Source organism: Oncorhynchus gorbuscha, linkage group LG18 (genome assembly GCF_021184085.1).
Source record: "Oncorhynchus gorbuscha isolate QuinsamMale2020 ecotype Even-year linkage group LG18, OgorEven_v1.0, whole genome shotgun sequence".
NCBI classification, from domain to species: Eukaryota; Metazoa; Chordata; class Actinopteri; order Salmoniformes; family Salmonidae; genus Oncorhynchus; species Oncorhynchus gorbuscha.
The window spans coordinates 39,122,540-39,185,765 of record NC_060190.1 but is presented as its reverse complement, the minus strand read 5'-3'; the positions used below and the strand labels follow the sequence as shown (position 1 = coordinate 39,185,765).

Sequence of the window (63,226 nt, the reverse complement as noted above, 5' to 3'; positions counted from 1 at the left end):
GGCTGTTGGTTGGCTGTTCTTGAAATTTTCCCAGTCCTGACCCTGATCCTGCCCGCCGTCCTGTACCTGCCTGACTCTGATTTGGATTAGGACCATTTCCTGTCTTGACTTACCTTTTGCCTGCCCATTGTACTATAATAAACTCTGAGGCTCGTACTATCCGCATCTGGGTCTTAGCCTGAGTCCTGATAGACGTTGTTTTCAAGGTACAAATTCAACATAATTGTCACGTTCTGACCATCGTTCGTGTGTGTTTTCCTTGTTTTAGTGTTGGTCAGGACGTGAGCTGGGTGGGCATTCTATGTTGTGTGTCTGGTTTGTCTATTTCTATGTTTGGCCTGATATGGTTCTCAATCAGAGGCAGGTGTTAGTCATTGTCTCTGATTGGGAACCATATTTAGGTAGCCTGTTTTGTGTTGGGTTTTGTGGGTGATTTTTCCTGTCTTTGTTTTTGTGGCACCAGATAGGACTGTTTTGGTTTTTTCACGTTTCTTGTTTTGTAGATTGTTGTACTTTCAGCTCTATTAAAGATGTACAAAACTAACCACGCTGCATTTTGGTCCGCCTCTCTTTCCCCAGAAGAAAACCATTACAATAATACTAGAAATACGTTTGATTGATTGCTAGAAATGTCATCCTCAAAACAGTTTGACAATTATTTTTCAAATCAAAGTATTTTCCATGTAGACAAAGTTGATTCAACCAATTTGTGCCCAGTGTGTAGTTTACTGTAAATAAATACAAATAATTTTTTTATTGCGGTCTCCCCTTGTCCATGCTTTCAAAGTAAGGATTCTGTATTTATTAAAATTTTGTTAAGTTAATTGGATGATCTATCCCTTTAATGTTGTGTTTAAAGTACATCAGCAAGCATTCTAGCTCATTGCAGCCAGGGCACGAAGACTCCCAACAACACAAAAACATAGATTTTTTTTTCAGGGAGGGTTGGGGGCCCCCTGGAGTTCGGCAGTAGTCCGGCCCTGATTGTAGTTTAAGGAATAGTTATGTCCTGTTTTTCTTACCCTGTAAACAGTCTATTGACAAGATATAACAGCAATCCATGCTTTGGATTTGTTTACCTGGCAACTGTAATTGAAAGTTCCTGGGGCAGATCTGTTCTAGGGGAGAATTCATTTGATTTGCTTTTGAAAGGTGTGGCATAACAAACTTTTCAACGGAAGTCCTGGGATCTCATTTATAACTTTTGTATACATTTCACATACAGATATGTGCACTGTGTGCACTATTTCTAAGAAGACTGTTGGTTAAGGACTTCTAAGTATGCATTTCACTGTAAGGCCTACTACACCTGTTGTATTCGGTGCATGTGACAAATACAATTTGATTCGATTTGACACAAATATTTAGATTTATAAACTTGGCACATGCAATACAGTGCATTCGGAAAGTATTCAGACCCCTTAACATTTCTACATTTTGATACATTACAGCCTTATTCTAAAATGGATTAAAAATACAAAAATTCTCATCAATCTACACACAATACCCCATATTGACATAGCAAACAGTTTTTTATACATTTTTGCAAATTTCTTAAAAATACCAAACTGAAAAATCACATTTACATAAGTATTCAGACCCTTTACTCAGTATTTTGCTGAAGCACCTTTGGCAGCGATTGCAGCCTCGAGTTTTCTTGAGTATGACGACACAAGCTTGGCACACCTGTATTTGGGAGTTTCTCCCATTCTTCTCTGCAGATCTGTCAAGCTCTGTCAGGTTGGATGGGGAGCGGCCCGCTCAAGGACATTCAAAGACTTGCCCCGAAGCCGCTTCTGTGTTGACTTAGCTGTGTGCTTAGGGTCGTTTTTGAGTCTCATAGCAAAGGGTCTGAATACTTATGTAAATGAGGTATTTCTGTTTTTAATGTTTAATACATTTGCAAAGATTTCTAAATACCTGTTTTTGCTTTGTCATTATGTGGTATTGTGTGTAGATTGATCAGAACTGTTTAAACATTTAATCCATTTTAGAATAAAGCTGTAAAGTAACAAAATGTGGAACATGGGAAAGGATCTGAATACTTTCCTAATGCAGTGTACACACGCATGCTTTGCGTTATAAATCAGACCCCTCCTGAACTATGGGTGCGTGAGCGCGTATTAAAACTCAGCCAGAAAATAAAAACATCATTCACCGCTTATTTTCATCATAACGCCCTCATTTGCTGTACACTTTGGAAGTATTGGAAGTATCCCAAGGCACCCACCGGGCGCAAACTGGTTAAATCAACATTGTTTCAACATAATTTGTCAACGTATTGTGACGTGGAATCTATGTGGAAAACAAATTGGATTTGAGAAAAGTGATCAATTGTAAGGACTGGGGAGGTTTTCATTGACTCTAACATGGGTGCGAATACTCATATAAATTAGATATTTGTGTATTTAATTTTCAATATATTTTCAAACATTTCCCCCAAAAAATGTTTATCACTTTCTCAATATGTGGTATTGTGTGTAGATGGGTGAACTTATTATTGTGTTTTACTCCATCTTGAATTCAACAACAAAATGTGTAATAAGTCAAGGGGTATGAATACTTTCCGAAGGCACTGTATTTGGTTTGTGTTTTAGGTTATTGACCTGCTGAAAGGTGGATTAGTCTCCCAGTGTCTGATGGAAAGCAGACTGAACCAGGTTTTCCTCTAGGACTTTGCCTGTGCTTAGCTCTATTCCATTTATTTTCATCCTAAAAAACTCCTGAATCTTTGTTAATGACAAGCATTCCCATAACATGATGAGGCCACCACCAAGCTTGAAAATATGAAGATTGGTACTCAGTGATGTGTTGCGTTGAATTTGCCCCAAACATAATGCCTTGTATTCAGGCATATAGTTGATTTATTTGCCATTTTTTTTGCAGTTTTACTTTAGTGCCTTATTGCAAAGAGGATGCATGTGTTTGAAATTCACTGCTCAACTGAGGGACCTTCCAGATATTTATATGTGTGAGGTACAAAGATGGGGTAGTCATTCAAAAATCATGTTTAACACTATTATTGCACATGCAACTTATTATTTGACTTGTTACACACATTTTTACTCCTGAACGTATTTAGGATTGCCGTAACAAGGGTTTGAATACTTATTGTCTCATGATATTTCAGCTTTTCATTTGTAACTAATTTGTAAACATTTCTAAAAACACAATTACACTTGGATATTATGGGGTATTGTGTGGAGGCCAGTAACACAAAATCTAAATGTAATTCTCTATTAATTATATTTCTATCTTCAATATGCAGTTCCAGATCCAGCCCTGCCATTAGTTGAAGGCAGCCAACCCAATAGTGTCTGAAATGTAGTCACTTTTCTAGATCTTTATTGAAATATATTTTTCTCAGATCTGAATTTTAGAAAAAGTAGCCACTTCTGAGATCTGTATGCAAATAGCTTAAAAAAGTAGTCTTTTGGAAGTGATCTGTATTCAAATATTTGTATTTTTTGAAAACTTTCCATAAACTACATTTATCACAGGCCTGATCTGGTGGCCGGGGAGCCAGCCAACTTCTTCAGAGGGGGAGATGAACAACTTGTATAAGTCTATGAGAGGTGGCTAACACCCCTACAGGTGGCTACAGCTGAGCCCAGCCTAAATACTGTTGTGTTGGGAAGGTGTTAGGAATGAGGGATCTTGAAAGCAGCAACGTTTTTGTAAGTTGGCTTCCACCCACTACTGGCAAAAGATAGGAACCATCTATGTAGGTTGTGGGAATGATGTCAGGGTTGGGGGATCTTAAAAGCCACTGAAGAGGTTCAGTCTCTGAAAGTCTTCTAAAGGTGTTTGGCTCCTCCTGCAGGTTCCAGAGTAACACTGTGGATTTGAAATAAGGCCTTTGGGGCTGTCTCACCCTACATGTAAAAAAAAGAATAATGTAAACAAGATCTAAGCTTTTATAATGGTGTTTGGCGGTGTTTTGTATATATATGCTGTGCTGAGAGCTGTATGATGCATTGTGATGAGTATATTAGTAAATTGCCGTAAAAACATAGCTTTCCAAGCATGTCCATACTGAAATACACTGTAGCGATAGAAATCCTGGGTGCATCCTAATAATATGTCCTTGCTCCTGAAGTGTACACTCATTCACTACTTCCCATCAATCTAAAAGCATAGGATTGGTGGAGGCATGGGCTAGTTGATTCCCACCATATTTATTATACCAATCATTGTCTTTCAAATCAGTGAAGGGAAGTGAACAAGTGCACACTTTTGGAGGAGGAGAGATTGAAGCGGCATGAGTACCAAGGGATTATCGTGAGTTCCTGAGTTGTTTTATGAAATGGTTGCCAGATCCCGTATGGGCTCGCGAAAGACAGTGCGTCCTACAAAACACAACCCAATCCAACAACCCAACAACCCAACCAAGCACGCCTCCAACCCGGAAGCCAGCCGCACCAATGTGTCGGAGGAAACACCATGCACCTGGCTACCTTGGGTAGCGCGCACTGTGCCCACCACAGGAGTCGCTGGTGCGCGATGAGACAAGGATATCCCTACCGTCCAAGTCCTCCCTAACCTGGACGAAGCTAGGCCAATTGTGCGTAGCCCCACGGACCTCCCGGTCACGACAGAGCCTGGGCGCAAACCCAGGGTCTCTGATGGTATAGCTAGCGCTGTGATGCAGTGCCGTAGACCACTGCGCTACCTGGGAGGCCCCGCACTGTGGAGATAAACAGAAAAACACATTGTTGCTCAGGTTCGAGGGGCAGGCAGCAAGATTCAGACAAAACCCCACAGTTGCAGACTAAAGGCTAGAATCATGGGGAAATAATGCTCCAGAGGAGATGATGTTTATGAATTGCCTGGCTGGGCTGTGGGGCAGTTAATCCCCGGGTTGTGGTCAATTCCACAAATTGCATTTTAAATTCCATTTAATACAGTTCAAATTCCAGGTCAGTCTTTCAATTTAGAGAATTAAATTCCTCTGAATTCCAATTTTAGTTAAATTCCAAGAATTCAAACCTCAATTCAATATTTTCCCCAACAATTGCACAAATTCATATTCAATTCTCTCAGGCTTTCAGGCTCATCACTGTTCAGACAGCTGAGCTATACAGGAAATATAGGAATACAGGTTGGAATGATTAAAAACAAATCTTACATTAAATGTTTGATCATATGTGCATCAATTCCATTAACTGGGAAATGTACAAATATTGAATTTCAATTAAATTCCGAAAATGAAATGTTTTTACAATTCAAATTAAATTCAAATTTAAAAGTCTAATTCCAATTCAATTCCAATTCCATAACTTGTTTTTTTACAAATCTAATTTAATTCAAACATACATTTTCCACTCCATTAGGTAATTAAAGAAATGAATTGGAATTTAAAATCATTTGGAATGTATTGATCACAACCCTAGTGGATGTACAATGATAATTAAAAATGGAACTCTTAATAGGTATTACACTGGGATTGTCATGAACAACACCCTGCTATCAACCAATCAGCATCCTGTATTCAAACGATCCATATTTTTTGTTGTTGAAAATAGCGCTGGCCGTGTCCGAATACCCATACTAGCATAATACATACTTAAACTGCATACTATGTAATCATCGTTGCATACTATTTAGCATGTACTTTTAGTAGAAAGTATGCAATATTCCACGGCTTCAATGCAGTAGTGGCTCCTGGCTGGCTGAGTAGGTGGGGCGGTGCTGAGTGCAGGTGGATTTGTCAAAATTCAACAGACATGCATCGCATTAACCAGCCTGATAATAGCTCATTTCCAATTTGATTAATTTCTTTAGACTCTGAATCAAATAGGAATGGACTTATAGGCTTACTCAGGCTGGTTATGGCAAACTATAACATTCAACCTATACCGTAGCCCATATGGTCCATCTATCCTATTTAAAAAGGTCCGTAGACAGAAACATATTGCCTAATTTGGTTCCATTTCAACATATTTATTAGTAAAACCCAAGTGATGTAGCATATATAACAGCCTAGTACACACACCAAATATTTTCTAATGTTCAAATCGAAATGCTATTGCACAGAGAAACGTATACAGTCGTGTACATCGCAAATTCAGAACCGCTGGACAGTATCATAATAAACTAAAGTACTGATCATTGGGAACGAGGCTTGATCCATAAATAAATATAAATGACAGAAAGCCTAGCCTACAAAACAAACAATCCATATGTTCAAATCAAAAGACCTGATTAACATGACATCAACTTAATTTTTTCACAAAACGGCCTACTATTTAGGGCACAAGTATGGGTATTCGGACACGACCAGTGTTTGAACCCATCAACCCTCGAACCCTTCCATCTCTCCAAACCCCTTCCATATCTCCCGCCCTACACACAGCCGTGGCATGTGCATTCTAACCCTTAATTTCCTGGTGATCTTAATTGTTATACTGTGGGACACCTACACTGCAATTTCCATCCTTGTCTTTCTGTGGCCTGGACACCTGCTGTTGCCGTTTAGCGAACATCTCTGTGGAGGGTCGGCCTAACACACAAAGTATGCATCTCAAATGGCACACTATTTCATATACAATAGTGTACTACTTTGGACCGGAGTCCTATGGGCCCTGGTCAAAAGAAGGGCACTACACAGGGAATATGGTTCCAGTTGGCATGTGACCAGAGAAACACTGCCTCGCTCTCTCCACACTGTATTTAATGGCTGTGTTCACACACAGAAGAGTCCATGCAGCCCACAGAAACTTAATTACAACCCTCGTGCCACGTTATTAAACAGGCTTACCATTGGGTAATGTCTGTCCATCCGCTCTCTCCTGCTCTGTTCTCTTCTGTTCTGTTCGGGCTCTTTTCTTATCTCATCTCTTCTCATGTATTTTACATCCCAGCTGTCATACTGGGATGTTAGGCCCATTTCAGTGTTTGGCATTTCGTCATGGTATTTGTCTTAATTGGATTTCTCATTCCATTAGCCTGCTCATTGGGAGCCTGTAAATTCAATTATGCAGAGATAAAAAATGTATATAAAAGCTTGTTTCCCACTTGGTCTCAATTACAGGGACTGAAATGATAGAAAGCTGTTGCATAAGGTGTTAGATTTCAACATTAGGACTTTATCTGGATTAAAACATGTGTTTTTATTATGTCAACATCTTTAGGGCTCTTCGAAGAACATTTGATTGCTGATATTGCAGAGATCTAATTATGCAGCACTGAATGCAATGCATTAGTTGCTGTATATGAAAGGCATGCATTTAGAATACTCATCCAAGATACAGTACTATACTTTCTTGGCATGATGCTCAGTAAGAGACAGAATTGAAGAAAGAGAAAGAGAATCCATGTTTTGTGATGTGAGCAGGCTTGGATCTCATTAAAATACCTGCGTTCAAAGGAATAGAATAGAGTCCCTGAGCCAGAGAGAGGGGCCCCATGGGCCCTTGTGTCTGTGCCTGTATGAGCCTTTAATCTGACAGCCTTTCTACACACTTGTCTAGTCTAGCCACAGAGCTAAACAAGGTACTGTGAGCATGACAATATCTAGGGGACCGGGCAGGTACAGTTAGCACTCCCCTCAACACAAACTAGACATTCACACCTACTCACACACTTTATTTTTCTCTCTTATCAATGTGCTTTCTGATCTTTTCTCCTTCTCCTTCTTCTGTTACTTCTGTATTTAATATCCTCCTTTTCTCTTTCCTTTCCCTGTTCTGTATCAAATAGCCCACATTGCCATGGAAACGAGGCAGTGCTGAATCTTATTTGTCTTGTTACAGGCTCCCATTAAAGCAGAAAAGGATGACAGCTCTCACCTATTGTACCATACCTGCATTGCCATGGTAACAGCTCTCAGGTAGATCTGATCTGATCACTGTGATAGGACAGCAGAATATCAGAGCACCTTTCACCTGTGTGATAGACCGTGTATTCAGAGCACAGAGTAACAGTGTTCATATATTTGGAAAGTCAGGGCTCAGAGCAGTGAAGGCTGGTCGGAGGAGCTATAGGAGGACAGGATCATTGTAATGGCTGGAATGGAATAAATGGAATGGTATCAAACATATGGAAACCACATGTTTGTCAGGGCTCAGAGTTAGAGTTCAGCAGTAAGTGTCCATATCATTAGAATGTCAGATCTAAGTTTCCACCTAAAATAGGACATTCTGCATAGGTGTATTCATAAACTGCCCGTGTATAGTTGGTTGTTGTATAGAGACAGACAGACTGGTTTGACTTTAGTCTCATAATGTTTTGTACAGTATTCACACAGAAACAAACCATTTGGATAATGCCAATGTAATGTTTTATTTGTGAATCTTCAATGTCAGTATTATTAAGATCCCTGTGAAATATCAACATCACTTTAAAACCATTGAGAAATGACAACAAGTATACAAAATGTGTGGAACGACTGTGGAGCATCACCGCATAACACTATCAACACAGCACAGTCACCCACCACCAATCAAGCACACTGCATCAATTGTATAATTAGAGTATATATAATATACAGTTCACAAACAAATGTACCCACCGCAATTTTAAATTCAATAGCACAAACCTACTGAAGCATAAAACAATTTGTAAGTAAAAACATGAATCATTGAACCTCAAGTGAAACACAGGTAACACCTGTGCACCGTGCACCAAGTTCTAAACAAAACACACCAAGTTCTAGACTAAACACACCAAGAAAACCACTTCCATAAGACAGCCACCACATATAATGCAAAGTCACTACTCACACAGACAATCTTCTCTCACTCCATTTCGATGTCTGATATATTCCCCAATTCACTCCGATCTCCTCTTAATAACTCACTTGCTAAATATCCCTTACCTCCCTTTTACTATACCATCTTATTCCCTCTTATATTCCACCCCCTTAGACAATTACAACCTCCTGGCCCTCGCAAACTTCACATCGGAAAATCTACATGACTTATACCTACCAATACCTTATGGTCAGGTATCAAAATACAATAGTATTTTCAGATCTAGTCAAGTTTGTGAGGGTAAGTAGATGAGGGCAAAATGTATACGAAATGTGATCTAAATATCATTGACAAATATGATAGGATTAGGCCCTTTAGGGGTGACATCCCCCTGACTGATGATGATTGGCTGTCCTAGACTAGTCTGCGGCAAGCGTAAGCTGCCCATTGATTGGTTGAAGCTGCCTTGGCTGTAGTGCTGTTGGCCAAAGCTCTCCTGTGATAGGTCAAAACTAGCCTGCCTGTATGGATGTTGATAGAAGCTGTCCCCTGATTGGTCGAAACTGTTCTGGCTGCAGAGTCGTTGGCTCATCCCATTGGCCCGTCTTTCAGAGGCGCTTCTCATCGGGTACCGCTGGCCAGTCTTGTACCAGCCAGTCTCTTTGAATACAAACCAGATGTTGCCGGCCCAGAGGACAAAGTTTACAAAACCAAAGGCCTGCATAGAGGTATAGATAGAGGGTGTTTAGTTTGGGTCTAAACATAAAAATGACAGATTTAGAATCAGAAAAGGTAACAAATGGTTGCTAAGAATTTTGGTTGGTGTGCACACATGATGTTAAACGTAATCAACAACCGTCAAACACCACCTGTCGGAACTGAAGACCTGAATTCCTGAAAGAGCTGCAGAACTGGATCCCTACAAATCAGCTGGGATAGACAATCTGGACCATCTCTTCCTAAAATGATCCACCTCTTTCTGAGATTCGTAAAGATTGGAAAGCAGCTGCGGTATCCCCCTCTTCAAAGGGGGGAGACACTCTAGACCCAAACTGTTACAGACCTATATCCTGTCCTGCCTTTCTAAAGTCTTTGAAAGCCAAGTGAACACACAGATCATCGACCATCTTGAATCCCGCCGTACCTTCTCTGCTATGCAATTCGGTTTCCGGGCTGGTCACGGGTGCACCTCAGCCACGCTCAAGGTCCTTAACGATATCATAACTACTTTCGATAAAAAACAGTACTGTGCAGCCGTCTTCATCGACCTGGCCAAGGCTTTCGACTCTGTCAATCACCAGATTCTTATCGGCAGACTCAACAGCCTTCTCTAATGACTGCCTCACCTTGTTCACTAACTACTTCTCAGATAGCGTTCAGTGTGTCAAATCGAAGGACCTGTTGTCCGGACCTCTTGTAGTCCATATGGGGTGCCACAGGTTTCAATTATCAGGCCGACTCTTTTCTCTGTACATACTGGCCCTTCTTTGGAGACTGTGTTAAAAAACCTCCAAACGAGCTTCAATGCCATACAACACTCCTTCCGTGGCCTCCAGCTGCTCTTAAACGCTAGTCAAACTAAATGCATGCTCTTCAACTGTTCGCATCCCGCAACTGCCTGCCCGCCTAGCATCACTACTCTGGACGGTTCTGACTTAGAATATGTGTTCAACTATAAATACCTAGGTGTCTGACTAGACTGTAAACTCTCCTTCCAGACTGTCTGGAAGTCCTTCCAGACTTCCAGACATTAAGCATCTCCAATCCAAAGTTAAATCTAGAGTCGGCTTCCTATATCGCAAGGCCTCCGTCACTCATGCTGTCAAACATACCCTTGCAAAACTGACTATCCTGCCAATCTTTGACTTCGGCGATGGCATTTACAAAATAGCCTCCGACACTCTACTCAGCAAATTGGATGCAGTCTATCATTGTTCCATCCATTTTGTCACCAAAGCCCCATATACTACCCACCATTGTGACCTGTATGCTCTCGTTGACTGGTACTCGCTACGTATTTGTTGCCAAACCCACTGGCTCCAGGTCATCTATAAGTCTTTGCTAGGTAAAGCTCCACCTTATCTCAGCTCACTGGTCACCATAGCAACACCCACCCGTAGCATGCGCTGCAGCAAGTATATTTCACTGCTCATCCCCAAAGCCAATACCTACTTCGGCCGCCTTTCCTTCCAGTTCTCTGCTGCAAATGAGTGGACGAATTGAAAAAAATCGCTGAAGTTGGAGACTTATATCTCCCTAACTAACTACAAGCATCGGCTTACCGATCGCTGCAGCTGTACACAGCCCATCTGTAAATAGCCCATCCAACCAACTACCTACCTCATCCCCATATATATATATTTTTTTTCTGCTCTTTTGCACACAAGTATTTATATCAGTATTTATAAATGCACATGCTCATCTGCACATCTATCACTACAGTGTTAATTGCTAAATTGTAATTGCTTCGCCACTATGGCCTATTTATTGCCTTACCTCCTTACTTAATTTGCACACACTGTATACAGATTTTCTATTGTGTTATTGGCTGTGCGTTTGTTAATCCAATGTGTAACCCTATGTTGTTGTTTTTGTCGCACTGCTTTGCTTTATCTTGGCCAGGTTGCAGTTGTAAATGAGAACTTGATCTCAACTGGCCAACCTAGTTTTAAAAAAGGCAATGGAGCTAACGTTGATCAGCATTCATGTTTCACATAGAGTATAAGGGCTTTGTCCCAAATGGACCCTACTACATATATCCCTCAAACTCAACTCTAGACCTCGAAGCCAGTTCCAGTGCATTGTATGATAGTTCCCTTAAAATCAGGGACTGATTTAGACCTGGGACACCAGGTGAGTGCAATTAATTAACAGGTAGAACAGTTAAACCAGGAGGCTCTGGACCTCATAGGGTAAGAGTTGAATACCCCTACCACATAAGGTGCACTACTTATGACTAGGGCCCATAAAGCTCTGGTCTAAAGTAGGGCACTACATAGAGAATAGGTTGCCATTAGGGATGCATCCAATGACTCACCACAGATGTGTTGAGCTCAGACCAGACTGGGTGGTGGGAAGCTGAACACCGGTTGGCTGGGCGTCTGCAGGCGGAGATGAGCAGGAGAACCTGGGTGGGATCTGTGGCTGACTTCACATCAGACAGAGCTTTGGCCCAGGCACAGGAGCTCACCAACCACATGAAGGCGAAGAGCACAGTCACTACAAAGTCCTGTTTAGGAGGGAGACATAGAGGAGGTTATTATCAGATGTAATGAGATTGTGAGAGTTGAGGAAGAGGATAGGGTGAAGTTATAAATTAGATTTAAGGGGACATTGGAAGAAACGAGGGGTTACTGCAATGTCGTATGGAGGGACGCCATACCCTGGCGTTCAATACATTGCTGGAGCAATTCCGTGGATTCCCTACTGGGCATTGGGTCACACCAGTAATCTCCCAGCCTACACTAGTGTCCCGAGAACCCTGCATACCTCCTTTGGAGCGCTATGCAGGAGATTCTGGAAACTGCCAGACTTTTCTCTCCCAGTGCTCCCTCATTTTCGACCTGCAGCCTTCTTCATTCCCCTCGGACCGCTCGAGGATAGTGTACCTCATAACGCTGATGTCCGGGAAGGCACTTGCTTGGGCTATGGCGGTGTGGTAGCAACAGTCCGCCATCTGCCTCAGTCTGGAGGAGTTTGTGGCAGAAGTTTGGAAGGTGTTTGATTCTCCATTGTCCGGGAGAGAGGCTGCTCATACACTGCTCCAGCTAGGTCAAGATTCCCACAGTGCGGCAGACTACGCAATGGATTTTTGCACGTTGGCGTCTGAGAGTGCCTGGAACCCGGAAACATTCGGAGGTGATGAAAGATGTGCTCACAGACCTGGAGCTGCCCATGTTCCTTGATTCCCTCATAGCATTGACCATCCGGATTGATGGGCGGCTTTGAGAATGTGGGAGGGAGAGGGAGTCTGCCCTGTCACGCTCGTTCACCCTCGATTCCCACCTCGCCTCTGAGGAATCCCGGAGACCCCCGAAGTCTACGTGTCTGAGTGAACCCGACGTCATCTGAGTTCTCTTGGGAATCACCAAGGGCTGCCGACTCGTCTACTTCAGAGTCCATGTACCTGGGCAGGAATATCTTGACTCCGGCTGAGTGCTTACTCTGACTCCACACTAAGAGCTGTCTAAATTGCGGAGCTACGGGACATTACGTAGCTACCTGCCCATTAAAAACCCAGGCTCATCAAGAAGGGACGAGTACCCTGGTGGGCCATAAGGAGAACTTTTCCTCTCCCCTTACTCGCAACCCTTTACATGCCATCCTGCTGTTGGGGAACCAGTCCAAATCTCTCTACTCATCGACTCTGGGGCAGATGAGAGTTTTTTGGATGCTACCCTGGCATCCGAGCTGGGCATCCCCACTCAGCCCTTCTCCATTCCTGTTGACGTTAGAGTGCTGGACGGGCACTCTATATGCCGGGTCACTCATAATACCACTCCCATCAATCTACCATTGTCAGGAAAACACAGTGAGGCAATTCACTTTATGCTGATTAAGTCTCCTCAGGTTCCCATGGTATTGGGACTAACTTGGCTCCAGCGACACAATCCCCTCATAGACTGGACTGCTGGAGCCATTATGGACTGGAGCCATGGCCATTGTCTGAAGTCAGCACAGCCTGCTTCTGACCGGGTGTTCCGGGACCTCAAGCACCACTTCAACACTGCTCCCATATTGTTTCATCCTGACCCGTCCCATCAGTTCATGGTGTAATCTCATGCTTTGGATGTCGGAGTTTGAGCTGTCTTGTCCCAGCGTTCTGCCCTGGACCTCAAGTTTCATCCCTGCGCCTTCTTCTCCCATTCACCTCCACGGAGAGGAACACAATATGTGGAATCATGAGCTTCTCGCGGTGAAGATGGCATTGGAGAAGTGGAGATGCTGGTTGGATGGGGTGGAACATCCATTCATTGTGTGGACGGACCACAAAAACCTGGAATATCTCCGCACTGCCAAGCGTCTCAATTCCAGGCAAGCTAGGTGGGCCCTGCTTTTCACCCGGTTTAACACTGACCAGGATCCAAGAATATCAAGCCGGATGTGCTGTCACACCGCTATAGCCCTGTGGCTACACTCTCGGATCCCAAGACCATCCTTCCTACCTCCTGTCTGACTTAGCTGGGAAATAATAGGGAAGCAGATCCGTGAGGCACAGCGTTCCGAATCCTGGGGGAGGCACAGATAACTGGATGTTTGTACCTGACGCTGTCTGCTCCCGTCGAACCCTGGCATTTGTGCGACAACACTTTGGTGGCCTACCATAGTTCTGGATATCTCCGCGTTCGTCGCTGCCTGCACTCCTCTGCAAGCTCTGGCTGGTCTCCTTCAACCACTGCATGTCCCTCACAGTCCCTGGTCTCACATAACACTGGACTTCGTCACTGGTATTCCCCCGTTTGATGGCAACACCGCCATCCTGACAGTAGTGGGTCGGTTGTCCAAAGCCACCCACTTTATTCCTCTCCCAAGCTACCCTCTGCCAAAGAGATGGCCCAGCTCATGGTGCAGCATGTCTTCCAGATCCATGGACTCCCAGTGCACATGGTGTCCGACCGGGATCCTCAGTTCTCGTCCCGGTTCAGGTCATTAGCCAGTCTATCCTTCGGGCTCAGTCGAAGCGAACCAATCAAGACCTGGAGGTGACTCTTCGCTGCCTTGTCTCCGCCAACCCTACCACCTGGAGCCAGCACCTCGTGTGGGTTGAATACGCCCGCAGCATCCTCCCCTGCTCTGCCACTGGACTCTCGCCTATCGAGTGTTCCCTGGGGTATTAGCCCCTGCTCTTCCCGGAACAAGAGGAAGAGGTCGGCATACCCTCGGTCCAGATGTTTGTCCTCCACTGTTGTTGTATCTGGAAGAGAGCCCGGTCGACTCTTCTCAAGACCATGTCCAGGTATTGACGACGGGCTATACTGGACCCCGGCTCCCCGGTATAGTCTCGGACAGAGGTTATGGCTGTCCACTCATGGAGTCCCTCAAACTTTCCCCCCACTTTATCGGCCCTTTCCCCCATCTCCAAGATCATTAGCCCCTCTGCTGTTCGTCTTCTGTTGCCCCATACCCTCCGTATACATTCCACTTTTTATGTGTCTGGGGTTAAACCTATGTCTCACAGCCCTTTTTGTCCTGTCCTGTAACTGCTATTTAAAGAATGCAATAATATACCACGCCTTTTATAGGTAATAATCACATTTCTTTATATGCTAAGCTACAGTCCTGTAAATTATTCAATTTATTGTATCTCAATTAATACACATGCAAATTATACAAATCCCATGGCATGAATGAATCAAAGGCTGCTCTTGGTAAGTAAATCAACTCACCACCAGTGGTCCTCTGTTACCCTCGCGGTACTTGTTCTGGTAGTAGATGTACACCACGGTGGCCAGCAGGGAGTAGAGGAAGGCAATAACTGCCACAGTCACGAAGAACTGAGCTGAGGAGGAGTAGTCGCCTACCATGAAGATGGTCTCCTGTCTGTTCCCCTCACACAACGTGGGCTTGAAATGGACCTGCTGTAACCTATCAGATGACAGGAACAAGGACATGGTCACAGATAATTTTATTGAGTAACGCAAGGCTCTGATCACAGTGTAGGCAATTTAAACCTTTCAAGCATGAATCCATAGCAGTGAAACTGCCACATCCGTTTGTGATATTACAACAACAAAGATGTTACTACATTGATTTTATTACATTGGGGGGGAAATCCTTCCATTAGCAATGGCATCTGACCTGATCTGACAGGCTTTGGGAGGGGGGAGGGAGGGAGAAGAGAAAGGGGAAGAGGGGGAGAAAGAATACTTGGGTTATACAGTTGAAGTCTGAAGGTTACATACACTTAGGTTGGAGTCATTAAAACTCATTTTTCAACCACCCCACACATTTCTTGTTAACAAAGTCGGTTGGGACAAGTTGGTTAGGACAAGTTGGTTAGGACATCTACTTTGTGCATGACACAAGTACTTTTTCCAACAATTGTTTACAGACAGATTATTTCACTTAGAATTCACTGTATCCCAATTCCAGTTGGTCAGAAGTTTACATAAACTAAGTTGATTGTGCGTTTAAACAGCTTGGAAAATTCCAGAAAATGATGTCATGGCTTTAGAAGCTTCTGATAGGCTAATTGACATCATTTGAGTCAATTGGAGGTGTATCTGTGGATGTATTTCAAGGCCTACCTTCAAACTCAGTGCCTCTTTCCTTGACATCATGGGAAAATCAAAAGAAATCAGCCAAGGCCTCAGAATTTAAATTGAAAGGCCGCTCAGCAAGGAAGAAGCCACTGCTCCAAAACCGCCATAAAAAAGCCAGACTACGGTTTGCAACTGCACATGGGGACAAAGATCATACTTTTTGGAGAAATGTCCTCTGGTCTGATTAAACAAAAACAGAACTGTTTGGCCACAGTGACCATCATTATGTTTTTTAGGAAAAAGTGGGAGGCTTGCAAGCTGAAGAACACCATCTCAAATGAAAAGCACAGGGGTTGCAGCATCATGTTGTGGGGGTTCTTTGCTGCACGAGGGACTGGTGCACTTCACAAAACAGATGGCATCTATCTATTATGTGGATATATTGAAGCGACATCTCTAGACATCAGTCAGGAAGTTAAAGCTTGGTCACAAATGGGTCTTTCAAATGGACAATGACCCCAAGCATACTTCCAAAGTTGTGGCAAAATGGCTTAAGGACAACAAAGTAAAGGTATTGGAGTGGCCTTCACAAAGCCCTGACCTCAATCCTATAGAAAATATGTGGGAAGAACTGAAAAAGTGTGTGCGGGCAAGGAGGACTACAAACATGACTCAGATACACCAGCTCTGTCAGAAGGAATGGGCCAAAATTCACCCAACTTATTTTGGGAAGCTTGTGGAAGGGTACCTGAAACATTTGACCCAAGTTAAACAATTTAAAGGCAATGCTACCAGATACTAATTGAGTGTATGTAAACTTCTGACCCACTGGGAATGTGATGAAAGAAATAAAAGCTGAAAGAAATAATTCTCTCTACTATTATTCTGACATTTCACATTATTCAAATTAAGTGGTTGTCCTAACTGACCTAAGACAGGGAATACCTGTCAGGAATTGTAAAAAAACAAAAAAGAGTTTAAATGTATTTGGCTAAGGTGTATGTAAACTTCCGACTTCAGCTGTATGTACTCTTCAGAAACACAGCATGATGCTCAGGAGTCTCAATTACAAATCTCTCCACCGATCTCTAAGGGACTAATTTATCAAAGGTGCTTGCACACACAAAAAAGACTAAATCTTGCATGTGCCAGTTTTTACGGGGAAGTGTGCGTATCTCCATGTACTGTACCATGCGTACGCACAACTTCAAGTGGTTGAAGAATTGTATTACATGCTTATATTGCTATTTTGGGTAAAATGGAGGTGTTTGACACACGGGAATTATGATAATAGTTGGATAATATGAACATTAAAGAGTATGCCTAATGATAAAATCGATGCATTTGCCATGGGTAAGGAGGTCGCATAACAGCATGTATAGCCTATGTACACTTTTATTATATAGACCTAAATCTGACATGGCCCAATTCTAACATTTCCCACATCATACAGCAAATGATGAAGTTTTGTTACCATAAAAGGTGGGGTTTTAGCGCTTGTTCATGAGCACACAAATATACCATGGCTCTGATTTATCAATGAAAACATGCATATAATGTTACAGAAATCCTAGAATCTCCACATACGCCATCATTTATTAAGAAATGTGTGCACGGCCCCAGGAGTTGAAAAGGTTAAGGGTTTTCAAGGGAGCAGGTACTGTAGATAGATACACATGAGATACTGAATGTGTAAACATGAATCATTTCTGGGGATCAGACAAAGACTCTGACACCACAGTCTGTCTGACAGCTCCATATTTCATCAACTCAATGCTGTTCTCTTTCTTCCATCTTTTAAAGATGGAAAATAAAACTCAGCCACCACACTATTTTTCAAAACACATTCACAGGCAGACAACACTGTCATTGTCTCATCAAAGCACCGTAGATTCAATGATACCTAGACCGGAAGCGCCCTTGCTTTGAAATATCAAAGCAAACTCTGAACCAACTATATTCATTTGGGGACACATCAAAACACATTAAACATTAATGGCAATTTAGCTAGATAGCTTGCTGTTGCACGCTAATTTGCTTTGGGATATAAACATTGGGTCGTTATTTTTCCTGGAATGCACAGTATGGGTAGGCTACAGTACGCCTACAGTATATCCTGGAACAATTAATCCACACATAAAAGGGTAAAAGTTTGCATCTAGTAATCTCTCCTCCTTCAGGCGTCTTCTTCTTCTTGGGACTTGACATGGTGGTTGGCAACCAATTTTAAGGTGGATTACCACTACCAACTGGACTGGTGTGTTGACCTCAGTTCATCTTTCAAACACCCACGTAGGTATATGCTCCTAAAAACCAATGAGGAGATGGGAGAGGAGGGACTTGCAGCATGTCAAGCTGTCACGGATCCCCGGTTATGATACTCATTCTGTTCACCGGTTTCGGAGGTCTACGTCACCTGCTTTCTAGGCTTCACTGAACGGGATTCATTATCATCAACCCTGGACAGTTTTGTCCGATTACACACACCTGGTTCCCATTTCCCCTGATTAGTATATTATATATGTGTCCTTTGTTCCCTCTGTCTTTGTAGGTTATTGTTCCCATGTCCGTTGGTGATGTGAGTACCTATGCGTTGGTGTGAGTACCTATGCGTTGGTGCGAGTACCTATGCGTGGGTGCAGCTGTTATGCTGAGTGCTACAGTGCCTTGCGAAAGTATTCGGCCCCCTTGAACTCTGCGACCTTTTGCCACATTTCAGGCTTCAAACATAAAGATATAAAACTGTATTTTTTTGTGAAGAATCAACAACAAGTGGGACACAATCATGAAGTGGAATGACATTTATTGGATATTTCAAACTTTTTTAACAAATCAAAAACTGAAAAATTGAGCGTGCAAAATTATTGAGCCCCCTTAAGTTAATACTTTGTAGCGCCACCTTTTGCTGCGATTACAGCTGTAAGTCGCTTGGGGTATGTCTCTATCAGTTTTGCACATCGAGAGACTGAATTTTTTTCCTATTCCTCCTTGCAAAACAGCTCGAGCTCAGTGAGGTTGGATGGAGAGCATTTGTGAACAGCAGTTTTCAGTTCTTTCCACAGATTCTCGATTGGATTCAGGTCTGGACTTTGACTTGGCCATTCTAACACCTGGATATGTTTATTTTTGAACCATTCCATTGTAGATTTTACTTTATGTTTTGGATCATTGTCTTGTTGGAAGACAAATCTCTGTCCCAGTCTCAGGTCTTTTGCAGACTCCATCAGGTTTTCTTCCAGAATGGTCCTGTATTTGGCTCCATCCATCTTCCCATCAATTTTAACCATCTTCCCTGTCCCTGCTGAAGAAAAGCAGGCCCAAACCATGATGCTGCCACCACCATGTTTGACAGTGGGGATGGTGTGTTCAGGGTGATGAGCTGTATAAAGGGAACACTAAAATAACACATTCTAGATCTGAATGAATTAAATATTCTTATTAAATACTTTTTTCTTTACATAGTTGAATGTGCTGACAACAAAATCACACAAAAACTATCAATGGAAATCAAATTTATCAACCCATGGAGGTCTGGATTTGGAGTCACACTCAAAATTAAAGTGGAAAACCACACTACAGGCTGATCCAACTTTGATGTAAACTTTGGCGGATGGTCTCCTGAGGGATCTCCTCCCAGACCTGGACTAAAGCATCCGTCAACTCCTGGACAGTCTGTGGTGCAACGTGGCGTTGGTGGATGGAGTGAGACATGATGTCCCAGATGTGCTCAATTGGATTCAGGTCTGGGGAATAGGCGGGCCAAATCAAATCAAATCAAATTATATTTGTCACATACACATGGTTAGCAGATGTTAATGCGAGTGTAGCGAAATGCTTGTGCTTCTAGTTCCGACAATGCAGTGATAACCAACAAGTAATCTAACTAACAATTCCAAAACTACTGTCTTATACACAGTGTAAGGGGATAAGGAACATGTACATAAGGATATATGAATGAGTGATGGTACAGAGCAGCATACAGTAGATGGTATCGAGTACAGTATATACATATGAGATGAGTGTGTAGACAAAGTAAACAAAGTGGCATAGTTAAAGTGGCCAGTCCATAGCATCAATGCCTTCCTCTTGCAGGAACTGCTGACACACTCCAGCCACATGAGGTCTAGCATGGTCTTGCATTAGGAGGAACCCAGGGCCAACAGCACCAGCATATGGTCTCACAAGGGGTCTGAGGATCTCATCTTGGTACCTAATGGCAGTCAGGCTACCTCTGGCGAGCACATGGAGGGCTGTGCGGCCCCCCAGAGAAATGCCACCCCACACCATGACTGACCCACCGCCAAACTGGTCATGCTGGAGGATGTTGCAGGCAGCAGAACGTTCTCCACGCCGTCTCCAGACTGTCACGTCTGTCACATGTGCTCAGTGTGAACCTGCTTTCATCCGTGAAGAACACAGGGCTCCAGTGGCGAATTTGCCAATCTTGGTGTTCTCTGGCAAATGAAAAACGTCCTGCACGGTGTTGGGCTGTAAGCACAACCCCCACCTGTGGACGTCGGGCCCTCATACCACCCTCATGGAGTCTGTTTCTGACCATTTGAGCAGACACATGCACATTTGTGGCCCGCTGGAGGTCATTTTGCAGAGCTCTGGCAGTGCTCCTCCTGCTCCTCCTTGCACAAAGGCAGAGGTAGCGGTCCTGCTGCTGGGTTGTTGCCCTCCTACGGCCTCCTCCACGTCTCCTGATGTACTGGCCTGTCTCCTGGTAGCGCCTCCAAGCTCTGGACACTACGCTGACGGACACAGCAAACCTTCTCGCCACAGCTCACATTGATGTGCCATCCTGGATGAGCTACCACTACCTGAGCCACTTGTGTGGGTTGTAGACTCCGTCTCATGCTACCACTAGAGTGAAAGCACCGCCAGCATTTAAAAGTGACCAAAACATCAGCCAGGAAGCATAGGAACTGAGAAGTGGTCTGTGGTCCCCACCTGCAGAACCACTCCTTCATTGGGGGTGTCTTGCTAATTGCCTATAATTTCCACCTGTTGTAAATTCCATTTGCACAACAGCATGTGAAATGTATTGTCAATCAGTGTTGCTTCCTAAGTGGACAGTTTGATTTCACAGAAGTGTGATTGACTTGGAGTTACATTGTGTTGTTTAAGTGTTCCCTTTATTTTTTTAGCAGTGTATATAGTGTATTACGGGTATCATCCCGTGTCATTCCATGAGGTTTACCCTCTCGCTTTTGTTTGGGTACAGCCCAGTGTTTTTGTATACGTGTTTGTTTTGGGTGTATTAAAAACCCCTATCGTCTATTCCTGCGCCTGTCTCCAAAATCCTTTATACCAGCATGACACAAGCGTCGCAAATAGAACCAAGTTCTGGGTACGCAGATGCTCGTTGACGAGCTTGGGCAGTGTGGGTGCCCTGATTGAATAACGTATCTTATTTTGCTATGCTCACGCACGTGACACGAGCAGTGTGGTCACCGTGTTAATCTAGGTAAATGTGACTTGCCTCTCAATGTGACATACCCATGAGTCTGAAAGTACATGTGATAATGGCATGAGCCTTCTGCTCCAGGTTGCACATGACTGTAGTGTACTTCAATGTCAATTCTGCTGAATTCCTGTTTTGGAGAAAGTTGACCATGAACCACAATAAAATGGGTAAATGTATAGTAGTCAGACTATGGAAAAATGTCAGCATATGTTACCTGAAGGGATAGGCAAAGTTTACGGTGATGCTGAGGTTGCTCTGGCTCTTGTCTAGACATTCCACTCTAACCCGCAGGTGACCAGAGTACCCTCCACATGTTGCAAATGCACAGACGGCAAAAATCTGGGAAAACAAAAATGAAATACTTCATTAGACTCCTACCCATTGAGCATTCTAGACATAGGCTGTGTCCCAAAATGGCACCCTATTCCCTACATAGTAAACAGCTTTTGACCAGAGCCCTGGGCCTGGTAAAAGAAAAAAAGTAGTGCACTACATAGGGAATAGGGTACCATTTGGAATGCACACCATAGTTGCTCCTAGTCACACCTCTCCTGTCTGGCCCTCTACAGAGCTGCTAGACTAGCAGCTGGAATTAATGGGCCACAGAGGACCATCAACATCCTGACAAAGGCTGACTCTGTGAAAGTAATTAGGGAATTTTTCATGTGTAACATGGTATATGGTATGGATACAGAATATGGTGGATGGACTTATACAGTTGGTTGTCTTTAGCTTTTGCCAACTTGGAGCTGTTGATCGATCCTTAAAGAAAAGAAAACCTGCTCTTTCCAGTATCACTTAGGTTTATTAATTAAGCAACAGTCACTCTGCGCTTGTCAGAGCTTCAACTGCTGTTGATGAATGCAGACAGGTGAATGCATGTTGTATCTCCGCATACATATATTGGGAGTCTATGAGGCATGCACATCTTTCAAAGGGATCATGTGTCTATAATTTCTGTCAGTGGCCGGGAGACTGATGTCAGCATGTTATACATATTTCATCAGGAACCGTCTGAAGGCATGGCAGGCAGTCAGATACTTTAGGCTACTGGCACTAATCTCTTTCAGTTATCTACCTTTGATTCCTGTGAAAGGACTGAAGCATTGGTCAATTCTAATCAAGACCTAGCACTCCCACGCCCGTGCATGGACACACACAACAAGTAATTATCCATAATCTTTAGCCTTTACCATAATTTAGAAAGACGACACACTCGTGTTTCTTTGTGTGGGTTTGTTAATCTTTTAGAAATAGAGAGATTGACGGTGACAGGGATAGAGACAGAGACAGAGAGAGAGAGAGAGCAAGACAGAAACAGAGACAGAGAGAGAGAGAGAGCGAGCGGGACAGAGACAGAGACATAGACATAGACAGAGAGAGTTCCTTAAAGGGATAACATACAACCAGGAGACCCCATCTAATTAAGTATGTGTGGCTATAATTCAGTGTTTGGATGGATCTATGGATCTATGGAAGGATTGATCTGTCTGTTGTCTGCAAACCCCTTGGTCATTCACTCATTAATATTCAAATGGATAAGGATGCTTTCTAAATGATTCTGATCATTAATGACATTAGAGAGAGAGGTGATAGATGAAAGCTAGAGTCAATTTAATCCGTAGCCATGAAGATATGCATTGTAGAGTGATAGACATTTAAAGGCAATGTTAGCAGAAACTGCATTTACGGAAAACACTGGATATGTTGGCTTAATCGAAAATTACCTTTCAATTTTAATTGTGCTATAACACTGAACTTCAGCACTGCGTATTTAATCGAGCCCCTAATCTTGGCACCATATCTATGAAGCAGACTGATGATCAAGGTTTGGGATTGATTTCCTTGAAAACAGCATTATGAAAACAACTGAATAATTTAGAAATGGGCTGACTGCAAACAGAGGATCGCCTACTGTGGGTTAGAGGGTGGGCAGAGTGACTCAACCTGTTGGAATACTGTACATGCCACACACACACACACACACACACACACACACACACACACACACACACACACACACACACACACACACACACACACACACACACACACACACACACACACACACACACACACACACACACACACACACACACACCAAAAGACTCCACTGGAAACAACATTTGATAACATTCCCACTAAACATAAATATTATTCCTTACAAACTAAATAGGATATGAAAAAAACGATTTAAAAAACAGATTTATCACTAGCCTACCATAGAGCACATCCATACTTCATAACTGGATAATTGTAATGCTCTGTTATATTGTTTAACAGGAATGTACTTACTAATGAAAATCATTTAGCCACAGTCCAAATATGAAAGAAACAACAACTTACCGGAGCAAATATGACCATACACATTTAAAAAGCAAGGTGAACAAGTTCTACTCCACAAGATGGTGTTAGCAGCTTTCTCCTCATACTGTTGTACAGTCACTGATGTAGATGGCACAAAGACAGAAAGCAGAGAAAGAGAGAGAGAGATAGCAGAGAGAGATAGCAGAGTGCAGAGGTTGCCCGGAGGGTGGGGAGAGCAGAGACCAGATATCTGAAGTGAGGAGAAGAGAGAGCAAAGCGAGCTATCTGGGGTTGGGGTAGGTGTTGTGGGGGGGGGGGTCTGTAGTGTAACTTGGTGTTTCTGCTCCTCTCTTCGAGGACAGACCTACCTACCAGACACTGGTAGATAACAGATAGACAGATCTGTAAAAGTATGAGGATTCACCTAGGAGATTTCCACCCATAGATTCAGAAGAGACAGGGACAGAGTGCCTTCAGAAAGTATTCACACCCCTTTACTTTTTCCAAATTTTGTTGTGTTACAGCCTGGATTTAAAATGGATTAGATTGAGATTTTCTGTCACTGATCTACACACAATACCCCATAATGTCAAAGTGGAATTATCTTTAAAAAATAAATATACATTAATTTAAAATGAAAAACGGAAATATCTTGAGTCAATAAGTATTCAACCCATTTGTTATGGCAAGCCTAAATAAGTTCAGGAGTAGAAATATGCTTATTAACAAAGCACATAAGTTGCATGGACTCACTCTGCGTGCAATAATAGTGATTAACATGTTTCCTCTGCTTGGAGCAACAGCGAAGTGGGCAGGGCAGTACGAATTTCTTATCTTACATCTGCAAGCAGAGTCTGAACATCAGACAGGATGGCATTGTACCCCTCGATCTGTGCAATGGCTACTGCTATAGGTTTCAGGAGTTTCCGGCTGCTTACCACTGTCTCCAAAAATACATCATCCAGGAGGATCCTCTTGATGGGGCTGTCCGTATTGGCAGACTGTGATATGGCCATTTCTTGGAGAGACTCCTTCCCCTCCAGGAGACTGTCAAACATGAAGACCACCCCAATGGCTGTTGCTGGGCAGCTTCAGTGGTGCTCCTATTCTTCTCACTTTGCTTGGTGAGGTAGATTGCTGCTATAACGTGATGACCCTTCACATACCTAACCATTTCCTTGGCTCTCTTGTAGAGTGTATCTATTGTTTTCAGTGGCATGATGTCCTTGAGGAGCAGATTCAATGCATGAGCAGCACAGCCAATGGGTGTGATGCGAGGGTAGGACTCCTCCACTTTAGACCAAGCAGGCTTCATGTTCACAGCATTGTCTGCCACCAGTGCAAATACCTTCTGTGGTCCAAGGTCATTGATGGCTGCCTTCAGCTCATCTGCAATGTAGAGACTGGTGTGTCTGTTGTCGTTTGTGTCTGTGCTCTGGAATATTGGTTGAGGGGTTGAAATTATGTAGTTAATTATTCCTTGCCCATGAACATTTGACCACCCAATTCCATTGAATTGGGGATAGTTTAACCTAAATACCTAGAATTGCCTTATGTGTATCCCACACAAAAAGGTTCACTGCTATAAGCTAACTCCTTTAATGAATTTAGGCAAAATTCCCAGGCTTAACTTAAATTTCTGGAAAAATTCTGGAAATTAACAGGAAAGTTTCCGACCCTTTGCAACCCTAGCCTCAACACACATCCAGAGTGCAGCTGCAACGTTAACTTGTATTTGCTAACTTCTACCACCGCTTCATTCAGGGTTACAGCACCCTGACGCACACTCACGTTTGTGTAGCCCTGCTGCTACTCTGGCTGACCCCGCGACCATCCTCCCTACCTCCTGTCTAGCAGCTGCACTCGTCTAGAGTATAGAGAACCTGGTTCAAAAGGCACAGCGTTCCCAGGGGTGAGGGGGTCCACCTCACCGAATGTTTGTTCTGGACTCTGCCCATTCCCCGGTCCCGTCGGATCCTGACTTTCATCCGACAATGCTTTTGGTGGCTTTCCATGGTTCCTGATGTCTGCACTGTGTGTGCACTAAATTAGACTCTGCAGCAAGCTCTGGCTGGCCTTCTTCAACCACTCCCTGTTCCTCACCGCCTCTGGTCCCATTCTCTGGACTTTGTTACTGGTCTTCCTCTGTCAGATGGCAACACCACGATCCTGATGGTCACCCTGATTCCCAAGATACCTTCAGTCAAGGAGATGGCTCAGCTCAGGGTGCAGCACGTCTTCTGGAACCATGGGCTTCCGGTCGACATGGTCCCCAATCTGAAGGCCAGTCGGAGCGGGCCAATCAGGACCTGGAGATGGCTCTTCGTGACCTCGTCTCCGCCAACCCCACCACCTGGAGCTAAGTTGTGTGGGTGGAATAAACCCATTGCACCCTTCCCTGCTCGGCCACTGCACTATTGGTTAGAGTCTGTAAGTAAGCATTTCACTGTAAGGTCTACCTACACCTGTTGTATTCGGCGCACGTGACAAATACACTTTTATTTGATTTGATTTACCATCTAGCCAAAATCAAATTTTCTCTTGCATTTCTCTTGCATTTCCAAGATGATGGAACATAAAAAATACCAAAAAAGTGTTTGTTTTTTCTTTGTATATTCTTTTACCATATCTAATGTGTTATATTATCCTACATTCATTTCACATTTCCACAAACTTCAAAGTGTTTTCTTTCAAATGGTATCACAAATATGCAATTCCTTGCTTCAATAGCTGCGCTACAGGCAGTTAGATGTCATTTTAGGCGGGAAAAAAAAATAGGGTCAGATAACATTCATATATTACCCATTTCTGAGAATCACTTAGATAACTAATTTGATGATACAGCAGTAGCAATGCAAATATATGACATCTATAGAAGAGACAGGAATGCTTATGGGGGAGGTGTTGTTGTACTGTATATATTCAGAGCAATATCCCTGTAACACTTAGAGAAGATCTTATGTCAAGTATTATTAGAGTTGTGGTTGCAGGTTTACCTGGCACACCAAAGCCTTTTCTATTGGGTTGTTGCTATAGGCCACCAAGTGCTAACAGTCAGTACTAAATAATATGTGTGAAAAGCTTGATAATGTATGTGATGTAAACAGAGAGGTCTACTTTCTTGGGGACCCGTTTCTGTAATGACATACCCAAACTCTGCCTGTAGCTCAGGACCTGAAGCAAGGATATGCATATGCTTGATACCATTTTAAAAGTTTGTGGAAATGTGAAATTAATGTAGGAGAATATAACACATTAGATATGGTAAACGATAATACAAAAAAAAAACATGTTTTACATTTTTTTTGTTCTATCATCTTTGCAATGCAAAATAAAGGCCATAATATTATGTTGCAGTTTAGGCACAATTTACATTTTGGCCACAGATGGCAGCAGTGTGTGTGCAAAGCATCAGATTGATCCAGTGAAGTCTGCCCAAATGTGCCAAATTGGTCATTTGATACATTTTCAAGTACATAACTATAGAGAACATCCAAAAATGATATGGTAATACACAATTTAAGTTTACACACTCCCCGGAATGTCATACATGATGGATCATTGGCTTATACACTAACTTTTACACATCTAGATGGCTGGGCGGGGTGGGTGTGGAGCCAGAGACATCAGGGGTTCAAACTGTAGAACCCAGTTCCTACATTTGAATATAAAAATTGATTTTATCAAACAAAACTATGCTACATCTTATCTCTGGGACCCTCAGGATGACAAATCAGAGCAAGATTACTGAATGCAAGTACATTATTTACCTTCAGAGGTGGATGTATCAAACCAGTTGCTGTGATAAAAGTTTTTTGTTGTTGCTGTGCACTGTCCTCAAACAATAGCATGGTATTAGCAACTGTAAATTGGACAATGCAGTTAGATTAACAAGAATGCAAGCTTTCTGCCCATATAAAACATGTCTATGTCCTGGAAAGTTTGATGTTTCTTACAACATCATGCTAATCGCATTAGCACATGTTAGCTCAACCGTCCCGGTATAGGGACATCAATCCCGTAGATGTTTTAAACAAAGCATGTGTGTCCATGTATGCTGATGATTCAACCATATACGCATCAGCAACCAGAGCTAATGAAGTCACCGAGACCATAAACAAAGAGTTGCAGTCTTTTTTTGGAATGGGTTTCCAGTAATAAACTGGTCCTGAACATTTCTAAAACTAAGAGCATTGCATTTGGTACAAATCATTCCGTAATTCTAGACCTCAGCTGAATCTGGTAATGATTGGTGTGGCTGTTGAACAATTTGAGGAAATTAAATGACTTGGTGTTATCTTAGATTTTAAACTGTCATGGTCAAAACATATCGATTCAATGGTTGTAAAGATGGGGAGAGGTCGGTCCGTAATAAAGACGTGCTCTGCTTTTTTGACACCACACTCCACAGAGCAAGTCCTGCAGGCTCTAGTTTTATCTTATCCTGATTATTGTCCAGTCATATGGTCAAGTGCTGAAAAGAAAGACCTAGTTAATCTGCGGCAGGCCCAGAACAGAGTGGGATGTCTTACTCTTCATTGTAATCGAAGGGCTAATAATAATACTATGCAGGCCAGTCTCTCTTGGCTAAGAGTTGAGGAGAGACTGACTGCGTCACTTCTTGTTTTCATAAGAAACATGAATGTTTTGGAAATTCCAAATTGTTTGCATACTGTAGTCAACTTACACACAGCACTGACACACACACCTACCCCACCAGACATGCCGCCAGGGGTCTTTTCACAGTCCACAAGCCCAGAATAAATTCAAAGGAATGTACAGCATTATACAGAGCCATGAGTGCATGGAACTCCCTTCCATCTTATGTATGTCACGCCCTGGCCTTAGTATTTTGTGTTTTCTTTATTATTGTGGTTAGGCCAGGGTGTGACAGGGGTGATTTTTGTGGTTTGTTTTGTCTAGGGGATTTGTAGTTTATGGGATTGTGTTTAGTTAAGTAGTCTAGGAAAGTCTATGGTTGCGTAGAGTGGTTCTCAATCAGAGGCAGGTGTTTATCGTTGTCTCTGATTGGGAACCATATTTAGGCAGCCATATTCTTTGAGTATTTCGTGGGTGATTGTTCCTGTCTCTGTGTTTGTTGCACCAGATAGGCTCAGTCACTTTGGTTTTTCTTTTTTCCTTGTTTTGGAAGAGAAGAGAAAGAGCGCCATTCTCCTTGCGGAGATGGTGCTAAATACATCAACACGGTCGTTCCCTGGGATTGGGCTGGCCAACACGATTCGGTTTGCTTGGAAGGAAAAGGAGTTGGAGCCTTTAGGACGGGAAACTTTTGGAAGGATAATATTGATGGGGATTCTAAAGCTGACGGTGAAAGACGTGTTTTGTTTCCAAGGCAACTCGTTGGAGGGAGCATACGACGTGGCACTATATACAGAGTAGAAACACGATGATATCCTGAGAAGGGCAAGAGCAGTGGGAGGTGAGAGGCCGATGAGCCACTATGAAATAACAAGCCTGGCGAAGAACAACTTTAGGGTTGTAACTGTCAACATTTACAACCCATACGTTAAGGATGAAGAGGTGAGGGCCTTTCTGGGGAGCTACATGGATAATGTCTCCTCAGCAAGGCACCTCAAAGACTCCCTTGGGTTTTGGAATGGGAGGAGAGGCTCCCAGGCCCTCCTCAGAGAGGACCCAAAGGGACATGGTGGCTACCTCCATCCTCCTGCTATGTACTCCCTAGGGGCTGACAGGGGGACGTTGTTTTATGCACGTCAGCCCCCATTTTGCAGGCGCTGTATGGCCTACGGCCACATATTCGCCTCGTGCAGCACAAGAAAATGCAGATTTTGTGGATCTGAGGAACAAGAGGCGAGGGATTGTGACAAGCCTAAGGCGTGCCACGGGTGTGGCTCGTCAGCACACCTGTGGCGGGGGTGCCCGGCTCGTCAGAGGTCATATGCGTCTGCGGCTGGGGGGGGAGCAGGAGCGGGGGATGGGGGAAGAAGAGGAGGGGAAGGAAGCACGCCTCATGACCAGAGTACAGGTCCAGAGGGGAAGGCCGCAAGGAAGGAGGAGGAGCAAGAAGCGGCGGATGGAAGAGAGAAGGAAACGGAAGGCACGGGAGTAGGAGAACCAGGAAAAGTGGCGGAAGAAGGCAACCGAGTGGAGGAGCATGAGAGAGAAGAAAGCGAGGGAGGACTGTTGGAGAAGGAGACGGTGGAAGAGCAAGTGGACTGGGGGGAAAGTGCCCTGGTGGAAGAGATGAGGGGTATGGTGGAGGAGCTGGCAGGGGGAGGGTGGTATCTCTCCACTGCCGCCATCACCAAAGAAGAGAATGAAGAGGAGGGTGCGATTGGCCGACAGTGAGAGGGAGGGGATGGCCAAGAGAGTGATGGGGGTGGGAGAAACCTCTGGGTTGCTGCTGGTTTCCCCAGGCCCTCAACTTCTGTTGGGTGGGGACACACCTAACAAGACTCAGGACTGGGTACAGGAGGAGGTGGGGAGTTTTTTGTTTGGGGACTCAGCCTCCCCGATTTTTTTCCAAACCAGCTGCAGCACTGGGGAGGGGGAGGAGTGTGGGTGGTAGACCCAGGGTGCAAGGCACCCCGGAGCCAAACACTATTCCTGCATCCTGGGTTGGTGAGATGGAGGAAGAGGGGGGGATGTCGGGAGTACGGATGGTGTTCTCACCGGTAGATATGGAGCAGGGGAGCATCGGGTGAGTCTCCTGTTTTTTTTCTGTCTGGGTTTAGAATTTGAGTGTATTACATGTTTTTATTTTATTCTTTCATGGGGTCTAATTTTACTTTTGTTAGTTTAAATGTAAGTGGTTTAAGGGATTTTGTTAAGAGATAAGGGTGGTTTTTAGTTATTTGGAGGGTGGTGGGGTTTGATTTTTGTTTTTTACAGGAGGTTCACCTGAGGGATGGAGGGGATGTTAGTAGGTTTAAGAGGGAGTGGGACAAGGGGGAGTCGGTTTGGGGTATTGGGGGGGTGCACTCATCGGGGTAGGGATTTTGTGTGGGCACAGGGAGGTAAAAGTGGAGGATTATTTTGTGGTAATGCAGGGGAGGGTTATAGGGGTGGATGTCACGATAAGGGATTGTACATTTAGATTAATGGTGGTGTATGGGCCACAGGTTGTGGCAGACAGGAGGGAGATGGTGGACTGTCTGACGCCCCTGTGTGTCACAAATAGGAAATTAGTGATAGGGGGGATTTTAATACAGATTTAGGAATAGGGGGGGATAGCAGTGCAGGTGCCATTACCGGGCTAATGGCTTGCCATGGTCTGGTTGATGGTGGTCTGCACACTACTCCGAAAATGGCCGGTCCTACATGACGCAACTCCAGGGGGGTTGAGCGGAGGCTCGACTATATTTTTGTACCCAGGTCTTTGGGTAAGTTGTCTGGGTGGCTGTTGCCTGTTTTCTTTTCGGATCACGACGGGGTGCTCCTGCAGGTGGGGTCGCCAGACTGCCTCTTTGGTAGGGGGTACTGGAAGTTAGATCGGGATGTGCTGGAGGAGCAGGCTTTTGTTGACGGGTTTTATGGTTTCTTTTGGAGGCTTGAAGGCCTCCGGTGTATGTGCGAGGGGGTGTTAAGAGTGACAAAAACAATAACTATACAAAACTGACCGTGAAGCCTAAGGGCTACAGTGGGCTACAGTGCTACAAACAAAGACAACTTCCCACACCCACATGTGGGAAAAAGGGTGTCAAAGTATGGTTCCCAATCAGAGACAACGATAGAATGCTGTCCCTGATTGAGAACCATACCCGGCCAAACAAAGAAATAGAAAACATAGAACACAAAACATAGAATGCCCACCCCAACTCACCCCCCAACTCAACCAAAATAGAGACATAAAAAGGATCTCTAAGGTCAGGCCGTGACACCCATTTCCTGCAGTAGTGGCCTCATAGATGAAATGTTATTAATACTTTTCATAATTTCATAATTAATCAACATTATACACATTTTTAAAAGCCCAGAATCCTGTTCTTCTATGTCAAACGGTTTTGTTATATTTCAGTCTTCAAAGAGTAATATTGGGATGCAAACTCAAAATTTAATACATTTCAACTCTATATTGGACATGGTACAGGTGTCTTCTTTGTTTAAGCCCATAACCTTGTGTGTGATGTCTCTACTTTTGGTTCAAAGTAGATTGGTTGAAGACTCCCAAGAAACACGCTGTGTAAACATGATTTCAGTCCACTGCAGTAAAATGTTAATTATTGGTCATCTGAAGTGGTTTGGTAATTGCAATGTTCTCACTCTTCCCAGCATCTAGTGCTGACAAGCTCTCTGGCCAAGAACACGATCACTGACTTCCTATTGCTGAGTGTTCATATCCTCCCCTGAGGCAGAAGGAAGGATTTGTATGTGAAGCCCTAATTACTGATTTACTGATTATAGATTTAAGAACATGTTTTCATCTTTATTGATTTATTCAATCATGCCCCATGTCAGTTTTGAAACAACCAGACAGATTTCAGATAGAAATGCTAGTATAGATATATCATTCGCATTGATAGAAATTTTGCAGCTTTAATAGTGAAGTGCTAATGTTCAACGAAAGCACATTATTTATGCCCCTTTGTTCAACCCTTGTCCAGGAACACTTCTACAATCCATCATCCAACAATGGATTAATAAACCTCAAACCTAGGAACCTCCGGAGGACTCTTCAGGATGACCAAAGACGATACATTCAGAAGCGTAAACCAAGTGACGCCCCCGGACCACCGGCGAAGGGGGTGAAATGACATTTTGTGACATTTCTCATTCCTATTGTGTTCACTCGGTTTAGAAATGCTTTGCTTCAATGCACTTAAGGTGCTCACACTGCTTTGCTTTATCTCGGCCAGATCGCAGTTGTGAATGAGAACTTGTTACATTTACATTTACATTTAAGTCATTTAGCAGACGCTCTTATCTTGTATCTTGTTCTCAACTGGCCGAACTGGTTAAATAAATTAATGAAATATTTTTTTTTTTAAATACATTTTGTCAATGTTTTCCAGCCTGGAACTAGCATCCCTTCCCTCTATGAGAATTCTGAGACATCAGAGATAACTCAACAACCCGAGCTGGTGTGCCTTTACTGGTTTTGCAACTTGGCATACACTTTACAACTCAAGTCTTTTATCTCTTTGTTCGAGTATGTTTATTTCATGCCAATCTCTGGTGGAAATATATCTGGTCATGGAGTCTAGGAGATCATTGCTAAGCTCCATGCAATGTCCTAAGGTATGCTAGTTCCAGGCTGGACAATATGTCTTCATTTAACTTAAACTTACCATGTACAGGACGAGTGTCCGAAATGTAAGCAATCTCTGGAAATGTCAGGAAACTAATCAGATACCTCAGAGGTATCCATGCTATGTCCGATGGACAGAACTTTACACGTATTTTTTGTCAAAATGGTTGCGAAAGAACTTATCACAATTTCAATTCTTATCGAAAGCATCACAATAGAGATCATTCTAAGATTTGAATTAACTTGAATTTAGGTACAATGTCCAAGGTATCTTGGAGGAACCTTTTGACCAAGACAGGGCAACAACATCCACTAATATTGTAGAAACTATCGGCCAAGACACTTCTGTTCATGTCGCTGTTCAGGCTTTGATGCAGAATGTGTAAATAATTATCTGAAACCCCCCCCCTATGAAGCCCATAGAAATATTCCTTGGGCACAGAGAGATGATAGAGCCAGAATGTGACATAAGTACTAGCATCTGACACATCAGTATATTTCTATCATCAAGTTCCTCTTCAGCTATGAGAGAATGCAGAGGGTCTATATGCAGTCTATAATAAGTGTAGATGATGGTAAAATGGTGACTATTGATGGTGCTGTAACGATGTGCGCTGAGAGTCGGGAAGCAAGTACAGGGAGTGAGTGTTTTAATAAATAAATAAAATAATAAACACAAAACACAAACAATGCACCAACATGAAAACAGAGTCAATAACACCTGAGGAAAGAACCAAGGGGAGTGACAGATATAGGTCAAATAATAAAGGAGGTGATGGAGTCCAGGTGAGTGTCATGAGGCGCTGGTGCGCTTGATGATGGTGACAGGTGTGCGGGATAATCAGCAGCCTGATGACCTAGAGGAAGTTTCCATGACAGGTGCACAGTTTGAAACACATCCATTGTACAGTAGCTGTCCAGATGCCTTGTGGATACAATTGTACTATGATGATTTGTCAACAACCAATCCTTAGGGTTCTAAAACCAAAATGGGGGCTGTATATTTCTATCTGAGGAACTTGCTTTATGAGTAGAACTATAACTTTATTAACCTTCAATTGTAATTCTAAGGATAGAGAAGTTTATGGGTTTGGCAAAATATTGGTGCCACTATCAGACATTAGACATCTTGAAAGTGATGGTATTGAGATCAAAATCAAAGGTCAGAGCCATTTGCTCTATGGAACCATTTGCCTCTTGACAGCTGACAAACTTGCTTGTCATTCACTGTTTTTCAAATCAAATCAAATGTTATTTGTCACATACACATGGTTAACAGATGTTAATGCGAGTGGAGCGAAATGCTTGTGCTTCTAGTTCCGACAATGCAGTAATAACCAAAGAGTAATCTAACCTAACAATTTCACAACAACTACCTTATACACACAAGTGTAAAGGGATGAAGAATATGTACATAAAGATATATGAATGAGTGATGGTACAGAACAACATAGGCAATATGTGGTAGATGGTATCAAGTACAGTATCTACAGTACATATGAGATGAGTAATGTAAGGTATGTAAACATATAAAAGTGGCATTGTTTAAAGTGGCTAGTGATACATGTACTGCATTACATAAAGATGGCAAGATGCAGTAGATGGTATAGAGTACAATATATACATATGAGAGGAGTAATGTAGGGTATGTAAACATTATATTAAGTGGCATTGTTTAAAGTGGCTAGTGATATATTTTTTACATCAATTTTTCCATTATTAAAGTGGCTGGAGTTGAGTCAGTATGTTGGCAGCAGCCACTCAATGTTAGTGGTCTGATGGCCTTGAGATAGAAGCTGTTTTTCAGTCTTTCGGTCCCTGCTTTGATGTGCCTGTGCTGACCTCACCTTCTGGATGATAGCGGGGTGAACAGGCAGTGGCTCAGGTGGTTGTTGTCCTTGATGATCTTTAAGGCCTTCCTGTGACATCGGGCGGTGTAGGTGTCCTGGAGGGCAGGTAGTTTGCCCCCGGTGATGCGTTGTGCAGACCTCACTACCCTCTGGAAAGCCTTACGGTTGTGGGCGGAGCAGTTGCCATACCAGGCGGTGATACAGCCTGACAGGATGCTCTCGATTGTGCATCTATAAAAGTCTGTGAGTGCTTTTGGTGACAAGCCGAATTTCTTCAGCCTCCTGAGGTTGCGCTGCTACGCCTTCTTCACCACGCTCTCTGTGTGGGTGGACCAATTCAGTTTGTCTGTGATGTGTACGCCGAGGAACTTAAAACTTACTACCCTCTCCACTACTGTCCCGTCGATGTGGATAGGGGGGTGCTGCCTCTACTGTTTCCTGAAGTCCACGATCATCTCCTTTGTTTTGTTGACGTTGAGTGTGAGGTTATTTTCCTGACACCACACTCCGAGGGCCCTCACCTCCTCCCTGTAGGCCGTCTCGTCGTTGTTGGTAATCAAGCCTACCACTGTAGTGTCGTCTACAAACTTGATGATTGAGTTGGAGGCGTGCATGGCCACGTAGTCGTGGGTGAACAGGGAGTATAGGAGAGGACTCAGAACGCACCCTTGTGGGGCCCCAGTGTTGAGGATCAGTAGGGTGGAGAAGTTTTTACCTACCCTCACCACCAGGGGGCGGCCCGTCAGGAAGTCCAGTACCCAGTTGCACAGGGCATGGTCGAGAACCAGGGTCTCGAGCTTGATGACGAGTTAGGAGGGTACTATGATGTTAAATGCTGAGCTGTAGTCGAACAGCATTCTCACGTAGGTATTCCTCTTGTCCAGATGGGTTAGGGCAGTGTGCAGTGTGGTTGCGATTGCGTCGTCTGTGGACCTATTGGGGCGGTAAGCAAATTGGAGTGGGTCTAGCGTGTCAGGTGGGTGGAGGTGATATGGTCCTTGACAAGTCTCTCAAAGCACTTCATGATGACGGAAGTGAGTGCTACGGGGTGGTAGTCATTTAGCTCAGTTACCTTAGCTTTCTTGGGAACAAGAACAATGGTGGCCCTCTTGAAGCATGTGGGAACAGCAGACTGCTAACACATTTTGCAATTTTTGTTTGACTGACAAACTAACTGTTCAACATGTGTTTAATGAAGATAAGCTTGAGCAACGTAATAAAAATAGTTATCAACAGCAAAGGCTGAATCACATCCGTATGCTGTATCACATACGGCCGTGATTGGGAGTCCCATTGGTTGGCGCACAATTGGCCCAGCGTCGTCCGGGTTTGGACGGGGTAGACAATCATTGTAAATAAGAATTTGCTCTTAAACTGACTTGCCTTGTCAAATAAAGGTAAAAATAATAATAATAATAATGAGGCTTAATGATTCTAGCTCAACAGGGGACACCAATTTCAACACACTTCTATACTTTAATGTAACTGACTGAGAATGCATTATGTATTAGAATATTTGGCCTCTTTGGAAGTAAAACTAATGTTACAGTATTTTATCTATGACGAAAAACGTTTCACTTTGTAACAGCAACGACAGAAATATCAAGTTTTTATTTTGGGAATGAGAAGAATAAACCAAGCGTAGATCTGAACTTGAGAACCTCGGTCATCATTTTCTTGCCTTTCTTACTGGACCACGTCAGTTTGCAAAGTCCGAATTGGCAGTTGTTCTTCTGAGGGAAATATGCATCATAATATGTTCCCCTGAAATCACAAATGGACTAGCTGTGATTTCAAAACAGTTGATTAAAGACCATCACAACCTATTTAAATCCCTCTATCCAGATAGGCCGCTCATTTCTAAGCGTCATTTCTTGATTCATTATGGGTGTATGATTGCAATGTTTGCACCACTTGTAAAGTTATGGTGCATGAGATTAGAGGGTAACTGCCCAATGAAACGGCTAGCATTAACATTAGCTTACAAGAACCAAGTGGAGAGTATGTTCAGCTGTAAATTGAGCTGCTGACGAAAAAGGTTTGTATCCCAAATGCCTCCCCTTTCATGGTAGGATATTTGCAAAAAAAACAGCAAACTATTGACAATGATTTTGGAATGTGTAGCACTATCCATGTTGTACACTCAGTTAGTGTATTGGGTCAGACCTATAGAAGAGGGAGTTTCCTCCCTCTGAACTGTGACACCAGAGGTGAATGTCTTTTTGGAGAAACAGTCCACATCATTCCAGAATGTGAAAAACAAGATGTGTTGGTTGATGTTTGTTAGGATTGACACTGTGAAGTATTTTGATGACCACTTATATCAAATCTAACTTTATTTGTCAAATGCGCCGAATATAAGTATAGACCTTACTGTGAAATGCTTACTTTACAAGCCCTTAACCAACAGTGCAGTTCAAGAAGAGTAAAACAAAATATTTACCAAATAAACTAAAGTAAAAAATACTAAAAGTAACACAATAAAATAACAATAACGAGACTATATACAGAGGTTACTGGTACCGAGAGTCAGTGTGCGGGGTAATAGGTTATTTGAGGTAATTTGTACATGTAGTTAGGGGTGAAGTAACTATGCCTAGATAATAAACAGCGAGTAGCAGCAGTGCACAAAACAAATGGAGGAGGGGGGTGAAAATGTAAATAGTCCGGTGGCCATTTGATTAATTGTTCAGCAGTCTTATGGCTTGGGGGTAGAAGCTGTTCAGGAGATTTTTGGTCCTAGACTTGGCGCTCCGGCACAGCTTGCCGTGCGGTAGCAGAGAAAACAGTCTATGACTTGGGTGACTGGAGTCTCTGACAATTTGATGGGCTTTCCTCTGACACTGCCTATTATATAGGTCCTGGATGGCAGGAAGCTTGGCCCCAGTGATGTACTGGGCAATACGCACTACCCTCTATAGCGCCTTATGGTCATATGCCGAGCAGTTGCCATACCAGGCAGTGATGCAACCAATCGATTTTAATGGGGGCCGGTTCGGCCAGCCTTTTCTTGTAGTTCATGATCAGCACCTTTGACTTGCTCACATTGAAGGAGAGGTTGTTGCCCTGGCATCACACAGTTTTCTGACCTCCTCCCAATAGGCTGGATCATCGTTGTTGGTGATCAGGCCTACCATTGTTGTGTCTTCAGAAAATGTAATTATGGTATTGAAGTCGTTTTGGCCACATAGTCGTGGGTGAACAGGGAGTACAGGTGGGGACTAAGTACAGAGCCCTGAAGGGCCTCAGTGTTGAGAATCAACGTGGCAGACATGTTGTTGCCTACCCTTACCACCTGGGGGTGGCCCGTCAGGAAGTCCAGAATCCAGTTGCAGAGGGAGGTGTTTAGTCTTAGGGTCCTTAGCTTATTGATGAGCTTCGTGGGCACTATGGTGTTGAGCGCTGAGCTGTAGTCAATGAACAGCATTCTCACATAGGTGTTCCTTTTGCCCAGGTGTGAAAGGGCAGTGTGGAGTGCGATTAAGATTGCATCATCTGTGGATCTGTTGGGGCGGAATGGGAATTGGAGTGGGTCTAGGGTATCGGGGAGGATGGTGTTGATGTGAGCCATGACCAGCCTTTCAAAGCACTTCATGGCTACAGACATGAGTTCCACAGGGCCGTAATCATTTAGGCAGGTTACCTTCGCTTCCTTGGGCACAGGGACTATGGTGATCTACTTGAAGTCAGACTTACAGAATAAAGTTTCCTCGCTCTGAACTGTGACAACAGAGGTGAATGTGTTTTTGGAGAAATAGTTCACATCATTCCAGAATGTTAAAAGGAAGAGGTGTTTCTTATAATTGCCACTGTGATGTTTTTTGTGATGTATTTCGACACCCGCTTATTTGGTAGAAAAGAGTATGAAATATTTAGGATAAATAATTTCAGACCATTGGATATGCTGTCATGTTTTCATGGAGACTAACTTGACCTAAATCCCAGTTACAAATTGTATAACTGCATTGCCCTCTATAAATTGTATGAATCAGTTGAATAAATATATATTTTTTTATACACATCCTTCCAGTTATTAACAGTATTTAAAATGGATTTAAGTGGAAAACAACACAATGTGTTTAAAAAAACTAAACATATTTTGACACATCCCTGTGTCTAGTTAGGGACGGCAAATGTTGTGTTACTATTCAAACAATCACTGTGTTGGAATTTTTAACACATCTTGTTAGGGACGACCCCAGTGGCGGTCGTTGCCATTTAAGATGAGGGAGGATATTTTTTTATGGGCCTTATTTCTATTACAGTATATTATATGACTGTCATTCATTCACTCATTCTTGTTTGACTTCAGTGCAGCTTTGACATTATTGATCATAATCTGCTGCTGGAAAACCATATGTGTTATGGCTTTACACTTCCTGCTATAATGTAGATAAAGATTTACTTGTATAACAGAACACAGAGGGTGTTCTTTAATGGAAGCATATAAAAAATAATCCAGTTAGAATCAGGAATTCCCCAGGGTAGCTGTTCCGGCCCCTTGCCTTTTTCAATTTTTACCAACAACATGCCACTGACTTTGAGTAAAGCCAAGAGTTTCTATGTAGGTGGATTACTCAAGACTATACACGTCAGCTACTACAGTGACTGAAATTACTGCTACAGCTGCAGTTCGTTTCAGAGTGGTTGGCAAGGAATAAGTTAGCCCTAAATATTTCTAAAACTAAAAGCATTGTATTTGGAACAAAACACTCACTAAACTCTAAACCTTAACTAAATCTTGTAATAAATTATGTGTAAATTGAGCAAGTTGAGATGACTAAACTGCTTAGAGTAACAGTAAAGTGTAAACTGTCATGTTCAAAACATATTGAAGCAGTAGTAGCTAAGATGGGGAGAAGTATGTCTATAATTGTCACACCCTGACCTTAGTTATCTATGTTTTCTGTATTATTTTGGTCAGGTCAGGGTGTGATGAGGGTGGTATATGTGTTTTTGTCCTGTCTAGGGTTTTTGTATGTTTATTTTTTATATTCTAGGGGTTTATATGCCTATGGTTGCCTAGATTGGTTCACAATCAGAGGCAGCTGTTTATCGTTGTCTCTGATTGGGGACCATATTTAGGTAGCCATATTCATTGGGTATTTTGTGGGTTATTGTCTATGTATAGTTGCCTGTGTCAGTACTCGGTTTATATAGCTTCATGTTCGTTTTGTTATTTTGTAAGATTGATTAGTGTTTCTTCGTTTAATTAAAGATTATGTATTCATATCACGCTGCGCCTTGTTCTCCTCCTTGCAACGAACGTAACAGAATAACCACCAAAAAAGGACCAAGCAACGTGCTAAAAAGGAGTGGACACGGGAGAAAGAGGAGCGGAGGACATCCTGGACCTGGGAGGAGATAATGGCAGGGGACAAGACCCTGCCATGGAAGCAGCTGGAGAAAGCACAGGAGGAACGTCGACGATATGAGGGTACACGGCTAGCACGGAAGACCGAGATGCAGCCCCAAGATTTTTTTTGAGGGGGGCACACGAGGAGATTGGCTAGGAGACCTGAGCCAACTCCTCATGCTTACCGTGGGGAGCGTGTAACTGGTCAGGCACCTTGTTATTTACAGATACGCACGGTGTCTCCAGTGCGCTATTCTAGCCCGGTCCACTCTATTCCAGCTCCTCGCATTTGCCAGGCTAGAATGGTCATCCAGCCAGGACATATTGAGCCACCTCTATGTTCTGGATCTCCAATGTGTCTCCACGGTCCAGTGTATCCTGTGCCTCTTCCCACACTCACCCTGAGGTGTGTGTCACCAGCCCAGTACCACCAGTGCCAACACCACGCACCAGGCTTCCTGTGCGCCTCCAGGGTCCAGTATGTCCTGTTCCTGCTCCTCGCACTCGCTCTGAGGTGCGTGTCACCAGTCCGGTACCACCAGTGCCAGCACCACGCACCAGGCCTACAGTGCGCCTCGGCAGTCCAGAGCATCCGGCGACAGTACCCAGTCCAGAGCGTCCGGCAACAGTACCCAGTCCAGAGCGTCCGGCGACAGTACCCAGTCCGGAACCCCCAACGACGGGCCACAGTCCGGAACCCCCAACGACGGGCCCCAGTCCGGGGTCTCCAGCGACAGGCCCAATCCGGGGTCTCCAGCGACGGTCCCCATTCCGGGGTCTCCAGCGATGGTCCCCAGTCCGGGGTCTCCAGCGACGTCTCCAGTCCAGAACATCCGGCGACGATCCACGCAGCGAGGGTCCCCAGCCCGGGGCCACGGCGAGGATCTGCAGTCCAGAGCTGACGATGATCCATGGGTCGGTGGTACAAGAGTGGACTCGGTGTAAAGAAGGGGAGGCGGCGTCCAGATCCAGAACCGCCACCAAAGTTAGATGCCCATCCAGAACCTCCCATATATGTTTAGGTTTGCGGCCGGGAGTCCGCACCTTTGGGGGGATTATACTGTCACGACCTGACCCTAGTTATCTCTTTTTGCTGTATTATTGTGGTCAGGGTGACAAGGGTGGGTGTATGTGTTTTTTGACCTGTCTAGGGTATTTCAACCTACATGTCGTGATCGCGTTTGGTGTGGGGGGACAAAATCAATTTGTGCACGATGAAGCACACAGACGCACGAGCAGGTCCGGTTTGGGCGTGGTGTTAGTAGTGGTTTCTCTGCAGCAATTTGACCATGAAGGCCTTATTCACGCAGTCTCCTCTGAATAGTTGATGTTGAGATGTGTCTGTTAATTAAACTCTGTGAAGTATTTATTTGGGCTGCAATTTCTGATGCTGGTAACTCTAATGAACTTATCCTCTGCAGCAGAGGTAACTCTGGGTCTTCCTTTCATGTGGCAGTCCTCATGAGAGCCAGTTTCATCATAGCGCTTGATGGTTTTTGCAACTGCACTTGAAGAAACTTTCAAAGTTCTTGACATTTTCCCGGTTTGACTGACCTTCAAGTCTTAAAGTAATAATGGACTGTCATTTCTCTTTTCTTATTTGAGCTGTTCTTGCCATAATATGGACTTGGTCTTTTATCAAATAGGGTTATCTTGTGTATAACACAACACGACTGATTGGCTCAAACACATTAAGAAGGAAAGAATTTCCACAAATCAACATTCAACAATGCACACCTGTTAATTGAAATGCATTTCAGGTAACTACCTCATGCAGTTGGTTGAGAGAATGCCAAGAGCGTGCAAAGCTGTCATCAAGGCAAAGAAAAATATCAAATATAGAATATATTTTGATTTGTTTAACATTTGATTCTGTATGTGTTTATTTCATAGTTTTGATGTCTTCACTATTATTCTGCAATGTAGAAAATAATAAAAATAAAGAAAAACCCTTGAATGAGTAGGTTTGTCCAAACTTTTGACTGGTACTGTACATACATACTGCATCTCTTTATACTGCGTCTCTAGTTCTAGTATTCCTTTATAACCTTGGTGGTGGACTATATTAAACACCCACTAGTCTTTTTACCGTCACCCCTGTGAAACAAAGTACTTTTATTAACGGTTCTGTATTTCTGTTGGGCAGATGGGCGGTCCAACATAATGATTACAGTAATTAGCAGACAACAAATGAGCACTGGTCTCCCCTTCCTCTAAAGACCAGCTGGGTAGCGATCATGCTGGGAGAAAAGATTGTTGGTACTTGGTAGTAAGCCCATTGTTGCATTATTCCATTACTTTGGTCAAGATCTAACTTACCCACTAAATGAAACATCAATAAGCTGAATTTTATTTTATTTTATTTGGGGTTTGCAAATAAAGCATAAATCACAAGATGACAGATTTTATTTGAAATTTCAGAGGATTACATATGAAAGAATGAATAAAAACTCTCATTTCCCAAATTGTCTTAACATTATATAGCAGCACGTTCATGGAATCCCACATCATGGCACTCTCTCTTTTTACCAGGTGGTATATTCATTTGAGAGGGGAAGAAAATGACATAGGCCTGCTTGAGCACAGAGTCAGAGACGATCCCATTCCTCAAAATAAATCTCTCGAGTTGCCATAGTAACCAGGAATTTTGAGCAGTCCAAAATGTTAATTCAAAGACACGCTTTAAAGAATCATAACTTTCAATGGAACTACAGCCCTATCCTCCTCTCCAGTGATGCAATTGTGGAAACGAGATCTGATATTGTTTTGGTAAATTGAGTTTGAATGACAGTTTGACGTCACATGAAGCACAGGTCAGGCAGTATTACATACTTCAATCACCATATTTGATATGCTACAGTTATAAAACATAAATCTCAAAATCACATTCCTTCAGACAGAGTAATGCAGTTTCTAAATCAACATAGTGCCTCTTAGATGCAAACATTTTCTAGTATAGTACTTAACATGGGAACTATTTGTTCATCACAGCTTGTGCTAGTTATTGTCATCATCAGTGAACCTGCAGCCCTGGTCACCACTAGTTATGGCTAACTGGTTTATGATTACTGCAGTGATCAGATTTGTAAAATTAATGAGTTTAGTCTGAGTTCTGATGTTACAATGTTTGTGTGTGTGCAGTCACTGTATGCTACAATTCACAAAATTCATACAGGTTTATTTTGTGTTCTATATCCGTAACTAAATATGTAGTTTAATGGTAAATGGTGTATTTTTATTTCAGCATTAATACAGTATGTACAGTTGTGGCCAAAAGTTTTGAGAATGACACAAATATTAATTTCCACAAAGTTTTCTGCTTCAGTGTCTTTAGATATTTTTGTCAGATGGAATACTGAAGTATAATTACAAGCATTTCATAAGTGTCAAAGGATTTTATTGACAATTACATGAAGTTGATGCAAAGATATTTGCAGTGTTGACCCTTCTTTTTCAAGACCTCTGCAATCTGCCCTGGCATGCTGTCAATTAACTTCTGGGCCACATCCTGACTGACGGCAGCCCAGTCTTGCATAATCAATGCTTAGAGTTTGTCACAATTTATGTTTTTTTTTGTCCACCCGCCTTTTGAGGATTGACCACAAGTTCTCAATGGGATTAAGGTCTGGGGAGTTTCCTGGCCATGGACCAAAAATATTGATGTTTTGTGCCCCGAGCCACTTAGTTATAACTTTTGCCTTATGGCAAGGTGCTCCATCATGCTGGAAAAGGCATTGTTTGTCACCAAACTATTCCTGGATGGTTGGGACAAGTTGCTCTCAGAGGATGTGTTGGTACCATTCTTTATTCATGGTTGTGATCTTAGACAAAATTGTGAGTGAGCCCACTCCCTTGGCTGAGAAGCAACCCCACACATGAATGGTCGCAGGATGCTTTACTGTTGGCATGACACAAGACTGATGATAGCGCTCATCTTGTCTTCTCCGGACAAGCTTTTTTCCGGATGCCCCAAACAATCGGAAAGGGGATTCATCAGAGAAAATGACTTTACCCCAGTCCTCAGCAGTCCAATCCCTGTACCTTTCACAGAATATCAGTCTGTTCCTGATGTTTTTCCTGGAATGAAGTGGCTTCTTTGCTGCCCTTCTTCACACCAGGCCATCCTCCAAAAGTATTCGCCTCACTGTGCGTGCAGATGCACTCACACCTGCCTGCTGCCATTCCTGAGCAAGCTCTGTACTAGTGGTGTCCCGATGCCGCAGCTGAATCAACTTTAGGAGACGGTCCTGGCGCTTGCTGGACTTTCTTGGGCGCCCTGAAGCCTTTTTCACAACAATTGAACCGCTCTCCTTGAAGTTCTTGATGATCCGATAAATGGTTGATTTAGGTGCAATCTTACTGGCAGCAATATCCTTGCCTGTGAAGCCCCTTTTGTGCAAAGCAATGATAACGGCACGTGTTTCCTTGCAGATAACCATGTTTGACAGAGAGGAAGAACAATGATTTCAAGCACCACCCTCCTTTTGAAGCTTCCGGTCTGTTATTCGAACTCACTCAGCATGACAGAGTGATCTCCAGCCTTGTCCTCGTCAACACTCACACCTGTGTTAACGAGAGAATCACTGACATGATGTCAGCTGGTCCTTTTGTGGCAGGGCTGAAATGCAGTGGAAATGTTCTTTTGGGATTCAGCTTTCTGTGGAAATCTCTAAGAGCTTCTACAACATTTGCCCAATATTCTTTTCAAAATCTGTCAATTTGTTGTCGATTATTGCAAACCATTTTCAGGTCTTTCCATAGATATTCAAGGAAATGTAAGTCAACACTGTAATTTGGTGACTCAGGATCATTCACTGTCTTCTTGGTTAGCAACTCCAGTGTAGATTTGGCCTTGTGTTTTAGGTTATTGTCTGGTGGAAAGCAGACTGGACCAGGTTTTCCTATAGGATTCTGCCCGTGCTTAGCTCCATTCGGTTTATTTTCTGTCCTGAAAAACTCCCCAGTCCTTAACGATTACAGGCATAAACATAAGATGATGCAGCCACCATTATGCTTGCAGATATGAAGAGTGGTACTCAGTAATGCGTTGTATTGAATTTGCCCCAAACATAGCACTTTATGTTCAGGACAGAAAGTTAATTGCTTTTCCACATTTGTTTGCAGTATTATTTTAGTACCTTCTTGCAAACACTTTGTCAATTAGGTTAGAATTTTGGAGTAACTACAATGTCAGTTTTCTCCTATCACAGCCATTAAATTCTGTAACTGCTTTTTAAAGTCCCTGTTGGCCTCTGAGCATGAGCATTTTCCTTCCTCTCCAGTAACTGAGTTATAGTAGGAAGGACACCTGTATCTTTTTAGCGACTGTGTGTATTCATACACCATCCAAAGTGTAATTAACAACTTCACCATCCTCAAAGGAAATCCATAATACATACAAATATACAAAGGGATATTCAATGTCTGCTTTTGACATTTTTAACCATCTACCAATAGGTGACCTTGTTTGCGATAATTGCATTAGAAACCCTCCCTGGTCTTTGTGATTTAATATGTGTTTGAAAATCACTGCTCGACTGAGAGACCGTACAGATAATTGTATGTGTGGGGTACAGAGATGAGGTAGTTATTCAAAAATACTGTTAAACACTATTATTGCACACAGAGTGAGTTGACGCAACTAATTATATGACTTGTTAACAAATGTTTACTCCTGAACTTTTTTAGCCTGCCATAACAAAGAAGTTGAATATGTCTTGACTCAAGACATTTCTGCTTTAAATTGAAAAATTTTCTGGAATGAAATTGAAAAATCCTCCCCAGCGGGGGATTTTTTAAAATCCATTTTAAATTCAGGCTGTAATACAACAAATGTGGAAAAAAGTCAAGGTCTGTGTATACTTTCTGAAGACACTGTAAATTACATTCCACCACTAATGATTGTATTAACCAGACGGCATTTTAGTCAGAAATTCTATAGTGCTTCAGTGCAGTTTTCCAAATAAAACCTTCATGTATGACTGACTTATTTTGGTGAAAAGATGTCCTACTGATGTGATATTTTTTGAAAGAGTTGGGGAGAGGAAGGGAAGAGAGGACAGGATGAGAGAACATGAGGAGAAGAAGAAACAAGAGGACATGAGGACACAAGTAATGACTATTGAGTAAAATCCCCTGTGTGAAATGTCATGGTCTCCTATTTCCATAGGGGGGCAATAGAGAATCAACACTAGCTGACTATCTGTAAGAGGACATTGGTGCATCACCTATAACGTATTACATTAGCCACATTAACATATGATTCAGTATAATAATTGTGAAGTGTACGTGAGATACAACTCAAAGGATTATCCTATCACTGTGTGGACAGGACATTGGATTCAGGGAAATCCAGATGGGGAGGGGTATGTCTCTTCATCAACAACAGATGGTGTGGAGACTCTAGTGCAGAGAAAGTCTTGACATATTGTTCACCTATCTTGCAAAACTTGATGGTCAAATGCTGACCCTTCCACCCTCCATCTGTTATCATGAATGCTTTTTGATAACCATAAAGAACAGCCTCAATTCGTCGGAACATGGACTCAACAAAGTGTTTTAAAGCGTTCCACAGGGATGCTGGCCCATGTTGACTCCAATGCTTCCCACTGTTGTGACAAGTTGGCTGGATGTCCTTTCGGTGGTGGACCATTCTTGATACACATGAGAAACTGTTGAGTGTGAAAACCCCAGGAGAGTTGCAGTTATTCATGCAAACTGGTGTGGCTGGCACCTACTACAATACCCTGTTCAAAAGCACTTACATTGTTTTGTCTTGACAATTCACCATCTGAATGGTACATATACACAATCCATGTATCAGTTGTCTCAAGGCTTAAAAGTCATTTGTTAACTTCTTATGGCTGCAGGGGCAGTATTGAGTAGCTTGGTTGAAAGGTGCCCAGAGTAAACGGCCTGCTCCTCAGTCTCAGTTGCTAATATATGCATAGTATTATTAGTATTGGATAGAAAACACTCTGAAGTTTCTAAAACTGTTGTAATGATGTCCGTGAGTACAAAATAACTCATATGGCAGGCAAAAACCTGAGAAGAAATCCAAACAGGAAGTGAGAAATCTGAGGTTGGTATATTTTCAACCCAGGCCCTATTGAATTCACATTGGGATATGAATGAAGTGGCACTTCCTAGGGCTTCCATTAGATGTCAACCGTCTTTAGAAACTTGAATGAGGCTTCTGCTGTGTTGTGGGACTGAATAAGAGCTGAATGAGTCAGCTTACTGGCAGAGAGACATTTTCTGGTCACGCGCATTCCACATGATATCGACTTGCTTCTATAGACACAAAGGAATTATCCGGTTGGAACTTTATGGAAGATTTATGAAAAAAACATCCTAATGATTGATTCTATACTTAGTTTGAAATGTTTCTTCGACCTGTAATGTAACTTTTTGATGTTTTTGTCTGAAGTAATGCACGAGCGTTTGGATATGTATAGTGGAGCAAAAAAGTATTTAGGCAGCCACCAATTGTGCAAGTTCTCCCACTTAAAGATATGAGAGAGGCCTGTAATTTTCATCATAGGTACACTTCAACTATGAAAGACAAAATGAGAAAAGAAATCCAGAAAATCACATTGTAGAATTTTTTATGAACTTATTTGCAAATTATGGCGGAAAATAAGTATTTGGTCAATAACAAAAGTTTATCTCAATACTTTGTTATATACCCTTTGTTGGCAATGACAGAGGTCAAACGTTTTCTGTAAGTCTTCACAAGGTTTTCACACACTGCTGCTGGTATTTTGGCCCATTCCTCCATGCAGATCTCCTCTAGAGCAGTGATGTTTTGGGGCTGTTGCTGGGCAACATGGACTTTCAACTCCCTCCAAAGATGTTCTATGGGGTTGAGATCTGGAGACTGGCTAGGCACCTCCAGGACCTTGAAATGCTTCTTACGAAGCCACTCCTTCGTTGCCCAGGCGGTGTGTTTGGGATAATTGTCATGCTGAAAGACCCAGCCACGTTTCATCTTCAATCCCCTTGTCACGCCTTGGTCTTAGTATTTTGTGTTTCCGTTATTTATTTGGTCAGGCCAGGGTGTGACATGGGTTTATTTTGTTGTGTTTCGTATTGGGGTTTTAGTAGGCATTGGGATTGCGGCTGAGTAGGAGTGTCTAGCTTAGGCTTGGCTGCCTGAGGCGGTTCTCAATCAGAGTCAGGTGATTCTCATTGTCTCTGATTGGGAAACCATATTTAGGTATCCTAGGTTTCACTGTGTGTTTTGTGGTTGATCGTTCCTGTCTCTGTGTTGGTAGTCTCAAGATAGGCTGTATAGGTTTTTGCGTTTCGTTTGTTGTTTTGTATATATTATTGTTATTTCATGTATCGTATATTTCCATTAAAGAACATGAGTAACCACCACGCCGCATTTTGGTCCGCTCCTCTTTCAACAGACGAACGCCGTTACAGCCCTTGCTGATGGAAGGAGGTTTTCACTCAGAATCTCACGATACATGGCCCCATTCATTCTTTCCTTTACACGGATCAGTCATCTTGGTCCCTTTGCAAAAAAACAGCCCCAAAGCATGATGTTTCCACCCCCATGCTTCACAGTAGGTATGGTGTTCTTTGGATGCAACTCAGCATTCTTTGTCCTCCAAACACGACGAGTTGAGTTTTTACCAAAAAGTTATATTTTGGTTTCACCTGACCATATGACATTCTCCCAATCTTCTTCTGGATCATCCAAATGCTCTCTAGCAAACTTCAGACGGGCCTGGGCATGTACTGGCTTAAGCAGGGGGACACGTCTGGCACTGTAGGATTTGAGTCCCTGGCGGTGTAGTGTGTTACTGATGGTAGGCTTTGTTACTTTGGTCCCAGCTCTCTGCAGGTCATTCACTAGGTCCCCCCGTGTGGTTCTGGGATTTTTGCTCACCGTTCTTGTGATCATTTTGACCCCACAGGGTGAGATCTTGCGTGGAGCCCCAGATCGAGGGAGATTATCAGTGGTCTTGAATGTCTTCCATTTCCTAATAATTGCTCCCACAGTTGATTTCTTCAAGCCAAGCTGCTTATCTATTGCAGATTCAGTCTTCCCAGCCTGGTGCAGGTCTACATTTTTGTTTCTGGTGTCCTTTGACAGCTCTTTGGTCTTGGCCATACTGGAGTTTGGAGTGTGACTGTTTGAGGTTGTGGACAGGTGTCTTTTATACTGATAACAAGTTCAAACAGGTGTCATTAATACAGGAAACGAGTGGAGGACAGAGGAGCCTCTTAAAGAAGAAGTTACAGCTCTGTGAGAGCCAGAAATCTTGATTGTTTGTAGGTGACCAAATACTTATTTTCCACCATAATTTGCAAATAATTTCATTAAAAATCCTACAATGTGATTTTCAGGATTTTTGTTTCTCATTTTGTCTGTCATAGTTGAAGTGTACCTTTGATGAAAATTACAGGCCTCTCTCATCTTTTTAAGTGGGAGAACTTGCACAATTGGTGGCTGACTAAATACTTTTTTGCCCTACTGTATACCAAACGCGCTAACAAAAGTAGCTACTTGGACATAAATAACGGACATTATCGAACAAATCAAGCATTTATTGTGGGCCTTGGATTCCTGGGAGTGCATTCTGATGAAGATCATCAAAGGTAAGGGAATATTTATCATGTAATTTCTGGTTTCTGTTGACTCCAACACGGTGGCTAATTTGATTACCTTTCTGAGCGCCGTCTCAGATTATTGCATGGTTGCTTTTTCCGTTAAAAAAAAAATAAATAAATCTGACACAGTGGTTGCATTGCAGGGAACGTTCACAGAGCATGGGCAGACCAGCTGACAGGCGTCTTCACTGTAATTTCAACCTCTCCCAGTCTGTAATCCCCATATATCTCAAGCTGACCACCATCATTTTTGTTCCCAAGAACTCTAAGGCTACCTGCCATAATTACTACCGCCCTGTAGCACTAACATCTGTAATTATGAAGTACTTTGAAAGGCTGGTCAGTGCACACATCACCTTTATCATCCCAGACACCCTAGACCCACTCCAATTTGCATACCGTCCCAACAGATCTACAGACGATGCAATCTCAATTGCACTCCACAATGTCCTCTCCCACCTGGACAAGAGGAATACCTTTGTGAGAATGCTGTTCATCAACTACAGCTCAGCGTTCAACATCTTAGTACCCTCCAAGTTCAAGACCCTGGGACTGAACACCCCTCCATGTGGAATGGTCCCTCAGATGCTCAGGAACATTTACAGCTGTACCATAGAGAGCATTCTAACATGTTGTATCACCATCTGGCAAGGCAACTGCACCGCCCACGTCCGGAAGGCCCTACACAGTGTGGTGCAGACGGCCCAGCGATTCGCTGGGCGTGAGCCAGATGGTGTCTGACTCCAGCCAACCGAGACATGGGCTGTTCTCCATGCTCCCATACGTCATAAGACTTAGACAAACATAATACTAAATAGCTTCTTTACCCTGGCTAACAACTACTGCTCTCTCTCTCCCACAGATTATGCACACTGGCTCTATGCCCATCCACAGGTCTCTGCCCACTCAGACACAACCTACGCTGCTGCTAAAATTATTATTGATGAGATTTATTACTCCATTAAGTTGCTGTCCATTGGTTATTGAGTGCCATTATCATTAGTATTTCCCTATTTATCCGACTAATAGTCACTATTATGCCTGTTAACGTGCACTTATTTCCATTACCATAAGTAGTTATTTATTCCTGCTACCAGTCACTTTTCAGCTCTGTTTACATGTATGTCCTACTACCAGTCACTTTTTATGTATAAACCCATCTCAACCACTCCAGTATCCATGCACATTTAATAAGGTACTGGCACTGACCTGTATATACTTGCATTCTCATATTATTTGACTCTCATCGTAGTTCTTGTGTGGTTTCTATTCATACTTAATTTTTTAACTTGTTGAATCTAGGTGTCATTTTTTGGGGGGGGAAAAATAACGTTCCTAACGTAAACGCTGGCTATTTTTTCAGGACCAGAAAATAGAATATGCATATAATTGACAGCTTACGATAGAAAACACTCTAAAGTTTCCAAAACTGTAAAGATATTGTCTGTGACTATAACCGAACTGATATTGCAGGCAAAAGAATGAGAAAAATCCAATCAGGAACCTAGCGGTTTCTAAATAAGAGTCCCTTGGGATATCAATGAGATTCCTTTTTCTATGGCTTCCTTAATAGAAGACATAGTTTCAGGCTTTTATTTTGAAAAATGACCGTGTACAACAACATTGCGTCAGTGTCCACCTGGTGGCTCTTTGTGTATTTCTCGCGCAAAAGACAGAGGTAGCCATTTTTCCACCCAGTCTTACTGAAAACAGCTTTGTCCCGGTTTATATACTATCAATAGATCTTTGAAAAACACCTTGAGGATTGATTATAAACAATGTTTGCCATGTTTTTGTTGATATTATGGAGCTAATTTGGAATTTTTTTTCGGCCCGGTCGTTTTCTCAGCCAAACGTGAAGAACTACAAAAATAATATTTTGATAAACTTACACAAATGCTTGTTTTGCTTTGGCTGTATTTTCAAAATCTGAGATGATAGGGTGATTAACAAAAAGCTAAGCTGTGTTTCAATATATTTCACTTGTGATTTCATGAATATGAATATTTTCTAGTAAGAATTTTTTGTCCGTTGTGTCATGCTACTTAGTGTCAGTTGATGACAATTCTCCCGGATCCGGGATGGGTAGATCCAAGAGGTTTTAAATCATACTTTCTATTATTATCTATATTATTATTATTATCAGGGTATTGTTAGGAAAGAGCTCTCATGGTAAGAATTTCACTGTACTGTTTTAAACCTGTTGTATCCTGTGCACATGACAAATATACTTTGAAACTTTGAGAATATGTCTCCACAATGAACACACATTTGGTTATCGGTTGGCTAACAATTGACTTTTGGCTATCCATAACGCATTTAATACACATCTATAAGCGTTTCATGAATGTGTTATAGCAGGTCCCAACCACATTATTAAAGGTTAAGTAAATATAGCCATACCAAAACTCTAGAGCCTTCATGTCATGCAAGAGCTTCTACTTAGGTTTCTTAATAGATGCATTATTACAATGAGAGCACAGGGTTATCAATATGGCTGTTCTCAAAAGTGCTTCTGTTAGTGAATATGCCAAAAGGCCAAACCACCTTTGAAAATGATGCTGCTATATAGCCTGAACCATCCACATTTCCCCCACTGGCCAGTAAAGGCCAATGAGCTACCTTCTTCTTCTCACTGAGGTCAATGGTGCTTGATAATCCCCACATGGTTGAATCTTCAGGGTAACTTTTACAGATCAAATTGTGTAGTTGAGGGTCATATCATAACTATTTCTCTCTCATTAACAACCTCCCTCCACATCACAATTAAGTTGGTCGATACCAACTTATAACACACGGTCAAAGTAAAGTCAAATCTATTAATTCATAAAACATTTATAGCTAAACACTTTATGGTAATTAACTGTGTAGTTTGACAATGATCTATAACACCACATTAAATGTCTATGTTTGAATTCTATGCAGTCAATTTAATGTCATTTATATTTTCCCATTTATAAAGCATTTTCCAGATGTAGTAAATAAAACAATTGCTGAGCACATCCCCGAAAAATCTAACTATTGACATTTTTCTGTTTGAATTTTCTTAAATAGATTTAGCAAATGTTAATATTCAAAGCATTCAAATTCATTTCCACATTTCAGACTCATAGCTAGTAAGAAATATTTTGGTGAGAAAAAATAAGAATCATGTATACATTTACATCAATAGATAGGTAGAGACTTCAACGTTCTCTTCATTTGTACATTATATCATTCCAAAAAGACATAAAATGAAGGCATGGCACGTTGCACAAGCCCTGCACTTTAAAATGGCTGTGTTCCAATGGGAATTTTATGATGTGTAGAGCACCACCATCAGGTAAAAGATCTGATTCCTCTTGGTACAGGGGACATATTTGGGGACATTTTATTTCCAACCTAGACTTTCAAATCTCTTATTCCCCAACAGGAAGAAAATTGTGACCCCAACTCTGAGAGACAAGAAGGTCATTGTTGGGCTGCAGCCTTTACACACTTTAGTTGACCCTTTTCTTCTTGGAGTATGGGCGATATTAATTTGGAACAAAACCGGGAGCAAATGGGACAAAACAGGGAGAGACTACTTGAACTTGTCAATTAAGAATGCTAGTTTTCATTTTCCGTTGCAAAGCGTTACGCTACGTGTGCAATATTGAGTACGACCCTGAACTGGTTTACAATACTTCTAATAAGTCTCAGAGTGCAGGGCGGGCTAATCACCACTTAGCCAACGATATCACAAGAACGTGTAACCTATCTAAGTGTGTTTGTGAGATCTTGTTGCCATATCACTATGACATTCATATAACAATTTTGGCTCACTCTACAAAGCTTTGTGTGCAAATTGTTTCTTCTTTCTCCTTTCCATATCAAGTGGAAAGTGACTTGTTTTTACTTCTGTTCATACATTTTTGCAAGTCAAAACCAGGACCCTATTGAGTTGTCATAGTCCTCTGTAATGTAAAGTCTCTATTGGATCAGATGAGTATATCCGTCTATAATCATAGAAGCAGGCAGAACATAGTTTCCTCTCTAGGTATTTATATCCTGCAGCAGGGAGGGTCTCTCCCCTCTCCCTGGGCCTGAGCCTGGGTATGGGGAAGTGATCCACACACCAGAGCCCCTTTGAAAATTCCATCCAGGCCAGTCTCACTTTCCCAATATAACCCACTTGCTGCTGACCACGCCCGTGTAAACAGCCTGGTTGGTCACCCTCTGCCTTAGAGTGTCACAGTTTGACAGTGTGTGTGAGTGTGTAGGTATTTTTGTGGGTGGGGCGAGTCTATTTCTGGCCCTGGGCTTGTGAGTCCTGTTGCTCTCTCGTGTTTGAATACTTTTTTTCTTCAGTTCAAATCAATTCGAAAAACATTTTGTTTGTTCTTTTGAATGGGCACCATGATGAGGGAAGCAGATCCAGTGGGGACAGAGATTGACCTAGGAGACTCTGATGATGAAGACCTTGCCGAAGACCTGGATGATGACCGTGAGGAGCCTCAGCTGCTATGGAAGGCTGAACTGGGGGATGGAATGGATGAAGAGGAGGCTGTGTCCCCGTTAGTTGACGTTAGTGACACCAAGCCCCTGCTGAAAGAAAGAGACCCTAGAGGAGTCAACGACTGTCTGAAGGTATTTCACACAAAAATGCATCAATGCATCAACGCAGGCGCTAACTGCTAACAAGACCGCATTTGTTGTGTTCATTTGCATGACTTCATGAATGAGTTCTTTGTGATTTCTGGATTGTCATCTGAAAGGAGTAATGCTGTCACAATAGTAATATTAGGTGATGTGGGGTCAAGCATATAATCTGTCTTAACCCAATTAGTCAAACGTAATTACTAAAACTAGCAAACAGATCTGAAACATTTTATAGTTCTACAATAATACAGTCTGTGGTTTCTCACAGTTGGTTTTCTATGCTTGTACTGCCCTCTTGTGGGCATGTTATTGACTGCACTTATCCATATTTCTTTGAGTGGCGGAAATGGGCAGTAGTTTGAAAGGAAACTGTGGGAACGTCCACCCTGAGACTATGACTCTGCCTTTAGGTGACCTTTGAGGATGTGATAGCGGAGCCGGTGTCAGTGCGTAGCGGAGACAGAGTGTGGATCTGGAGTAATGCCCTGTTCGAGGTCACCAGGATCTGGACCTACCGGATAGTAACTGTCTTGCTGGCCGTCCCTATATCCATCATCACTGCACTGCTCTTCGCCATCCTCAGCTTCCTACACATATGGTAGGTATATAATATCAGTTCAAGGCCCACTGATAGTATAGGAACCATAAATGTTGAAACATGTTGAAATTCTCTCCTCTCTTGTCTTCTCTTTTCTTCTGTTCCTCCATGTATTCTCTATCTAACCGTGATAGGTTCTTCAGCCCATGCGTCCATTACATCCTTATTATCACATACTGGCTGCAGAGCCTATGGAGCATCGTACTGGACATTGGTGTCCGCCCATTCCTCACTAGTGCTGCAAGGTGCCACAGTGGAATCAGACTTCGCCTGACACAGGAATGAAGGAATGATAGAACTTCACACAGGGATAATGGGAAAAACAGGATTGGGAATATGGGATTGTTTATAACATTACCCTACTATGGAATGCCCTCTGGGGAGACTGTCAGTGCTGGACTAAGCTTTGTAGGATGCTCTAGGATCCGACCAGGGGCACAACTACAGGCCTTTTGGTGGATCATGGGACCTTACAGCTGAACTGAGATCAGTGTGATTGATCAAGACTGAAGAAAAGTGTTTATCAAACTCCAACAAGAAGATTGGTTACCTATTTGAGAAGTTGTCACAAGTGAAGGTGAAAAGGAGAATGTGTAAAGGATGCACAATCATTTAGGGGTCAAATTTGTATCTAGTATGAACTGGAAGTGTGCTTTGAAGTGTACTTTTTCCGCATTATGTGATAGCGTTAGATGATTCACTTGTTTGATGACCACATTTAATATAATTCAGATACGGCACTGGAATAATGTGTTGTCTTTATCAAATCTGACCACGCAGTTCAAAATGTGCCTGCGCTATTTTTGTTGTATTGCAGAAAAAGTCAAGTTTGTCTTCATCTATTCTGATCAAAATGAAATATATCTTAAATAAAGTGTTATAGATTATGATCAATATATCAATATCAGACCTGTTTTTCTTACACAAAATCAATCCATTGAAATATCTCTCTTCTTCAAAGAGACACACCCTTTTCTGAATATCAATGTTGTGCTGAGTACAGAAACTAGATTCAAATAGATGGGTAAAAGAGGCTCTTGGTCATGAATGGTGGTTCAATCCATATCTTGGATTTAGTCATTCACACCCAATCTGCTTTCAGGTGACCTCATTATGTATGATTCGCCTTTCTCATGCTAACATCCAGTAGGATGAACTCCTTGGCCCTCCCTTTATCTTCACTTCACAGCTCGGGGTCTGGACGCATCTCTCTTCATCCTGGAAAGACATCTGTCTTCACCAAAATAGTACATGGGCAGTTCAATGAATTCAACAACAGGCAAACTCACTGTATTTGAAGTGAACCGTGTTTCACAAATTCATACTTTTGTTGTATTTGTATTTATTACGGATCTCCGTTAGCTGCTACCAAGGTAGCTACTCTTCCTGGCGTATGGCAAAATTAAGGCAGTTATGCAATTTTAAAAACATTACAATACATTCATAACAAATTTCACAACACACTAAGTGTGTACCCTCAGGCCTTTACTCCACTACTACATATCTACAACACAAAATCCATGTGTACGTGTGTGTATAGTGCGTATGTTATCATGTGTGTCAATGCATGTGTCTGTGCCTATGTTTGTTTTGGTTCGCAATCCCCTCTGTTCCACAAGGTGTATTTTAATCAGTTTTTTAAAATCTGATTCTACTGCCTGCATCAGTTACCTGATGTGGAATAGAGTTCCATGTAGTCATCACTCTATGTAGTACTCTGCGCCTCCCATGGTCTGTTCTGGACTTGGAAGAGACCTCTGGTGGCATGTCTTGTGGGGTATGCATGGGTGTCTGAGCTGTGTGCTAGTAATTTAAACAGACAGCTCAGTGCTTTCAACATGTAAATACCTCTCACAAATACAAGAAGTGATGAAGTCAATCTCTCCTGCACTTTGAGCCAGGAGAGATTGACATGCATATTATTAATATAAGCTCTCTGTGTACATCCAAGGGCCAGCCGTGCTGCCCTGTTCTGAGCCAATTGCAATTTTCCTAAGTCCCTCTTTGTGGCACCTGACCACATGACTGTACAGTCCAGGTGCGACAAAACTAGAGCCTGTAGGACCTGCCTTGTTGTAGTGCTGTTAAGAAGGTAGAGCAGCGCTTTATTATGGACAGACTTCTCCCCAACTTAGCTACTGTTGTATCAATATGTTTTGACCATCACAGTTTACAATCCAAGGTAACTCCAAGTAGTTTAGTCACCTGACCTTGCTCAATTTCCACATTATTTATTACAATATTTAGTTGAGGTTTAGGGTTTAGTGAATGATTTGTCCCAAATACAATGCTTTTAGTTTTTGAAATATTTAGGACCAACTTATTCCTTGCCACCCAATCTGAAACTAACTGCAGCTCTTTGTTAAGTGTTGCAGTCATTTCAGTCGCTGTAGTAGCTGACGTGTATAGTGTTGAGTCATCCGCATACATAGACACACTGGCTTTACTCTTGTCATTAGTAAAGTTAGAAAAAAGTAAGACCGCTGCACTGGGGAATTCCTGTTTCTATTATGTTGGAGAGCCTTTCATTAAAGAACACCCTCTGTGTTCTGTTAGACAGGTAACTCTTTATCCACAATATAGCAGGTGGTGTAAAGCCGTAACACATACATTTTTCCAGCAGCAGACTATGATCAATAATGTCAAAGGCTGCACTGAAGTCTAAAAAAACAGCCCCCACAATCTTTTTAGAATACATTTCTCTCAGCTAATCATCTGCCATTGGTATAAATGTTGTGTATGTTGAATATCAATCCCTATAAGTGTACTGAAAGTATGTTGTCAATTTGTTTACTGTAAAATAGATATGTAACTGGTCAAACTATTTTTTCCCAAAACATTACTAAGGGTTGGTAACAGGCTGATTGGTCGTGCTATTCTTAGGTAGTGGAATGACTTTTGCTTCCCTCCAGGCCTTAGGGCACACCATTTCTAGCAGACCTCAATTTAAGATATTTCAAATAGGAGTGGCAATATTGTCTGCTATTATCCTCAGTAATTTTCCATCCAAGTTGTCAGACCCCGGTGGCTTGTCATTATGGATAGACAACAATCGTTTTTTTCAACTCTTCCACACTCACTTTACAGAATTCAACAATACAATACTTGTCTTTCATAATTTGGTCAGATATACTTGGATGTGTAGTGTCAGTGTTTTTTGCTGGCATGTCATGCCTACGTTTGCTAATTTTGCCAGTTGAAAAATGATTAAAGTAGTTGGCAAAAGCAGTCAGTTTTATGATGAATGAGCCATCTGATTCAATGAATTTGTCACGCCCTGACCTTAAAGATCATTTATTCTCTATTTTGGTTAGGTTGGGGTGTGACTCGGGTGTGGGCATTCTAGTTGCTTTATTTCTAGGACCGGCTTGGTATGGTTCCCAGCAGAGGCAGCTGTCTATCGTTGTCTCTGATTGGGGATCATATTTAGGCAGCTTTTTCCCACCTGTTTGTTGTGGGATCTTGTTTGTGTATAGTTGCCTTGAGCACTGCACTGCACTGCAAGTTCGTTTCTTTCTTCTTCATTATTTTTTTTGCCGGTTCACGTTAACTTCTTTGGGGGAGGGGGCAGTATTTTCACGTCCGGATGAAAAGCATGCCCAGAGTAAAGTGTCTGCTACCCAGATTCTAGGATATGCATATTATTAGTAGATTTGGATAGAAAACACTCTGAAGTTTCTACAACTGTTTGAATGATGTCTGTGGGTATAACAGAACTCATATGACATGCAGAAACCATGTGGCCATGTGCTCAGTCAGGCGTGCGCCGGTGAGAGTTAGCTCCGTTCATTTTCATTTCTACAGACAAAGGAATTCTCCGGTTGAAACATTATTGAAGTTTATGATAAAAACATCCTAAAGATTTATTATATACATCGTTTGACATGTTTCTATCAACTGTAATAACTTTTTTGACTTTGTCTGGACCTAGTGCCTGCGCATTTGGATTACTGTACTAAATGCGTGAACAAAAAGAAGGTATTTGGACATAAATTATGGACTTTATCGAACAAAACTAACATTTATTGTAGAACTGGGATTCCTGGGAGTGCATTCTGATGAAGATCATCAAAGGTAAGTGAATATTTATAATGCTATTTTTGACTTTTGTTGAGTCCATAACATGGCAGGTATCTGTTTTGCTTGTTTTGGTCTCTGAGCGCTGTACTCAGATTACTCCATGGTGTGCTTTTTCCGTAAAGATTTTTTCAAATCTTACACAGAAGGTTGCATTAAGGAGAAGTATATCTTCAATCCCATGCATAACAGTTGTATTTTCATCAACATTTATGATGAGTATTTCTGTAAATTGATGTAGCTCTTTCACCCGATGTTTTGGAGGCAAAACATAACAACGTGCCAATGTAAACAGAGATTGTTGGATATAAATATGAACCTTATCAAACAAAACATACATGTACTGTGTAACATGAAGTCCTATGAGTGCCATCTGATGAAGATCTTCAAATGTTAGTGATTCATTTTATCTATATTTCTGCTTCTTGTGACTCCTCTCTTTGGCTGGAAAAATGTCTGTGTTTTTGTGACTAGGTACTGACCTAACATAATCGTATGGTGTGCTTTTTTTCGTAAAGCCTCGGACATTGTGGTGTGGTTAACAAGAAGTTTATCTTTAAAATGGTGTATAATATATGTATGTTTGAGGAATTTTATTTATGAGATTTCTGTTGTTTGAATTTGGCGCTCTGCACTTTCACTGGATGTTGGTCAGGTGGGACGTTAGCGTACCCTAGAGAGGTTAAATAAAGATGATGAACCCAAACCACACTGCATTTTGGTCCGATTCTTACAACAACGATCGTGTCAGAAGATCCCACCACCCACGGACCAAGCAGCGTGCCCAGGAGGACATCCTGGACTTGGGACGAAATATTGGCAGGAGACAAAAGCCTGCCATGGATGCAGGCGGAAGCAGCAAAGGAGGGACAGCGACGACACCAGGGTTCGTGGCCAAGAAGCAGTCTCAAAACAATTTTGGGGTGGCACACGGGGTGGTCGTGGCACAAGAGGAGGTCGGCGATGCTGAGTCAGAGACTATGGAGGAAGCGTTGGATAGATGGAGAGAGGGTGAACAGAGGGGTGAGATGGAGACCTTCGAGGAGTGGTTGGCGAAATGTGAAGAGAGTGAAGCGGAAGAGCTCTTGGTTTGGCTGGAGAGGCAAGACAGGAGGAGCGTGTTAGCCGTCCGACGCCTCCTGTGCCAACTCTCCGCACTCGCTTTGAGGAGAGTGTCATCGTTACGGTACAATGTGTGCCGGTTCTCCACACGGTGTCTCCAGTGTGCCTCCACAGCCCGGTACATCCTGTGCCATCTCCCTGCACTTGCCGTGCGATGGTTGTCATCTGTCCAGGACACGTTGTGCCAGCTCTACGCTCCAGACCTCCAGGGCACCTCCATGGTCCAGTACGTCCTGCGCCGGTTCTAAGCACCATGTCTCCAGTGTGCCTCCACAGCCAGGTATGTCCTGTGACAGCTCCCCGCTCTTGCCGTGCGAAGGTTGTCATCTGTCCAGGACACGTCGTGCCAGTTTTACGCTCCAGACCTCCAGTGCGCCTCCACGGCCCATCCCTCTCAATCATACCATTTTTCAATTATTCATCAATCCACTGGGATTGAACAGTTTGTACAGTCATTTTCTAATTAGGTGCATGCTTATTAGTGATTACTATATTGTGATCATTGCTTTCAAGAACATTTCTGCAGCATTAGTAAAGATCTGATCAATACATGTTGATTCCATTCCTGTGCTGTTTGTAACTACACCTGGTAGGATGACTGATAACCTGGCACTGGTTACAGTTTGAAGTATTTTCTTGAGTGGGCAGCTTAATGAAAGCCAGTCAATATATAAATCACCCAGAAAATATACCTCTCTGTCGATATCACATACATTATAAAGCATTTCACACGTTATCCAGATAGCACTTGGTGGTCTATAGCAGCCAACAACAAGAATGGGCTTTAGTTGAGGCAGATGAACCTGTAGCCATATTACTTCAGCAGTACTGAACACGTGATCCTCTTTAATTTTCACAGGAATGTGGTTCTGAATATAAACAGCAACACCTCCACCACTGGCATTTCTGTATTTTCTGTAAATGTTATAACGTTGAATTGCTACTACTTCCATCAAAGGTATTGTTTAAGGGGGTCTCACAGATAGTTAGAATATGAATCTCATCTGTTACTAGCAAGTTATTACATTTCATCAACCTTTTTCTTAAGCTACATATGATTACAGCATAATGGTAGTGATTAACTGATCTGGGCTTGGGTCATTGATAAGTCATTGTCTCAATGCAGCCTTATAAGGCTGTGAAAGGATCCAGGGACCCAAATGATTTGGGTGGATCCCATCCTCATAAAATGTGTTTTGTTTCCAAAAGGTATCGAAATTGTCAACAAAAGTTACAGCCATTGAGCTGCAATAATCACGTAAGGCAGTGAAGAGAGAGATTCCTGCTAAAACATACAAAGCCACGATTCAGAGAGGGCACAGGGCCAGATATGATGGGTATTTTATTAGTGTCTAGCAGAGAGTCAATCAGCTCTTTGAAATTTAGTTTCAGCTGTTGAAAGTTGCCCTTCATAATGTCATTAAAACTCACTACGATAGAATCGATGTCCATGTCTTGGTGTAGTACATTTGGAAGCTGCATAGTAATGTAATTTACTTGAGCTCTGGGAGAGGATATTGTTTTTGCACCAGGAACAGTCACATTTCTTACTATAGATCTGCCCAAAATCAGAGCTGGAGAGAAGGACAAGGAAATCCACTTCCACGTTTCACAGGATGGCGCAGGCCTCAGACAGATGGAGAAACCCCGCTCGATCTAGAGCAGGGACGGAAGGTTCGAATTCGAATTGGTGGAGAAGGAGTAGGAGTAGGCACAACTGCCACAGACACAGGTACCCCACAGCAATGAAGGTGGAAGCTCCAGGGCGGCAAAACTATTCGTTGTTTGTATCCGCTCCAGGACTCTCGTTTGGAGTCTAGACTGCTTTGCGTGAGGCCGCTGTCTTCGGCTTCCACAGCTCTTGACATGTGACCATCGTTGATCGCCAGGCTCCTCTTGCTGTGCTCCTTCGACTCCGCTATCAGATGGGGGAGGAGAGGAAGGAGATGGCTCCCCTGGCGAACCAACTCCGGGAAACACTGGCCAGTCAGGTAACGACAAACGACAAGACAGCGGTGAGTCCAACATGCGTGAAAGGCATCGTGCCGCTGGTGTAGAAAAGGTAAACATTCCACTCTGCGTTTTCAACTATTTCTTACGTAGGCTGTCTACCTGCGTAATCAAGGAAGCTACCTCAAGCCTATAATCCTCGGCAAGCAATCAATTGCCGCATTGGAACTCTGAGTGATCCAGTTTGTTCCCGAAAACAAAGCATAGTAGATACAGCTCCTACAGCGCTGGACCCGTTCATTTACTTTTCCATTGGATGACCCATATGGGACTAACTTCGTGAGCATGATGGCTAATGTTAGCAGCTTGCCAAGGTTAGTGGCTCTTTCAAGCAGACTTCAACTTAACTAAGCGGGATTCCCGGACAAGCAATAGCAGTCCTTTTTATTATTTTTATTTCACCTTTATTTAACCAGGTAGGCCAGTTGAGAACAAGTTCTCATTTACAACTGCGACCTGGCCAAGATAAAGCAAACCAATGCAACAAAAACATCAACACTGTAACGGCTTTCTTCCTGGGAAGGAGAGGCGGACCAAAATGCAGCGTGGTTATAGTTCATGGTTCTTTAATAAGAGACACTTGACATGAACTAACTACAAAACAATAAACGTGAAAACCTAAACAGTCCTAACTGGTGCAGAAAACACAAAGACAGGAAACAACCACCCACAAAACTCAACACAAAACAGGCTACCTAAATATGGTTCCCAATCAGAGACAATGACTAACACCTGCCTCTGATTGAGAACCATATCAGGCCAAACATAGAAATAGACAAACCAAACACACAACATAGAATGCCCACCCAGCTCACGTCCTGACCAACCCTAAGAGTCAATAACACAATAGAAAAATCTATGTACAGTGTGTGCAAATGTAGAAGAGTAGGGAGGTAAGGCAATAAATAGGCCATAAAGGCAAAATAATTACAATTTAGCATTAACAATGGAGTGATAGATGTGCAGATGATTATGTGCAAGTAGAGATACTGGGGTGCAAAAGATCAAGAGGGTAAGAAACAATATGGGGATGAGGTAGTTGGGCGTGCTATTTACAGATGGGCTGTG

General features: G+C 42.6%; 2 protein-coding genes across 2 annotated transcripts; one reads left to right on the top strand and one right to left on the bottom strand.

The window, feature by feature from the left end:
* Positions 1 to 8,267: 8,267 nt before the first annotated feature.
* Positions 8,268 to 23,890, bottom strand: LOC124004273 (synaptoporin-like). The gene is made up of 5 exons (XM_046313055.1): positions 23,712 to 23,890; positions 21,580 to 21,704; positions 15,080 to 15,278; positions 11,731 to 11,922; positions 8,268 to 9,411 (listed from the first exon to the last, which is right to left on the bottom strand). Exons 1-5 carry the CDS (start codon positions 23,733 to 23,735, stop codon positions 9,031 to 9,033), a joined length of 921 nt encoding a protein of 306 aa, XP_046169011.1. The 5' UTR covers positions 23,736 to 23,890; the 3' UTR covers positions 8,268 to 9,030.
* Positions 23,891 to 53,964: 30,074 nt separating this feature from the next.
* LOC124004019 (caveolin-2-like) lies at positions 53,965 to 55,845 on the top strand. The gene is made up of 3 exons (XM_046312751.1): positions 53,965 to 54,339; positions 54,762 to 54,949; positions 55,084 to 55,845. Exons 1-3 carry the CDS (start codon positions 54,100 to 54,102, stop codon positions 55,232 to 55,234), a joined length of 579 nt encoding a protein of 192 aa, XP_046168707.1. The 5' UTR covers positions 53,965 to 54,099; the 3' UTR covers positions 55,235 to 55,845.
* Positions 55,846 to 63,226: the final 7,381 nt, after the last annotated feature.

Bases quoted from the DNA above. Each gene is read 5' to 3' on its own strand.
- LOC124004273 (XM_046313055.1), bottom strand. From the start codon at position 23,735: ATGTGTATGGTCATATTTGCTCCG. The intron at 15,279-21,579 runs GTAACATATGCT...GTCATCTGATAG, and splicing joins AACTTTGCCTATCCCTTCAG to GTTACAGCAGGTCCATTTCA. The intron at 11,923-15,079 runs GTGAGTTGATTT...CCTCCTAAACAG, and splicing joins GTAACAGAGGACCACTGGTG to GACTTTGTAGTGACTGTGCT.
- LOC124004019 (XM_046312751.1), top strand. From the start codon at position 54,100: ATGGGCACCATGATGAGGGAAGCAGATCCAGTGGGGACAGAGATTGAC. The intron at 54,340-54,761 runs GTATTTCACACA...CTCTGCCTTTAG, and splicing joins GAGTCAACGACTGTCTGAAG to GTGACCTTTGAGGATGTGAT. The intron at 54,950-55,083 runs GTAGGTATATAA...TAACCGTGATAG, and splicing joins CTCAGCTTCCTACACATATG to GTTCTTCAGCCCATGCGTCC.